Source organism: Bufo gargarizans, chromosome 5 (assembly GCF_014858855.1).
Source record: "Bufo gargarizans isolate SCDJY-AF-19 chromosome 5, ASM1485885v1, whole genome shotgun sequence".
Taxonomy (NCBI): Eukaryota; Metazoa; Chordata; class Amphibia; order Anura; family Bufonidae; genus Bufo; species Bufo gargarizans.
This window is the reverse complement of record NC_058084.1, coordinates 436,562,242-436,634,330: the sequence shown is the minus strand read 5'-3', so window position 1 is coordinate 436,634,330 and position 72,089 is coordinate 436,562,242.

The following is a 72,089-nucleotide window of genomic DNA, read 5'->3' as shown; positions in this document are numbered from 1 at the left end:
TGGGAAGAGCGAGCAGGAGATGGGGTAAGTACTGTACAGCGCTCACAGAGCTTCTCTCCCCCTCCTCCTGGAGACTAGTGAGCCCCCCTGGCTTAAAGGCCAGGTCGCAACTGCGACCTCTGCAACTCCTATAGTTATGACAGTGATTGCCCCTACTGGGAGCTTCTATAAACTGGCCCATAAAGTCCTACAGCAAGTTGAGGAATTTTCTCCCCTTTGCAGCTAAGGCAGAACCATGACCCCAGTCAATGTCTGGGAAGTTAAAATCTCCCATTATGACCACTGTACCAGCCTGTGCCGCCCGCTCTATTTGGTTATACAGTTGCGTTTCTATCTCTGCTGTGATGTTAGGGGGTCTATAGATTACACCAAGTATTATTTTTTCAGCGTTTATATCCCTTTGAACTTCCACCCATAAGGTTTCCACATCCTCACCATCCGCACCCACAGTTGCCTCTTTCACACTTGTCTTCAGATCACTCCTCACATACAGGCACACACCACCACCTTTTCTATTGACCCGGTCTTTCCTAAATAGTGTAAAACCTGCAATATTAACAGCCCAGTCATGCGAAGAGTCCAACCATGTCTCAGCCACACCAACTACATCTATGTGTTCTTCTAGCACCATAGCCTCCAGCTCCCCCATTTTGCTAGCTACACTTCTGGCATTTGTGAAAATACATTTTAAATTACCTATTATCTGTAAAGTGAATATCCGGGATTTTTTGGTTACCTTGGTTGATGTTTATATGTAACAGGTTCTTGTTACCAGCGGCTCTATTTTTCATCGGCGTTCAGTTCTGCCCAGTTTTCTCCCTACTTTCCTCACTAACCCCAGCCCCCACTAAATCCCCACTGTCCCTTCCTATATATCCCACTCTCTATCTACACTATCTACCCCCTTATTAGTATGACCCCCCATCCTCCCCCAGATCCTAGTTTAAAAGGACCTACCATCCTCAGAATGAAGCTGCACATCAAACAGACCAATTTACTTGTTCCAACACCAAGTGGGGCTTTAATGAGGCTCTTTCTACATTAAAGATCATCTCTCACCATGATCTGAAGTCTATTGAACCAGGCATACTATCTCAGCGCTTGAAAAGTGGATCTGTAGCAGTTTCCTTATATTCCGACTGCGAGTGGCCATAATAAAGGGGTGCTACAAAACCGGTGCTCCCAGGACTCTGTCCAGCTTCTCAAATTTGCATAATTATAAAAAGGGAGATTTCTAGATAATAATAATGATAGAAACATAGAGAAGTTGGCGTTTTAGTCAGCATGATCAACCCTACCAGGCAGTATGTCTGGTTTTATAGGGTTAACCATGCTGACAGATGCTATTTAATGCACTTTATAATAAGGCGCATGTAGAATTTAGAGAGAGAATAAAAGTTCTTGTAACATCACAAGCGCACAGAGAAACAATATAGACAAAAAGGTGTATTCTATAGGTGCTGTATTTGGGATCCATGTGACTAGGATCCTGAATACCGCCATGTGAATAAACTGAAGCCTAAGCCTAGAAACAAACTGTTTACCGACTTAGGTAGGGGTTGGAGAGAGCAGGATACATCTTTTGGTGAGCATTTATTAGCAGGAGTAGTATCAATATAAACTTTTATTCTTCCAGATTTTGCTCCTGCAAGGGACCAGAAGGTGAAGCTTCACTGTAAAGTGCTCTCTGATATCTGTATTCATCTGCTTCACTGCCTCTCCTTCTCCACTCTGAGTGACAGATATAGCGGTCTCCTGGTTGGATTCCACAGCTGTCAGTCAGAACAGACCAGTGGAGCACCATCCCCAGGAGCAGAATCTGGCAGAATAAGACTTCATATTAACACTATTCCTGATAATTAAAACTTCACAAAAGGTATTTTTGTCCTGCTCTTCTCCTTTTAAAGAGTCCCTGTTTTTTCACACAATTCCATTTCATTTAATAAAGACTGGTGTAACTAGCAAATTTCTATATCACTTCATTTAAAAAAAATCTGCCTCCATCCACCTGAAAAAAATCTGTAAAGTCATGGCCACTAGAGGTCTCACTTCCATCTAATTTGTAGTCCACTACCTCTTGTCTGACAAGATCAGTCAATAGTAACAGAGAAGCAGAAATAGGGATGAGTCAGAGCTAGAGATACTGAGCCTGATAAAACAACTGCTTCTACATTGCTTCTGAAGATTATAGGAGCCTCCTGTGTGTCTGTAAGTATGATTTCCCCCCTTTATCTGTTCTGTGAGCTCCAGAGCTGAAAACAAACATTGTGGGAAATCAGAGAAAGGATATCACAGCAGTACAGTACTGACAGACTTTACAGAAGGGATACACCCCCTGCTTCTAAGTGTAATGCATCTAGCTGTGCAGCAGAAACAGGGAATAATATAGCTGAAAAAGACTTTAGGGAAGCCCAAAAAACACCTGTTCCTTCACAGTTATGATTCTGCAAAGCAGCACAGCCATTATACAATTTTTTTTTTAACTCAGGTATGCTTTAAAATCAAAATTCATTAAAAATAAAACCCTATTTATTAGAAAAAATGTGTTCAATTATTACAACAAATCAAAATATTTTTCCCCAGGTAAAGGGGTGTATAGAGGATGTAGAGGTAAAGTAACATTAGCACCCAGATCCTGGTGTCTTTGGGTGCCTATAGGTTTATCTGCCTAATAAGAAGATACCAGTATTATAAATACACAGTAAGTAAGGGCCCTGTAATGGATTTTGCATTGGGGCCCAACAGCTTCAGGTTACACCTCTTCCTATGCTGTAATGGTAACTTAATCATTTAAAAAAAAAAAAAAGTACAAGCACATCTTCATCTGCTTTCTTTTTTTCATCAAGTCTCTCATGTTTTACTTCATAAATGTAAACATTTTGGGAGACAGATTTACAAGCTTTTATGTATCTCTTGGCTAAACATTACAAATGAACGTTTCTTTTTTGTTATTACTGTGCTCTTTGTTATGATACAATATACGAACATCAAAACCCTTTTATGTTACTCCCATATTTTTGTTTTACATGTATTTATTATGTGAGCAGTAAATAGTGAAAATGTTTATTTTACGTATTTAACAATGAATGCCCTGTTTGGTTTCCTTGCCATTTGGAATATTAAATATTTGTCAGGAAAGTTTTGCAATTTTATGGGGCCATAATTTAATGTGCGTCACTTTTGTGGTTTATGTCTGTCATTCTAACAGCATATTGAGGAAATTTAACCCATTTTCACATACAATTGGTGAACACATTGCCTAACCTGCTCTTCATTTATGTTACAGAGGGTTGAATATTTTAAGTTGTAGAATTAGAAATGTTCTTAATAAAATAAAATAAATCCAGTTGCAATCTTAGAAGAGCAAATTACCTGTGAAATCATAAAATAATGTCGTCTTTGGCTCCATTCAGTTACTGACTACAGTTGTGCAGTGACGTTGAATGGGTGACTTGGGACCACCATTTCAGTAATTAGTGGGGCCCCGACAATCATACATGGTTCATCACCATTATTACAATCCTACCCTTTTTTTGTGCCAGAATTGATGAGAAAAACAACTTTTATTCTGTATGCTAAGGAGCTCAAAAGTGCACTAAGGGTGGGCCTAAGCTGTTCAGTGCCCCACAGCTCTGCCGATTTTCTTTTTTCCAGTCCCTCTCTTTCCTGTATGATTGACGGGGTCAAGCACTATGATTATTTACAAGTCTGGCCATGTCAATAATACACTTGAGGGAGGGTCTGGGAGAGGTGGTTCACGCCCGCCCTCAGCAAATGCAGTTTTTCTCAGCATAGCAGCATTGGATCTGGCACAAAAATGTAAACTGATAATATGGGCACAACCCTGCAAAAACATTGAGGCCAGTTTTATATAAATTATGGTGGTATTATTCCCCTTTACATTAAAAATTTACTTAGTGGTAACTTCCAGGAACCTAGCATATGATGACAAGTAAAATCATCTTCTTGTCGGCATTATCTGGGTAATCTCCCACCCCTCACTTTTTTTTTTAACTCCTTAGTGACGAGCCTGTTTTGGGCCTTATTGACCAAGCGTTTTTCTTCCATTTTTCGTCGTCGCCTTCTAAGAGCTATCACTTCATCTATATAGCTGGGGCAAATTTTAGTTTTAATGGCACCATTTTGGGGTACACACAACTTTCTGATTAACTTTTATTAACTCTTTCTGGGAGGAAGATGGGAATAACAGCAATACTGCCACAGTTTTTCCGTTATAAATTTTAGAGCATTCATTTTTTGGTATAAATAGTAGTGTTGAGCGCGAATATTCGAATATCGAATTTTTTTCGCGAATATCGGCACTTCGCTAATTCGCGAATATTTCGAATATAGTGATATAAATTCGATATTTCGAATATTCTTTTTTTTTTTTTTTTTTTTTTTTTTTTTTTTTTTATTATTGTTATATTTTTTTCTTTCCCACTTCCCTAAAGTTGTTCTTACCTGTCCTTTGGATTCCTGGCTTCCTGGCTGCTCCAGTCAGTGCCCGTTGCCGCTTCTGCCGACTTCCATGCTCATGGAGCGTCCCCATCACCATGGGAACATCTCCATATACTAGAATGTACTGTCGGATTTGAGAATTACGTTGAAATCGCAATTCGATTTTTTCAAGTTATAAAATTCGAATTTCGATTTTAACTTAGCACTGCTATATGCCATATTAGGCTAACTAATATGGCATATAGCAGTGCTAAGTTAAAATCGAAATTCGATTATTATAACTTGAAAAAATCGAATTGCGATTTCAACGTAATTCTCAAATCCGACAGTACATTCTAGTATATGGAGTCGTTCCCATGGTGATGGGGACGCTCCATAACTAAGCATGGAATATGGCTTCAATGGCTTGGTAGAATTAGCGAATTGACGAATATATTCGTTATATTCCACAAAACGAATATAACGAATGTATTCGTCATATTCCACAAAACGAAGATAACGAATGTATTCGTCATATATCACAAAACGAAGATAACGAAGTATTCTGCATCTTCATTTTAGCTACCTATTCATCAATTTCGCTAATTCTAGCAATGATATAGGAAAGTTGACTACAGAGACAGCTAAGTTTAATTCGCTATGCGATTATGACTGCTTTTTTTTATAAATAGTATAATTATAATAATTATCAGGTATTATAATTATTCTATTTATTTTAAAAAAAAGCAGTAATATAATCGCATAGCGAATTAAACTTAGTTGTCTCGATAGTCAACTTTCCTATATCATTGCTAGAATTAGCGAAGTTGATGAATAGGTAGCTAAAACGAAGATGCAGAATACTTCGTTATCTTCGTTTTGTGGAATATGACGAATATATTCGTCAATTCGCTAATTCTACCAAGCCATTGAAGCCAACCATATAGTAAACCAGGTCCAAGTTGGAATCGCAATTCGATTATGTCAAGTTATAAAATTCGAATTTCGATTTTAACTTAGCACTGCTATATGCCATATTAGGCTAACTAATATGGCATATAGCAGTGCTAAGTTAAAAATCGAAATTCGATTATTATAACTTGAAAAAATCGAATTGCGATTTCAACGTAATTCTCAAATCCGACAGTACATTCTAGTATATGGAGATGTTCCCATGGTGATGGGGACGCTCCATGAGCAGGGAAGTCGGCAGAAGCGGCAACGGGCACTGACTGGACAGCTAAGTTTAATTCGCTATGCGATTATATTACTGCTTTTTTTTTAAATAAATAGAATAATTATAATACCTGATAATTATTATAATTATACTATTTATAAAAAAAAGCAGTAATATAATCGCATAGCGAATTATACTTAGCTGTCTCTATAGTCAACTTTCCTATATCATTGCTAGAATTAGCGAAATTGATGAATATGTAGCTAAAATGAAGATGCAGAATACTTCGTTATCTTCGTTTTGTGATATATGACGAATACATTCGTTATCTTCGTTTTGTGGAATATGACGAATACATTCGTTATATTCGTTTTGTGGAATATAACGAATATATTCGTCAATTCGCTAATTCTACCAAGCCATTGAAGCCATATTCCATGCTTAGTTATGGAGCGTCCCCATCACCATGGGAACGACTCCATATACTAGAATGTACTGTCGGATTTGAGAATTACGTTGAAATCGCAATTCGATTTTTTCAAGTTATAATAATCGAATTTCGATTTTAACTTAGCACTGCTATATGCCATATTAGTTAGCCTAATATGGCATATAGCAGTGCTAAGTTAAAATCGAAATTCGAATTTTATAACTTGAAAAAATCGAATTGCAATTTCAATAGGAGAGTAGCCTTTAAGTTAAAATCGAAATTCGATTATTTAAATCGCATATTAATCGCGATAACAAGAATAATGACGAATATTCGATTTCGACGAATATAAAACGAATATTCTATCGAATATTCGCGAATTTCGTCGAAATCGAATATGGCACCTGCCGCTCATCACTAATAAATAGCATAATATCCTTATTTTCTGGGTCAGTACAATTACAGCAATACCAAATACATATAGTTTTTTTTACAATTTACTATTTTTGTGCAATAAACCCCCTTTTTTTTCCATTGCTGCTTCTCAAGACCCATCACTTTTTTCTTTTTCTTTCTATAGAGTTTTATGAAGTCTTGATTTTTGCAGGACGACTTGTAGTTATCATTAGTATTATTTTGGGGTAAATTACGCTTTTTGTTCGTTTGTCATTACTTTTTTTTCGGTGGTAACTAAGAATAAAATAGCAAGTGTCACGGACGGTGTACAGGAAACAAGACAAAGCAACATGCATATATGAGTCACTGGATCCAAAGCTAAGGAACCAAAAGGGAGACCCCTGCACAAGACCTGAGACTTTCCCTGGCTGCTGAGCCTATGCAAAGATCCCAGAGGTGGATGGTTGCATATCCACGTATCTCGACTATATAACCCCTGAACACCCTACAATAGTGAGGGGACACGACCACCGGCTCCCTACACCAGACACGGAGGGAGTCAGGGTCACCTGGGATCCAGCAAACAGAAAATAACAGATAAATGTTCAGCACTTAACTTTGTAGCAGACTGGAAAACAAGATCAGCATGCACACACACTCCAGGAAGTAGTATAAGCCGCCCAGTAATGCATTATGGGGAGGAATTTAAAGGGAAGCAATCAGTCCAACTGCATGACAGCTGAGAGAGGCTAACGAGATGAGGAACTGAACATCACAACAAAGAAACTCAAGGAGGAGGTTCTGAAAGGCTTCTGTCAGAGCTTCTCAGCTGTCTGGTTGTGACAGTACCCCTCCCTCTACGAGTGGACTCCGGACACTCAGAGCCCACCTTCTCAGGATGGGACCTATGGAAAGCCCTGATTAGACGAGAGGCCTTAATGTCCGTCACTGGGACCCACATCCTCTCCTCAGGACCATAACCCTCCCAATGAACAAGGTACTGAAGAGAACCGCGGACAAGACGAGAATCCACAATCCCAGAGACCTGAAATTCAAGATTCCCATCAACCATAATCGGAGGAGGAGGCAAAGGCGAGGGTACAAAGGGTTGAACATAAGGTTTCAATAAGGACTTATGAAAAACATTATGGATCTTCCAAGTCTGAGGAAGATCAAGACGGTAGGCAACAGGATTGATGACAGACAGGATTTTATAAGGCCTAATAAACCTAGGACCCAACTTCCAGGAGGGAACCTTCAATTTGATATTCTTGGTAGACAACCACAGCAGATCACCAACATTCAGGTCCGGACCAAGCACACGTCTCTTATCTGCCACACGCTTATATCTCTCATTCATGCTCTTTAGATTATCCTGAATGTTTTGCCAAATAGATGACAAAGACGAGGAGAATCTGTCCTCATCAGGTAAACCAGAAGACCCCTCTCCCGAGAAAGTCCCAAACTGCGGATAAAACCCATATGCACCAAAAAATGGTGACTTATCAGAGGACTCCTGACGACGGTTATTTAAAGCAAACTCAGCAAGGGACAAAAAAGAACACCAATCCTCTTGATTCTCCGCCACAAAACAGCGCAAATATGTCTCCAGATTCTGATTGACGCGCTCTGTCTGGCCATTCGACTGCGGGTGGAAAGCAGAAGAGAATGACAACCGAACCCCCAAGCGAGAACAGAAAGCCTTCCAGAATCTAGAAACAAACTGCGTGCCCCTATCAGAGACTATGTCTGAAGGAATAGCGTGCAATTTGACAATGTGATCAATAAATGCCTGCGCCAGCATCTTAGCAGTGGGCAAACCAGGAAAAGGGATGAAATGCACCATTTTGCTAAAACGGTCCACCACCACCAGAATCACAGTCTTCCCCGAGGAACAGGGACCTGATGGCCGTGAATGAGGGACTTTGGCACGAGCGCAAGTCTCGCAGGCTGCCACAAAACCCTCAACCGACTTACGAAGCGCAGGCCACCAGAATCTCCGAGCGATGAGATCCAGTGTGGCTCTTGCCCCCAAGTGCCCAGCAAGGACCGTATCGTGGTGTTCCTTAAAAATCTTGTGTCTTAAAGCGAGAGGCACAAACAACCTCCCAGGAGGACAAAGATCAGGAGCCTCTGACTGGGCTGCCTGCACCTCTGCCTCCAATTCAGAAAAAAGAGCAGAGACCACCAAACCTTCAGCCAAAATGGGACCCGGGTCTTCAAAATTCCCGCCTCCCGGAAAACAACGTGACAGGGCATCTGCCTTCACATTCTTAACTCCAGGGCGGAACGTGACAACAAAATTAAACCTAGAAAAGAACAAAGACCATCTGGCCTGTCTCGGGTTCAGACGCTTGGCTGACTCCAAGTAGGCCAGATTTTTATGGTCAGTAAATACGGTAATAGGGTGTCTGGCTCCCTCTAGCCAATGGCACCATTCCTCAAAAGCCAACTTGATGGCCAACAATTCCCTATCTCCCACATCGTAATTTCTCTCTGCGGAGGAGAGTTTTTTCGAGAAAAAGGCACACGGTCGCCATTTGGCAGGAGAGGAACCCTGAGACAAGACCGCCCCCACACTCACCTCAGAAGCATCAACCTCAACTATGAAGGGTAAAGAAATATCAGGTAGCACCAAGATGGGAGCGGAAGCAAAACTCTCCTTGATATTAGAAAAAGCCTTACGCGCCTCTACTGACCAAGAAGAAAAATCTACCCCCTTTCTGGTCATATCAGTGAGTGGTTTAACAACAGAGGAATAATTCAAAATAAACTTCCTGTAATAATTGGCAAAGCCCAAAAAACGCATCAGCGCCTTCTGATTCTCAGGAAGCTCCCACTCAAGCACAGCGCGGACCTTCTCGGGGTCCATGCGAAAACCAGAAGCGGAGAGAAGAAACCCCATAAATTGAATTTCTGGAAACGCAAACACACATTTTTCCAGTTTCGCATATAATTTATTCTCCCGCAGGATGAGCAAGACCTGACGTAAATGTTCCTTATGAGTTTTGAAATCAGGAGAAAAAATCAAAATGTCATCCAAATACACTAATACAAATTTTCCCATCAAATGATAAAAAATGCTGTTCACGAAATGCTGAAAAACGGCTGGGGCATTCATCAAACCAAAAGGCATAACCAAATTCTCAAAATGGCCCTCAGGGGTATTGAAAGCCGTCTTCCATTCGTCTCCTTCTCTGACCCTGACCAGGTTGTATGCCCCTCTTAGATCTAATTTGGAAAAGACTTTAGCCCCAACAACCTGGTTAAACAGGTCCGGGATCAGAGGAAGCGGATAAGGGTCACGAATAGTGATACTGTTCAGCTCCCTGAAATCCAGACAAGGTCATAAAGAACCATCTTTTTTCTTAACAAAGAAAAAACCAGCGGCAACAGGTGACTTCGAGGGTCGTATGTGTCCTTTTCTCAGACTCTCAGAGATATAAGCACGCATAGCGATCCTCTCAGGTTGGGAAAGATTGTATAAACGAGATTTAGGTAGTTTGGCGCCTGGGATGAGATTAATAGGGCAATCGTACTCCCTGTGCGGGGGCAAATCCTGAACTCCACTCTCAGAGAAGACATCCGAAAATTCTGAGAGAAAAGATGGTACAGTCTTAGTAGCAACCTCAGAAACAGATGTCGTGAGGCAATTCTCTCTGCAAAAGTCACTCCAACCATTTATTTGCCTCGCTTGCCAATCAATGGTGGGGTTATGTTTAGTGAGCCAGGGTAGCCCCAACACTAGGGGAGTAGGCAAACCGCTAAGGACGAAACATGACACATCCTCAACATGAGCATCACTCACAATTAAACGGATATTGTGAACTATGCCCTTTAATGATTTCTGAGAAAGTGGAGCGGAATCAATAGCAAAAACAGGAATATCCTTTCCCAAAGTGCGCACCTGGAAACCATGAGTTATTGCAAATTGATTATCAATGAGATTGACAGCTGCTCCACTATCCACAAAAATCTCACAAAAAATGTTCTTGCTCTCTAGCGCCACCCTAGCCGGCAGGACAAAACGAGAACTACAAGCAAACGGAAAACCTTCAATTTCCGCCTCAACCCTGGCAATAGTAACAGACGGAACATTTTTAAAAGATTTTTTCCTGTTTGTTTCTTTATTACTCAGAGAAAACTGCCTGAATCTCCTAGAGGGACAAACGTTTGCCAAATGATTTATACCTCCACAACAAAAACAAACCCTCCCATGCGAGCTGAATCTTCTATTGTCAGAAGCAATCAACCCCAGCTGCATGGGCTCCTGCTCAGCAGGGGCTGACAGTGACCGAGACCCCTGCGCACAGAATGAGACCGCTGCACTGTCCTGGGACTGAGTATGACAGGAAGGGAACATCTCTCCTCTCTCTCTAAGACGCCTGTCAATACGAACGGCCTGAGACATAGCAGAGTCCAAAGAAATAGGCCTTTCATGAAAGGCAAATGCATCTTTCAATCCCTCTGAAAGACCATGGCAAAATTGACTTCGGAGTGCAGCATCATTCCAACCAGTATCAGCTGCCCATCTCCGAAATTCTGAGCAGTATATTTCTGCGGATTGTTTACCCTGGCATAATAGACATAGTCTAGACTCAGCCAGAGCAATACGATCCGGATCATCATATATCTGACCCAGGGCTAAAACGAATTCATCCACTGAATGGAGAGGCTGTGCCCCCTCCGGCAGCGAAAAGGCCCAAGACTGAGCGTTACCCCTGAGCAGCGATATAATGATCCCCACCCTCCGTTCCTCATCACCAGAGGAATGGGGAAGAAGGCGAAAATGGAGTTTGCAAGCCTCTCTAAAACGCACAAAATTCTCACTACCCCCGGAGAACGTACCCGGGAGCGAGATCTTAGGCTCAGAACAAACTCCATGAACGCAAGCTGAACCGGTCACTTGAAGCTGAGAAAAAGTCTTACGGAGATCAGCTACCTCCAATGAAAGACCCTGGAAGCGTTCAGCCATAAGTGAAACCGGATCCATGCTTGAGACGGTTTTGGCGGCTTATAATGTCACGGACGGTGTACAGGAAACAAGACAAAGCAACATGCATATATGAGTCACTGGATCCAAAGCTAAGGAACCAAAAGGGAGACCCCTGCACAAGACCTGAGACTTTCCCTGGCTGCTCAGCCTATGCAAAGATCCCAGAGGTGGATGGTTGCATATCCACGTACCTCGACTATATAACCCCTGAACACCCTACAATAGTGAGGGGACACGACCACCGGCTCCCTACACCAGACACGGAGGGAGTCAGGGTCACCTGGGATCCAGCAAACAGAAAATAACAGATAAATGTTCAGTACTTAACTTTGTAGCAGACTGGAAAACAAGATCAGCATGCACACACACTCCAGGAAGTAGTATAAGCCGCCCAGTAATGCATTATGGGGAGGAATTTAAAGGGAAGCAATCAGTCCAACTGCATGACAGCTGAGAGAGGCTAACGAGATGAGGAACTGAACATCACAACAAAGAAACTCAAGGAGGAGGTTTTGAAAGGCTTCTGTCAGAGCTTCTCAGCTGTCTGGTTGTGACAGCAAGTCTATCAAAAAATTTTTAACATTTTGGTTAAGGCGTTCACTGTAAGGGATAATTTACATTATATTTTTCTAGTGCGGGTCGTTATGGACCCGGCAATACCAAACATATGGGGGAGATTTTTTTTTTGCAATTTTTTTCATTGAAAAGCACATTTTCAATGGAAAAAAAGCATATTTTTTTTACTGGAATATTTTAAATTTAATAAATGTGTTTTTTTTACTTTTTTTTAACACTTAATAGTCCCACAAGAGGACTGTAACATACATTTTGATTGATTTTAAAGTACAAAGATCCCTATAGTGCATTGTGTTTTAATGTCAGTGCTATACTGAAATTGACCAGTAGGCTGCACCAGAGAGGCACATCCTTCTGAAAAATACTCAAGGCTTGCTTGGGGCCTTAATCAGACCCCAGCCAGCCTTTACACACATCGGCACCCCCGAGATCGCATTTGCAGGTGCCGATGGGAGACAGAGCGAGTCCGCTCCCTTTGTCAGCGCTTTACATGTGGCAGGCGCCATATAAAGTGTTAAACAGCCCGGATCGGCACTCCTGCTGGTCCGGGCTGTTACAGCAGGAGCACGGCTGTCATGTGAGAGCTGGGTCCCCACTGCACGAGGGGACCCATGCAGTACTTAGACTGGACTGCCATAAAAAGGCGTATGGGCTGCCGTAAAAAGACTAGGCCAAGCCTATGGTCCTTTAGTGACCACCGTAAAAAGGTGTATGGGTGGTCACTAAAGGCGTATGGGTTAAACAAAACCTGTAGGATCAGGTAGAAGTGGCTGACAGCAGGGCACCCCATAAAGAAGACAGGGATGGTTTTTTTTCTACCATCCCTGCCTTCATTTCTGTATACAAGGTGCTCAATAAGCCCTGTATATACAGATCATGAAGGGGAAATGCTGCTTCCTGCTGTGGTCCTGGCAACCATGTGATCACAGGGGACCCAAAACAGATCTGCAGTTGGCATTGTACATCATCTCTGGGGGCAGAATCCCTCTTGTAAATAGGCTAATATGTCAGCTTCAGTTACAGGAAAAATCATCAATAAAAAATGTGATTTTAAAATGCTCCCCTAAGGTTTATGTGAGGCACCATCTGTAAAATAAAAAAATAAAAAATGTATAAAAAAAATAACTACAAAAAACCTGGCACATGCCACACCACAGCTTAACCCAGCTTCTAGCAAACATAAATTATATATATATTCTGGGGATGTGCTCATGGTAGGCTACAGTAGCGGCGGCAGTATTGAGGCAATCACAGACAGTCTTTGTGATACACTGTGACTTTATTCACACCAAAGGCATAACAGGCAATGTGCAGACCACACAGGTGCATATCCACATAGTGCACAGTGCATAGAACAAAATCCTTCCATAGAAAATAAACTGCAGGTTTGAGTCACCTTGTTTTTGGACAGACCACAGCGGTCCTTCAGGCTTCTAGGCTAACTGCCTTTGTCTCCCTCAGGCCAGAGCCCCTTCGGCTAGTAGCACCACAGGTCCCAGGGCTATCCTTCAATGTGTGCTGCGCCCAGACTCTCCTTCACCAGCACTGACTCTGTCTATGGAAATCTCCAGCACAGCAAGACACACCCCACACCCATCTTCAGCAGGCTGGATTTTTGAAAGGCCCAGCTCCACCAAAAACCTGGGCTGGCCGTGGGGAACAGACACCCACCCAGCTCTTTACCTGTTCCCAGTAAGAACCGGCCCGGAACACGCTGCGCCAGCAGCATTCGCCGCTGTAACCGCAATGATCCGGTTCTTACTCCACCGAGGCCAGGACCTCTGGTGGCACGTATCGTCCGTCCATTATTATCCCGGGGACTCTCCTACAATATATACATATATATATATATATATATATATATCTTAAAACAACTTTTATGGAAAGGTGACATCATTTTAAAAAAGCATGTTAGTTAAACATAAAAAAATATGAAAACAGATTATTTTTCCCTTTTTCTACATTTTCCGGGAATAAAAAATAAAAACAACAACAGCAAAAAATGCTAAAATAAAAGCGACACAGACTAAAAAGCTCAAAAATTATTTACATAAATGAAAGAAACATGGCTTTCAAAAAACAGAAAATGCTCTTGATCTGGTCTTGAACTGCTTAAGACAGTTCCACTATCTAACTAAAATTTCATTTATTTCAGTGTTGTCTCCACAAATTTTCCTTCACTAGTAAATTGCTGTTGTGAGATTTGTGTTATGATATTTGTAAATTTCTGCACTTACTGACTGGTTTCTTTATTCTTATGAACAGAGGGGGAAAAAAACTTTAAAAATAATAACTTTGGTCCTGGAGCCTTTGGCTAAATGTCTACAAGAAACATTTCCGTTTTGTAGTAGGCACATGTAAGGAGCTTTTTAAACTTCAAACACCACTACTTTGATGCAGTATCTTAATACATGTGGTTAAAGAAACTTCCTAAGAACATTTCCACAGTCAGGAAGTACGTGGACTTGCTCACATTTGGCATTCCAGAACAGTGGATTGCATTATCCAAGCAACCCAAACATGCTGGGCATTTTAATTCCCATCTTAATCTAATTCCACACAAGGGTGATTATGGTGAGAAAAAATTGTGTTATTCTGAATATTTCCCTAGCTCCTGTCTGAAGTGCAATGACTAAGCCATTTCTTGTTCTTACAGGAAGCTTTCTGTAAGGATACAGTATTCTTCCAAAGGGGCTCCTTCAAGATCCTTACTGAAATGCTTCATTAATAATATCATAAAACATAATATACGTTTCTGGATTTTCTCAGTGCAAGTAGCTATACCTAGGAATACTGCATATGGTGGGGTTTAGCCCAAAGGGGGAACAGAGATAGCAGCTAAATCCAGGGGCGTAGCGTGGGGGGGGCCAGGGGGGCGCTCCGGCGCCGGCTGAAAGATTTTATATTGTACGTTTTTTTCAGGTTGCGGCATGCGGCGCAACGGCCGCCAGAGTCTGAGGCAGAGAGCTCAGCTGTTTAGTGCGTGCGCCCGCCCGGCCCTGATGCAGATGATTCATTTGTGCGGTCGCGGCGTGCGGGCGCACTACTGGTTAACTGAACAGTTCACTAGCTAGACTAATTAACATACATCATGATTGGCGGCTGGCGCCGCCTCCTTCTCCTCGCCGCCTCCTTCTCCTAGTGCTAGTGGCAATCATTAGGCTGGCCGCTGGCCTGGCTCCCTCCGGCTCCGCCCACTTTCCAGGCGGGAAACACAGTGCGGAGCCCGGGAGCCAGAGCCAGCAGAAGATTGCCAGGAGGCAGGAGCAGGAGGCGGCGCCGCGGCAGAAGAGACTGAGTCAGTCGGAGTCTGTTATATGGACTTGGGGCAGTTGGGGGGCTTTTTGCAGGGGCTGAAGGGAGGAGGAATAATCATTGTACACTGGAGACTGTTAGAGGGGTCTGAAGAGAGGGGGGTGAAGTGATATTATTTACATGGGACTGTATGCTGGAGAGGCTAAAGGCAGAGAGAGTGATGTATTTTACATGGGACTGTATGCTGGAGGGGCTGAAGGCAGGAGAGGTGATATTATTTTACATGGGGACTGTATGCTGGAAGGGCTGAAGGCCGGGGAAGGTTTGTATTTTACATGGGACTGTATTTTGGAGGGGCTGAAGGCGGGGCGTGATGTATTTTACATGGGACTGTATGCTGAAGGAGCTCTAGGCAGGCAGCGAAGAGAGGAAGGGTGATATTATTTACATGGGACTGTATGTTGGAGGGGCTGAAGGCAAGGAGTGATGTATTTTACATGGGACTGTATGCTGGAGGGGCTGAAGGCAGGAGAGGTGATATTATTTTACATGGGGACTGTATGCTGGAAGGGCTGAAGGCCGGGGAAGGTTTGTATTTTACATGGGACTGTATTTTGGAGGGGCTGAAGGCGGGGCGTGATGTATTTTACATGGGACTGTATGCTGAAGGAGCTCTAGGCAGGCAGCGAAGAGAGGAAGGGTGATATTATTTACATGGGACTGTATGTTGGAGGGGCTGAAGGCAAGGAGTGATGTATTTTACATGGGACTGTATGCTGGAGGGGCTGAAGAGCGCCATAATTATTACTATTCGGGTCCATTCACACGTCCGTAGTGTTTTGCGGATCCGCAATACACCCGGCCGGCACCCCCATAGAACAGCCTATTTTTGTCCACAGCTGCGGACAAGAATAGCACATGTTCTATTTTTTCCAGAGCCACGGACCGGAAGTTCGGCAGGCCGCTCCGGAAATGCGGATGCGAAGAGCACACTGTGTGCTTTCCGCATCCATTCCGTCCCCATAGAGAATGCATGGGCCCGCACCCATTCCACACAATTGCGGAATGGATGCAGACACATTTTGCGGACGTGTGAATGGAGCCTAATACAGAGGGGGCCATTATAATATTAAAGGGAACCTGTCACCAGGATTTTGTGCATAGAGCTGGGGACATGGGCTGCTAGATGGCCACTAGCACATCCGCAATACCCAGTCCCCAGAGCTCTCTGCGCTTTTATTGTGTTAAAAAACAGTTTTGATCCTTTTGCAAATGACCGGATATGAGTCCTGTATCCGGTGATGAGTCAAGCGGAAAGGAGCCCAGCACCGCCCCGCGTCCTCCGAATCTCCTCCTTGCTGGCTGACGTCACAGAGCTGGAGCGCCGAAATCTCGCGTTGCTCGCGCATCACGCGATTTTGGCGCTCCAGCTCTGTGACGTCAGCCAGCAAGGAGGAGATTCGGAGGACGCGGGGCGGTGCTGGGCTCCTTTCCGCTTGACTCATCTCCGGATACAGGACTCATATCCGGTCATTTGCATAAGGATCAATACTGTTTTTTAACACAATAAAAGCGCAGAGAGCTCTGGGGACTGGGTATTGCGGATGTGCTAGTGGCCATCTAGCAGCCCATGTCCCCAGCTCTATGCACAAAATCCTGGTGACAGGTTCCCTTTAAGAATAATAATAACACAGAGGGGCCAGTATATATTATAATTACACAGAGGGCATTATACTTCTGGGCACTACGGGTGGAGGGGAGGTCTGTTATCTGAGGATGATAGTAAAGTGAGAAATTAACCATTTTTCTGTGAAACTCTGCAGAGTCGCGGCTGAAAGAAGGTATCATGGCGGTCTTATGTCCGAATCAAGACGTTGAGGAAAGTCTACATGACAGGAGATGTCACTGGAGGTAACAGGTATGTGCTGCTGTACTCTACTGTATAGTGTGTACCATTATATGTAATGCCCATCCACATATCTGTTTAGGGGGGGGGGGCTATAGGATTTGGCCCACACTGCCGAAGCCTGCCCCCAGACTTCAGGTCACACTGTACGTGTTCTGAATTCTGGGGCCTCACACCCATCTACTACATTATCTGTACTCACAGAGTTACCACTGTGTTATCTGTGGTATTACATAGGACTGTAGGTGACATGTACTGCATTATTTGTAAAAAGGGGCGTGTTCACAGGTTGGGGGGGGGGGCGCAATACTTGGCTTGCCCCGGGCGCTGGCAACCCACGCTACGCCACTGGCTAAATCTAAGCGCTGGTATCTGCCACATTCGAAGACACCAGTGATTTAAATGGTTTAAAGTTCTGACTCTGACATTAGGTTGTTAGGTCGTGTTCTCATTGTTCTCCCCTAAAATGACTGTTGCTTCTAGTCATTTTTCAGAATACGCTTTGTGAGGGATCGGTCATGTCAAAATAATTTAATCTGTTTCTATGAGGAGGTAAGTTCTAGACTTGACAGCGGGGAATCAATGGATGTCGTGTATCTGGACTTCTCCAAAGCATTTGACACTGTACCACATAAAAGGTTAGTATATAAAATGAGAATGCTCGGACTGGGAGAAAATGTCTGTATGTGGGTAAGTAACTGAGTGATAGAAAACAGAGGGTGGTTATTAACGGTACACACTCAGATTGGGTCACTGTCACTAGTGGGGTACCTCAGGGGTCAGTATTGGGCCCTATTCTCTTCAATATATTTATTAAATGATCTTGTAGAAGGCTTGCATAGTAAAGTATCAATTTTCGCAGATGACACTAAACTGTGTAAAGTAATTAACACTGAAGAGGACAGTATACTACTACAGAGGGATCTGGATAGATTGGAGGCTTGGGCAGATAAGTGGCAGATGAGGTTTAACACTGATAAATGTAAGGTTATGCACATGGGAAGGAATAATGCAAGTCACCCGTACAAACTAAATGGTAAAACACTCGGTAACACTGACATGGAAAAGGATCTAGGAATTTTAGTAAACAGCAAACTAAGCTGCAAAAAACAGTGTCAGGCAGCAGCTGCCAAGGCCAATAAGATAATGGGTTGCATCAAAAGGGGCATAGATGCCCATCATGAGAACATAGTCCTACCACTTTACAAATCACTTGTCAGACCACACATGGAGTACTGTGTACAGTTCTGGGCTCCAGTGAACAAAGCAGACATAGCAGAGCTGAAGATGGTCCAGAGGAGGGCAACTAAAGTAATAACTGGAATGGGGCAACTACAGTACCCTGAAAGATTATCAAAATGAGGATTATTTACTTGAGAAAAAAGACGACTGAGGGGGAGATCTAATAACTATGTATAAATATATCAGGGGTCAGTACAGAGATCTCTCCCATCATCTATTCATTCCCAGGACTGTGACTGTGACGAGGGGACATCCTCTGCGTCTGGAGGAAAGGAGGCTTGTACACAAACATAGAAGAGGATTCTTTACGGTAAGAGCAGTGAGACTATGGAGCTCTCTGCCTGAGGAGGTGGTGATGGTGAGTACAATAAAGGAATTCAAGAGGGGCCTGGATGTATTTCTGGAGCGTAATAATATTATAGGCTATAGCTACTAGAGAGGGGTCGTTGATCCAGGGAGTTATTCTGATTGCCTGATTGGAGTCGGGAAGGAGTTTTTTATTCCCCTAAAGTGAGGAAAATTGGCTTCTACCTCACAGTTTTTTTTTTTTTGCCTTCCTCTGGATCAACTTGCAGGAAACAGGCTGAACTGGATGGACAAATGTATTTTTTCGGTCTTATGTACTATGTTACTATATCGGTGTAGTATATGAGGAATAACACTATTTCTGACTTATATCTAGCATTTTTAGCAGTTTTCCCTCTGCAATCTGTCACGACAGAGGGTAGGAATAAGTGAAGCCCTAAACTCCACCCCACCTCTGTCCCTGCCTACTTGCACGGCCCATCATAACTGACGGCGTACAACTTGGCGGCAGTCCCTAGCTTAGATATGTGCAGGGGCCTAAGAAGATAACAGAAGTATTGTAATAGAGTCAGACAAGCCAAAGTCAAAGCCAGGAGGTCATGCAGGTACACAGGGAGCAATCTGATAATGAAGCCAAGAGGTCACGTGAATTCCAGGGAGGTCACAAGGTCGAGGTCAAAAACAGAGCCGAGGTCTAAAACACACAGAAGGCACAATACGAAAATGCAGGTGAGGGTAGCAAGACCATTCACAGGCAACCTGTGGCCACGTGACCCAAGTCCAGCTTAAACCATCTGAGCACCGATAAATTGCGATCGGTGCTCAGTACCTCTTTCAGCTAGGAGGATGCCTGGTCCCCATGGAGACAAGGACGCAGGCCGCGTCCTCGCTCCTGCTCAGATGCGGTATGTCAGCGGCGCGGCAAGGAGGAAGCCTGTCACCGTGTCCCCGTTACACTGTCTTGTGGGTGGAGACTAGCTGGCTTGATGTCTGCCCAGACACAGGATGTGGAGAAATAGGGGATTCTATTCCCTAGCTCTCTGTAGTACACCATCAGAAGGAGCTGCAGTGTGACCAATATACAACAATACTAAGAAGTTGAAGGGGTTGTCCAAATTATTTTTATTGATGACCTATCAGGTGCGCGTGTATGCAAGTGTATAGGAAGAGCTGTCCCATTAAAATGAATGGGGCGGCTTCTTGTAATTACACCTGCTCACCACTGTGGATGCGATGGCGAGCAGGTAAACAATGAAGAGGAGTTAGCGCTGGCACGACTACAAGAGGATATCCTGAGGATAGGTCATCAATAAAAATAACTTGGACAACCCCTTTAAATATGAAAATAAATCTCCTACTAACAAGCTGCAGTCTCACTGTTAGTCTCTCTGCCTCTGCCAGCCTCCAACAGCCCCTCCTTTCTCCTCTTCCTCCTCACTCCTCCTATCTCTATAGACTTCTATGTACTGTGATATTTCAGTGAGCAGGCAGCTCATCTTCACTGAAGGCAAATCTGAGAAGTGAATTTAGAGTTAGTAAAGTGAGAGGGAGCAGGTGAGGACAAAAAAGCATCTTTCCCATATATATCACACATTTTCTTTTATTTGCCTGTACTACTCATTTCTGAAAAAAAATTTTTTTTATTACAGTTGCTTTCTAAAGGAAGGCGAAAACACAAGCAGATGTAGAAGGCAATAAATTATTTACCTAACTGCTACTAAGAACTGTTACAGGTTACAGTAAACTTAAATGAAATGTGTCACCAATGTTATCTGCCAGGTAAAACCAGATAGCGACACATATTATTTTTTCTAATCTGATTTTATTTTCTGATTGAGGATTTTGTTATTGTATTTTTTGAACATGGTTATGGGTGCAGCCATCTTGCCTAAGCAGTATTAAGAAAGCATTAGGAATATTGCTTTATGGCAGCCAAGGGAATGGCCAGTGATTGGCTGCAGCAGTCACATGGGCAGACAGGCACATCATTGCAGCTAAGTGAACTAAAAAACAGAGGTGACCAGCAAATCTGCCATGCTGAAATGCTGGGGGCATTTTTACAAGTAAATATGGATTAATTATTTCATGTCATTTCCTATCATTTGGCAATGGGTACTAGGCTTGGCAGTTACACACAAGACTGCACTATGAACTTCCCCAAAACCGCATTCACAGAGCAATGTTATCTACACCCTGCCCCAAGATTTTCTGTACTGCAACCACTAGAACTGGGCACAACTAACTCCCAAAAAAACACAGTAAAAATTCCAAACACAGTTCACTCCCCAAACACTCTTACACACTCACTATCCCTCTTAATCAACTATGCTTAACCCAAACTGGCATAGGTAAGCCCACCACCTAATTTACAGGAGTGGTTGGCACTACACTGTGTTGCATGTGGAGCTATCAAAAAAAGATAAGCAAAATATTCCCAGAACTTACAAAGTGGTAGATGGAAAGCCCCCCTAACCACTTTAATGCTGACTTTGCACACAATGACTGGGCATAGTACTTCTGAATTACTCTGCCTGATCATAAAGAGAACTGTGCTGCTATATAACACAGTTGCACAGTTCTCTCTATCCCCTCCCTCTTTTAATCTCTATGATCAGTGCAGGGAGGAAACAAAGTTACAGCCATGGGCCCACTGAAGCCTAAGAGGTGAGCAACCACTAGACTCCAGACTTACACTTACACTTTTACGCTACCCTCCACCATATAAACATTGCACTACACTACTAGGGACCATTAAATTTACCCCTTCACTGCTCTAGACCACCAGAGATACTAACAGAGATACTAACCTTTTTTTTATTTATATAGTGCTGATATATTCCAGAGAAAATTACAGACATTAGTATCGCACTGTCCCCAATGAGGCTCACAAGTTCCCTATTAATATGTCTTTGGAATGTGGAAAGAAACTGGAGGAAACCTGGGGAGAATATACAAACTCCATGCAGATGTTTTCCTTGGTTGGATTCAACCTAGGATCCCAGTGCTGCAAGTCACCAGTGCTAACCACTGAGCCACTATGTTAACCTGTCAAATCTCTAGAGTCCTCAGATTAACCTCTTCACTAGATCTGCAGGGATACAGAGGATTAGAGTGAACAATACCAGCACTGCAGCTGAACATTACAGATATTACATATTGAAATTTGATGGAAACTGTCCCCCGTTTTATGCTGTGCTTAGAGCAGTATAAACTTGTGAGAGACTCTGATTACAACATAGGATAACCTACTAGTTTTTAGCCAATGAGAAGCTCCAGTTAGACTTGAGCACTGGAGTCCTAATATTCACACTTTGTGGTTCCCCCAACCTTCTTCAGATGATTGGCAGCTTTATTCCCATACTGTCTATTGGGAGAAAGTGGCCAATCAGAGTCAGGGTGGAGGAGAAGCCAGGAGCTCATGAATACCAGGACTCTTGAGCATGTGCAGTGCATTGAGTGGAATCCAGTCCTGTTGGAGTTGCTCAAGAGCAATTTCAAGAAAACATCTGGCCCAAAAATAGTAAGTGACCCCGCACTGTAATCAGGATTTCAGATAGGGCAGCATAAAACTGGTGAAATATTCCCTTTTAAGTTATCAGTAGAGGTGAGCAAATCACTCAAAATTTGATTTGACTTTGATTGAGCTTGGATTTGACTGAATCAGTTGACTGATTCTGGTCTGACTTCATTCTACCCAAGTTGAAAGTGCTCCAATTGACCTGAAAATTTGTGTATGACACTGATGTTTCCTAGGGCTCATATTTTTCTCTCTCCCTTGATTCTAGCTTCTTTTATTTTTTTATGATTCGGGAAGGTACTATCTTCCTTGGGGAGAACACCTTCATCAGCGTAAGGAGACTTATAGATCATACATGCTCCTCTGGGTTTCTGGGAAGAAAGGGATGCTAGTGAACTCTTACCAAGCTCTGCCTCTAATTCCACCAGATGTAAGTCAGATATCCTATAAGTCAATGTTTGACCCTTTAGCTAGGCCTTGAGACATGACTTGGATAATAAATAAGCCAGCGCCTCATCTGCAGCTCTCCCCCCCTTTCTCTTCAAAATTCACCTGAATCAAAAGACCAAAAATTTGCATTCAGATCCACCTCAAATTTTGCAGAATTCAGGTTGATCCTAATTTGTTTAGAATCAATTTGCTCATCTCTAATTATTAGATAAATTTAGTCATACAATATACTTACTCATCATATACGTTATCTACTTTAACCAACTACAGAAAAATACAGCGCTGATATTTTTATTTAATAATTAATCAATAATTTCTCTGTATTTATAGTCTGAAATTTTTTTTTTTAAAAAGAAAATATATTTCCACTAAATATAGTCAATACATAATAAGTTATCCTTCTAGTTTCATCATGTTCAATTCATTTTCCAAATATAAAAAAAAATGAAATCAAAGCTGAAGAAATGCTGGGCACATGTTTCTATATCAGCTTCACAAAAGACCATATTGTGTGTGAAATAAGCAGTGTCCCTGCAGACAGCAGTGAATCGAGCTCATTAATGGTCCATCACTCAAACTGTTTCTGACAAATATTACTGATAGCATCGGTTGGGGTAAACTGAAGCAGAGGCAGAGGTATAGTGATTGCTGACAAACTCTTACAGCACCATCTGTGGTGTGTCAAGCTCTAGATACTGCCATTACCAAGTATTTCTTAGGTCTGAAAGGTGAACTTTATCTTTGAGTCCGAACAAAGGGACCTTTAATGACTCGACAACAAAGGGTCCACAGAGTCATAATTAAATATAGTTAAAAAAAAAAAAAAAAAACCTTTAGAGTAAAACATTAACACTATTGATAAATCATCTTCATCACAAGGAGCAGATCTCTGGGTTTGTTTAATGTTGAGGAGGATGTTTTACTAGAGGCTGACTCCATGTTATATGTGTATGAAAAACTGCCTGGAAAACTCATTTATTATACAGAAACACATCAACAATTCATCCAAGTTTTTGGGCCACCAGGAAATTCATGGTTATTTTCAACATGTATATAGAATGTGACAGTTTCGACTTACATTATGATTTTTATTGCAACAAGGGTCCATATACTGTCTACATTAAAATGTTTAACTTTTGGAAATACGACGATTCATACACATAGAAGTTAAATAGACTAAGGGGGTCATTTAGTAAGACTGGCGTTTTAGACGGCAGTCTTAATAACCGTTATATCTGGCAGTTGATCTGCCGAAGTTATGGAGAGGCGCCGGCCTCTACAGAACTTCGCCGCATGCAGCGCCAGTCTAAATGTAAGCCGGCTTCCTTGCTGGCATACATTTTGACCATTTTTTATGTCTAAAACGAGCATAGAAAATGATGAATGAGACGGGTCTACCGGCCTGTCCCCTTCCCCGGCCACTTTTTTAGACCTGGTGTGACTGGGGAAAAGTCGCAGATTAATGTATAAATGTACTCCAGCTCACCTTACTCTTTGTCAATTATTTGCCAAAAATAACCAAATAAAGCACAACGAAGAATTTAATAGAAGTGCTGGCTTCTACTTTTGTAAAAGTCACAGATTGCGGCGCAAGAAATCTGCGCCAGAAATACGCCTAATATAGGGATATTTCTGTATAATAAATGACCCCCTAGTTTTTTTTTTATTGGAACAACTCAATATGTATCATAATTTGGAGAAACAAATGTCCTTTGAATAATATGCACTACATATGCTATGCGTGTACAGATATAGAGGCAAATGTGAAGTAACATTGTGTCGAGATTGTGTTATTGACCACTGGTGGCTGCTGTTTTACACTTTCACTCCTTACCACTGGAGGCTGCTATTTTACCCTTAAACTTACCCTTAAATAAGATGGCCATTGTTGAATTTATGTAAACCATCTTGCTTCCCGTTTGGACCAACTTTGGACTACATGGAAACCCAAACAGTGCTTGAGTATTGTGACCAGCTCTGTTGTGTAGAAACCAGTCTTGTGCCATCGTAAAATGTCTTTGCTAGACTGTTCCTACTCTTCTTTTGGATTTGTCTCAACATTAAATCCATATGACCTCATTATGGAATTTCACACTACCTAGGGACCCTCTTATCATTTCATTGTATCTCAGCAAATTATTTGGAGAGCTCTGGATCTAGAAGAGACCCCCTATTGTTATGGGTGGTGCTATTGGTTGTCCTGACAAATATCTTTCTCCACTGGTTGGGTTCTCAGACTCCATCTATCTAGAGACTGATGTGCAGCTGCAGAATCTGCTGGGTTTGGAGAGGATTGAGGACTAACTGCATAGACAATCACATTCCCAAAAATTATTTGATAAATAGAAACCATTCATTGTTACACCATTGATAATGCAATTATAGGGTTTCTACCACCAGAAATACTGTTATGTAGCTGACTGACATTACCGATGCGCTAATGTCAGCACTACATAACAGATTTCGGAAGCGATGCTGCGAACCGTGACATCAATCAAGAGGAGCTGGGCGGCCAGAACAGGGAACCTAGGCGGGATAAAGGGTGAGTAGACGGAGCCTCTAGGTGCTGATTTTATGCCCACATAGCACCTAGAGGCTCATTAGCATATTATAAAAGTGCTTATTTTATCAGAACGGCTGCAGGGAGAAAGGTAAAAAACATAGTGTTATGTAGTGCTGACATTAGCGCATCGCTAATGTCAGTCAGCTACGGTACATAACGGTATTTATGGTGGTAGAAACCCTTTTTTATGGCGTTGCACTAGTGCACAGTGGTATGCCACAAAAACCTTGATGGGAACTTGAGAGCCACTAACATTTAGTACCTCGTTGACAATTAGGGAAAGATCTTGATTAATCTATTCAGGTGCATTTGTAAAGTACTTTTGCTGAAGAGATGATATTTAGGGTGATATGGTGGGGTTCCATGGTATTCTTTATGTCTTGTGCTTTGTACCCTTGTCTCCCAGGGAGTAGTGTTATATGTCAAGCAAATTGCATGGTCATTAATTTTCACATTTTCCTGCTGTTTCAGGTCTTTCCTGTTTAATGGCAGATCCTGGAAGATGGTGCTTATTGCAATACATTGTGGATGCTGGAAATGTAATTACTTTTTTAAGGTCATTTATATTACCTTAATATATTTGCTCCCCTTCTTAAGGAGTTATTGTATCTTTATGTGAAAAATCTAATCAAGTACACATTTTTAAAAAATCCTTCTGCCAAGCTGTTCTTTGGAGGCTTGTTCAAACTTGTGCTCCACTCTGCTCTATTCCTTCTGGTTATTTGATTTCAGCAGTGTTTCATTGGTATAACATGCAGCATTCCAGCAACCTCAGCTGCACAACTAGCACAGGTGAGCCCATTTTCTAACTGGAGTAGTTGTGTAGGTTGCTGCTACAATGGAAATTATAGTATATATTGGATGTAGTATATGTTGGATGGTATGGGATGTGTTCCATTGTTACTGCAGTAATAGCTACTATAAATAATGTTTGAGACTTCCAAGCCCACAAACCAACCCATGCCTTAGAAGAAGGCTTGTGGTAAATGTATGATGTTATTATCTTATGATGTATTTTTGCCCCAAGTATTGTTTTGCTCATCTTCTATGATTAGTTTATTCCAAAAAATATGATCTGGCTATGCGTACCATGTGCAATGCATTCAGAAAGTCTTTAGTCCCTTTCACCTTAAAAAAATTTTTTAGGAAAAATCTAGTTTTCCTCATCCATATGCACTCAATACCCCATAATGAGAAAGTGAAAACAGAATATTAGATTTTTACATTTTTTTTATTAAAAAGGAAAAAATTTAATTTCACATGGACATAAGTATTCAGGCCCTTTAGCACTGGTACCATCCCATTTCTTTTCATCATCTTTGAGTGGAGCCCACCTGTGGTAAATTCTCTTGATTTGACATTATTTGAACACCCTTGTCTATCTCACAGCTGACAATGCATATCAGAGCAAAAACAAGGCCATGAGGAAGAAAGAACTGCCTGCAGAGCTCAGATACATGACTATGTCGAAGCACACATTTGGAGAAGGATACAAAAAATACTGCTGCACTGAAAGTTTCCAAGTAGGCTCTATAATTCCTAAATGGGGAGGAGGGCCTTGGTAGGAGAACAAGGATCAATAAACCAATGGTCTCTCTGACTTAGCTTCAAAGATCCTGTGTGCAGATAGTAGAAACTTCCAGAAGGTCAACCATCACTGCAGTACTTCACCAAACTTGGCTTGATGTCTGAATGGCCAAAAATAAGCCTTTCCTTGGTAAAATGCACTTGAAATTCCATCTGGTGTTTGCAGATAAGCACTTAAAGACCCTTGGACTGTGAAAAACAATATTCTCTGGTCTGATGAAACCAAGATTTAACTTTTTGGCCTCAATTCTAAGCTTCATGTTTGGAGGACATCGAGGTTCATCACCTGCCCAATACAGTGAAGCATGGTGGTGGCACAATGGCGGATCCAGAGCCTGGTCTCGGGAGGGGCATTTTCAGATTATTTTCTGTCCACCGCCACAAAACAATGGTGCTTATAGAACAGACTCCACAGTGTAGGCTATATGTGTATAACAAACATATTTCACATGAAAACTTACAGTTACTTGGCTTGGCCCTTGGGGATCTCGGACACCACTTCCACACTTTGGCCGCGGGCTCGGTGGAGCTGATGTTGTGTTTTATCCTAATGAGAAAGATTTCATAATAAGGATTTGGAGAAGGGGCAGAGGGATAGCAGAGCAGGGAGAGGCCGGTGCTGCTACTAGGGGGCCATACCATGGGGGAGTAATAAAGCCCACCATAATGCCCCCCCCAGTAGTAATAATTCTCCTTATAATGTGGCAGTGCAAAAAATACCCCCTTGTAATGCCCCCAGTTGAGCTAATGTCCCCATAGTGCCCCCATAATGTGCCAGTATAAAATACCCCTATATAGTGCCCCTAGTAAATGACCCCATAGTGCTCCACACCCTCCTTCCTCCTAGTGCCCCCCATAATGTACCAGTATAAAATGCTCCAGTAGATGCCCTCAGTGTCCCCCATAATTTGCAAGTATAAAATACCCCTTCTTAGTGCCCCCCGTAGATGACCCCATAGTACTCCTCTCCCCCTTCCCCATAGTACCCACCATAATGTGTCCCAGTATAAAATTGTACTGTACAGAGAGCCCATATAAAATACCCCTTCTTTGTGGCCTCAGTAGATGCCCCTATAGTGCCCCCAATCATGTGCCAGTATTAACAGCCCCCCCTGCCAGTAATAATAGCCCCCTATGCCAGTAATAGCAGCCCCCAGTAATAACAGACCCTCTGTACCAGTAATAACAGCCCCTCTGTGCCAGTAATAACAGCCCCCAGTAATAACAGCCCCTCTATGCCAGTAATAACAGCCCCCAGTAATAAGAGCCCCTCTGTGCCAGTAATAACAGCCCCCAGTAGTAACAGCCCCTCTGTGCCAGTAATAACAGCCCCCAGTAATATGAGCCCCTCTGTGTCAGTAATAACAGCCCCCAGTAATAACAGCCCCTCTGTGCCAGTAATAACAGCCTCCAGTAATAACAGCCCCCTTTTGCCAGTAATAACAGCCCCCAGTAATAACAGCTCCCCTTTGCCAGTAATAACAGCCCCCAGTAATAAGAGCCCCTCTGTGCCAGTAATAACAGCCCCCCTTTGCCAGTAATAACAGCCCCTCTGTGCCAGTAATAACAGCCCCCAGTAATAAAAGCCCCCCTTTACCAGTAATAACAGCCCCCAGGTGCCAGTAATAACAGCCCCCAGGTGCCAGTAATAACAGCCCCCCCTTTGCCAGTAATAACAGCCCCCCCTTTGCCAGTAATAACAGCCCCCCCCCCCTTTGCCAGTAATAACAGCCCCTTGTGCCAGTAAAAGTATTGTATATAATAAAAAAAAAAACCACATACTTACCTCCATGTCAGTGATGCGATGCAGGCCTCTAGGCCGGCAGCCTATCAAAGGAAGGGAAAGGGACACGCCTCTCCCTCCCCTACCGCAGCACAGGCAGGCATCTGTATCGCTGTCCTGAGGACGGCGATACAGATGACTGGAGATGAGCGCTTCCACAATGGAAGCGCTCATCTCCCTGTGCCCAGCCGCCGCCGCCCGCCGCCAGCTCGGGGGGGGGGGGCAATTGCCCCGTTGCCCCCCCCCCTGGATCCGCCACTGTGGTGGCAGCATCATGCTGTGGGGGTTTTTTTTAATGGCTGGGAGAGGGAGACTGGTCAGGGTTAAGTGAAAGATGAAAGGAGTAAAGGACAGAACTATTCTTAATAAAAATCTAATCCAGAGTGTTTTGGACCTGAGATTGGGCTGAAGGTTCATCTTCCAACAAGACAATGACCCTAAGTGCATACCCAAAAAAAAAAAAAAAATTGGCTTAACATCCCTGGACTGACCTGAAAATGGCTGTCCACCAACGGTCCTCATCCAACCTGACAAAGCCTGAGAGGATCTGAAGAGAAGAATATTATAAATCTCCAAACTCAGGTATGCAAACATTTGTTATCATACCTAAGAAGACTGAAGGCTTTCATTGCTGGGAAAGGAGGCTTCAACTAAGTCCTGAATAAAGGGTCTGAACACTTATGTCAATGCAAGATTTTAGTTTTTCCTTTTCAATAAATGAACAAAGATTTCGAAGATTCCGTTTTTACTTTCCCATTAAGGGGTTTTGAGTGCAGAATGATGGAATTTATTTATTTAGTTTAGCACAAGGCCACAACATAACAAAAAGTAAAAAAAGTGACGTCTTTTTAAAAAAAAATATAAAAAAATATATAAAAGTTTAAATCACCCCCCTTTCCGTATAATAAAAAAATAAATACCTAAATAACAATAAATATAAACATCATAGATATCACTCTGACCAAAAATGCCCATACTATTAAAATAGAAAAAAGAAATTCCAATACTGCGAATGGCGTAATGGGAAAAAGGGTCAAAATGGACGATTTGCCATTTTTTCTTGCTTCTCTTACCCAATTTTTTTTTATATAATGTGATAAAAAAAGTCATGCATACTCCAAATTGGTATAAATTAAAAGTACAGATTGTTCTGCAAAAAATGAGCCCCTAAACAGATCAGTATACATAAGTATAAGAAAGTTATGGGGGTCAGAATATGGTGATATAAAAAAAATAAATGAGGTATCGTTGTAATCGTACTGACCCAGAGAATGAAGGGCATGGCTCAGTTTTGCCGTAAACAAAACGCTGTGGGAACAAAACCCATAAAACGATGGAGGGATTGCGTTTTTTTTCCAATTTCTCCCCATTTGAATTTTTTTTACCGCTTCCCACAACATTTTATGCATAATTAATGATGACATTAGAAAGTACAACTTATCCCGCAAAAAATAAGCCCTCATTCAGCTATGTGACAGGAAAAATAAAAAAGTTATGGCTCAGTGAAAATAGGGAAGAAAAATGAAAACACTAAATGAAAAAACCTCCGGTAGCCAAAGGGTTAATTTTGGGATTTTTTTTTTCAAAGACTATATTTTTGCATTCCAATACTATATATAGTTATTTTATTTATTACTACTGTTTTAGCAATTAAATAGTAAAATAATTGTAATGTAAAATAAAATTCTCCAATTATTTAAAATGTAATGTGTTTTTTTCTTTTCTTTACAAAAACATTAAACCTAAGAGAATATAAACACATCCAGTCCTGGTAAAGAAATTGCAAATTATTGCAAATCTGCTAAGGAATTTACTATCCTCTGGTATGTAACCAAGTGCCCACCCCTGGTGTGTGTATAAATGAATTAGTCTATAGAGCTGTAGTGAAGTTCATTAATCAAATTTACTAATGTTTGTAAAGCATTTAGGAAGAATTTTGAACTGCTGATGAAGAATACAAATGTTCGTCATATAGTTTGCAAATGATACATCATTAAACAAAGCCAGTAAAAAAAATGCTGACAAGTTTTGAGAAGTGGAGTCTAAAATAACTTGTCTCCTTGGACATTGTGTCTAAAGCCTAGGGGATACAAAAAGTCTACCAGTGTGGAGACACTAAAGGACGATGATGATGATCATGATGAAGATGACGGAGGTTACTATAAAGGAATCGTTATTAGAAGCTAAACATTTCTGTAACAGAAATCATCACTCATCTTTGTGAAACCCATAAAAAGGTTTCTCGGTTGAAAAATATCTGTTCGACTGAGACATTTTTAAACTATTTTAATGTGTTTTTTGTCTGGAGTGCAATTGAATGAAAGTGTTTAAAAAACCAAATCCTGTGGCTCTCACAAGTTTTGACTACATCTCCCAGTCTGGCTTCATTGGGAAAACACTGCCTTTTAAAATAACTTTCACTCATACTTAGTAAATTCCGATTATGAAGGCAAATGTATTTTTGTCTTTTTTGTAAACGTTCTTTCAGTGTTTCCCAAGTTGACTAACTGCTTTGGCTTCTACATCCTGGCAATATAAAGATGTGACATCCACTTGGCATTAGGCTGGGATTTGTCACATAATTGGTGGTGTCGCCAGTCAAGAGGGAGGCTGTAACAGAAAACATTCAACCTAATATAAATTCACCAATAATCACAGTAAATTCAAAAAGAATTTCTGGGAAATATATGGTGGCAATGGAATTCTTATTACTTATTTAAAGAAAAGTGGGGCCATACCAGGGAGCAGGACAAGGGGTATCTAGGTGAAGCCCCTGTCAAGGGCACATAACTGAAGGTGGCCATTCATATTAGAGGAACATCAGTCAAAAGACTTCTAAGTTGTATGGCCACCTTAAAAGGCATTGAAGATTGAACTCAATTCCATTGACTTGTTCTAGCCCTTTGGTCCCATAACACATCTGAGCTTCTCTTTTGAAGAACCTTTGTGTAGACCTCTTCTCTTCTTGATATTAGTAGTCCAATATATCTTAGTTTACCATTCTTACCACTAAGCAGTGACTTTTATACGGATAGCCTATCTTTAAAATAGGTTACCAATATCAAATTGGTGGGGGCCTAACTCCCGACACCCCGCTGATTAGTTCATCTACAGAAGTTTCAGGGCTGGAAACAGGCACCAGAACTAAACTGGTGTAGTGACCAGAGCTGGTTTCTGCAGCACTGCTCCTATTCACTTGAATAGAAGCCACTAAGTAGTAACAAGTTCCTACTACCACACTGTTGATGGAGCTTTGTTGTTGCATCACTTGTTTCTGGTGCCAGGGCTACTGCAGAATGGTTGATTGGTGGGGATGCTAGGAGTTGGATCCCCACAAGCTTGATTAACTAAACTAAGGATAGGCCATCAAACCAATTTTCCCACAGTTCTCCTTAAAATATAACTTATTGTGACTGTATACTATGAGCAGATCTGATCATCCATGGACAATCAAGCTCAGTAATGGAGCAACAATGACGTTTTTTCTTGGTCAGATAGTGTTATTACTGCAGACTGAGATTTTCTATTTTCTGGTATAGATAGGGAAGGTGTAACTGTGTACAGACAATCAGAATATGGCTAGACATCTCATTTACCAATGGTTTTAGTATAACATCTAACTGAGCTCAGGCCTTATTAGGACTTGAAGCCTGATGCCTGCACCTCTACTGATCCAGAACCACCATCAAATAACAGTGTTTTACCCTGTGCTCTGTCAGTGGAATTCTGCCACAGTGTGTGCATCAGAAAATACCACCTACTGCCCTATAGATCTTACTTATTAGGTCAGTTATTTTGTGAAACTTATTGTGGTTGGTGATTTGGTTCTACACAATGTCCCTATAACAAGGCTGAACTCCTAGAACATAGGAGCACAGGGCACTGTGTGAAGGCCAAGGAAGACAAGCTACCAAAAAATTTTATATTCTCAATTACACCAAACCAGTCCCCTATAATACAGTATTTTATAGGTATATACATTGATCTATATTGAAATATTGCATATTTAATGATATGTCAATGTATTGCTATGTTTAACCTCTTAGAGCAGTGTGAATCTTATTACCTAAATACTTTTATTTTTAGAGTTAGTATTTTCTAAAGTGCACAAAAATTAATGAATGAGCCCCGGGGAGGGGGGGAATCCTATATACAGATATACAGTAATGGAGCAGTAAGTGCTGCATGAAAACAAATCCGAATGAAGTCATTGTAAGACTTTGTCTGAACGTTTTAAATTTTACACTTCATTCAGTCTTGTAATAAAAAATGATACTTTAATATTATTGCTGTGACTCAATTGTAGTACAATTAGCATTAATTTCTCTTGGGAACTGGAATAACTTGGTTTTTCTTAGAGACAGTTATGATGACAGGAACTTGCACATATAGTTCCCACAAAGCAGATTTATAGTTTGCGATGTATGTGTCCATTCTCATAGTTTTCACAGCAATAAACATTCTGTAATGATTTTATGTAACATTTGCATCCTGTTTGTATTTGCCAGCAGGGGTGTTCTGATTTTAAGCCAACTACCATAGTGTGGGAAATGGCTGTGATATTGTCCACTTTTTACAAGGGTTTTCAAGGATTATTTTGTTATATGATATGAGAGTGATAGATATTAGATAAAAAAATATATATATATAATAGATAGATAATGAAGCAAAAGAAGGCAGCACTCCAGATGATAATGAAAAAGTGGACGGTTTATTCACTCATCAGCAACGTTTCAGCTCTCTCTATGGAGCCTTTTTCCAGCTGATAGATAGATAGATAGATCAGCTACAAACAGTCACTTTCTCTGTAATACCTGCCACATCCAGGCAATATATGGACAGCCCCAGGTTGTCCTTTACTTCTCCTGTGGTGGTGCTAGTGAGATACTCTGTGATCATATTTTGGGGTAACAAAAACGGGATGTCCAACTTAAATCCACATTTTAACTTGGGCTATAATTCACAAAAGCAAATGCACAATCTTATAACCTGGCTTATAATGTCCCTTAGGTGTGGCTTTTGCACGTGTCATGGTGTTTCTACCTGGATATCTAGAACCCCAAGCGTGGTCATCCGCAGCAGTGAAAATCGGGTGAATAGTTGAGGAATTGGTTGAATAAATGGAGTCCAGACTGGTATTGAAGTAGTTAACATCTTTACTTGAACAAACTTTGTCTTGGTCATCAGCAGGTTTTGGCTTAACTTCTGGCAGGCAAACACATTCAGCTCTGCTACATCTGTACTCTTTCAGCTCTGCCATGTTAACAGGATTAAAAAGGAACTTTTCCTTTTTTGCTGGGAGCTGCAACTTAACTTTCTGTAGTCTGACTCTGTCTTTATCTGAGTCTGTATCTTTCTCTTTGTCTTTATCTTTATGCAGGGAATCTTTCCTCCTGGCTTGAGAAGCTTTCAGTTCTCTATCTTTGGGCCTAGCAGAGCAGACAGTGCTCTGCTGGCAGGCACACAGCCTTCCCCTTGCCGGGGCTAAGCTAGACTGACTTGAAACTAACTAGAACCTCCCTCTCTAGAGAGGGGGATAGAATGGAAGAAGGGTTCCATTCTATCTAACACAGCTCTGCCAGAAGTGCCACCATCTGCTGGTGAACCAGGTGCATTGCAGGTACATTGCATTCGAACCATTACAAAATCAGAAATACAGTTACACATTGTGTAGGACCTAGGAATAGATACACATGATGGTACAGGGTGCACCATTAAAGATAGTGGAGGGGCGCAAAAGGTAGTAATGCCCCCCTTGCGGGACATTACACATAGCTAAAAGTGGAGAATCAGCATGATAGGTTCCCTTTAAAAGAACAATTCCATCAGAAATGGGTATTTTTTCTCAGTATCATGCCACTGAAAATCAAATAAAAAATATGTTCCTTCTGTAGAAGTCAGCACAAATGTTATATTTTTTTTTGCTCCATATAATTTATTACTTTTCAAGAAAAAAAAACAAAGAGATAAAAACATACAGTAAATAGAATTACAAATAAATACAATTATCCAAATGGTATAACTCCTTCCTCCCCCAAAATCGAATTAAATATTTTAATAATGATATGACCTCCTACATAGAGCAGTAACCCATTGTCAGTTTACTGTTCCAGCGAGGAAAAGCTGTTATGCAAGGTAGTTGTAGTTATGATAGTTGGTGTAGAATTGGGATACTATGACAGCAATATTGTTCTCTTGAAAGGCCTAAATAAAGATGGCCACAGAAGAGCAATGCATTTGCTTAGTATAATGCTCTGAGTCACAAGAGGGCAGCTCTCTCTGGTCACAGTGATGGTCTGACTTTTTTTTGTCCCCTTTCATTGTCAATGGAGACAAAACTAAACAAACCAGAACGGAGTGCATCAGAATACATTCCGTTCTGGTTTGTTGTGTTCTGTGACCGGACACAAAACTGTTGTAAGCAGCGGTTTTGTGTCCGGCATGGGAAACTGAACAAGCCGGATCAGGCAGCAAAAACGATGCAAGTCAATGGTACTGGATCCGGTTTTTGTGGACACGTGGATTTGGTGCCCATTGACTTACAATGGTGTTAGTGCCGGATCTGGTTTCTTCATTTTTGATATAATACAATCGAATCCGGTCTGAACAGATGCAGCCACTATTCAAACGGATGCGTTTTGCTGTGGTTTTGAGATCCCCTGTCGGATCTCAAAACCGGACAGCATAAACGCATATGTGAAAGCAGCCTAAAATTTTGCTAGTAGACCTTCATTATATCTGTGGATTTGCCTCTCCCTAAAGAAAAAAAAATGGTACAGTCCATTTTTGTCCAGTTAGTCAGAACTAAAAATGGCGTCAGTCATGTGAGCCGTCATGTGACTCTCACAAGTATCAAGTTACCTGGCTTTATGTTAGCTGCCCAGGTATTTAACAGGTGACTACTTGTAGTGTACCGAGGAGCAGAGCATGTACACTATATACAATATTACTGCCTGCAGCAGCACCTCATGTCTGTCCGTGTAGAAGCAGATCTCTGTGTGTGCTGTTTGCTTTGTTTTGTTTTTACACTAAACTTTATTAACAACGTGACAGCATCATTGAGAGACTGGCAGATATTTTACAAATCATTACAGACATGCACACAGTGATGTAGTTACTGCAATAATGAAAATCATGACTCCACCACTACTACTTTTTACTTATCACATGAATGTGTCCTGTGTGCTCACCCAGCACATGTATGTCATGTAACATGACTGATGACGTGTTTCAGTTTGGCCATGGATGCATTACATAGAACTGATACATAGGCTGTATTCTTAAGAATATAGAAGTCAACCGCCTAATACAAGATACGTGTAGAAAATAAATTAAAAAATGTAATCCCTTTAAATGTGATTGTCTGCAGTGCTTAAGTCTACATACAGAGGAATCTGAAGAGTCAGGACAGGAAGTAGAATACATGAAATGAGTTAAAAAAATTATATCCGGAAAACAATCCACCATATTTATTTAAAAAATACATAGTATTTTCACATACAGGCTGATAATATATTATACAAAAAAAAAAAAAAAAAACATTTTTATTGCAATTGTCCATTTAGAGTGAGAGTCAATGGACAAATAAGATCTGGAATTAGAACCATAAGGATCACCAGTAAGTGAGTCCAAGTCAATCAAGTGTCAGCTTACCCTAGCATTACTATAGTCTGAACTTTACTACAGTCTAAACTGAGGAACAAAGGGGTGTTTTAGACGGCCTCTACATAACAGACGCATCCAGCACCGATTCTAAATGTAAGACCGCTTCCTTGCTGGCTCACATTTACACAATTTTCTACTCCTAAACCAGGCATAGAAAATGATAAATGAGACAGGCCTACCGGGCCCATCCCCTTCCTCACCACGCCACCATTTTTAGACCTGGGAGAGCGGGGAAGAAGTTGCAGATTGTGCTGCAACATGGCATCTGCGCCATATATACACCATATATACATACATCTGCGCCATATATACGCCAAAAAAAGAGGCATATATCTTTTCGTAAATTACCCTCAAATACTTTCTTTATACCATAAACTATGTAAGAAAGAGTCTATAACTTCTTAGATTCTGATATCGATGACCTATCTTTAGGATAGCTTATCAATTTCAGATCAGTAGGGGTCTGACACCAGGACCACCACTGATTGACCTTTTGAGGAGGCCACAGTGCTCCATTAAGAGCCAAGGCCTTCTCACAGCTTACCCAGCACGGTGCTGTTCATTGGATAGTGGCTGTGCTTAGTATTGCAGCCCAGGCTCATCCACGTCACCGATTAATGTGACGTCACTGACCTGGGAAGAGATGCTTCAAACAGCTGACCTCTGGGACCCCGGCCGATCTTGAGCATAGGTCATCAATATCAGAATCTCGATAAACCCCTCTAACATTCAATCCAGTGCTACTTTCTATTTTCTTACATTCAAAGGAAACAGCAAATACATAAAGATTGGATTTGTGCTGCTTGTGGCAGATTGTGGGTTAAAAGCACGAAAAGTAAATCTTAAGTCCTTCTGCAAAGCCCCCAAAATCTTAATTGCGCCTATTAAACTCCTCAGGGCTTTCCCAAAGTTTACATTACTCCTGAGTGCTGGTGAAGAGTTCAGGCCGTAGTCCATTAGGCCAAATTAAAGAGAAGCAGGAAAATAAACAGAGATAAAGACTAAAATTTTATGACTTAAAAAGAGCTCTAAGTTCTGTTTGCCCCGCGCCCTGGAAATATCATTATCTGGAGCGCGGCCAAAGCAACTTCTAATGACTTTCAAAAATGTTTCATCGACACCGTAAACTGGATTGAGTTAAATGTATTTCGACAAAGTGATAGTTAAAACGGGTCCGATCTGTCACATGATGAGGCAGCTCGCTGTCACTCGCGTTCCGGAACCGGCCTAACATTAGAACTGCCTTTATAATAAATGTAGAGAATATAAAGCCATTACTGAAGGTGGGGAGGTAGACATTTCACTGTCTCCACTTTGCAGTCTTAAAGCGACCGTAGAAAAACAGTTATGCTCAATTGGCAACAGTCAGCACGGCCATCAAAATCTCATTCTTTACTTCCATACAGACCCGTGGCATCAGCATAAAGTTTGCACTTGGTGACGTGTGTTTAAATATTTCTGGACGTGATCGGGATGGATGATATGAGAGATAGGTTATATTATGCGGTGAGGAGGCAACATGTTCTTGGGTACCTAGTAATCGGGACATAGCTATAGGAATGTAGATGTAGCAGTCGTTACTGGCCCAGGAACCTTATAGGACCCAAAGACCCCTATGCTACATAAGGGGACACCATTATTGAAGAAAGCACATATGGTCGGTGGGGCCCCCCATTAGAAATGTTGCACTGGGGCCCTAGATCTTCAAGTTATCCATAGTAGCTCATTCTGTTCATATAAAACACAAGCTGAGCCTGCATGTACATGGGGGTTCGATAACCAATGAGAACCTAGAAGCATCACAATAAGATAATTGGCCTAGTCCTATGTGTCTATAAAAGCTACAAAAACTGCTAATAGCCCTGACACAAAGAATAGTCATGAGCGAAGTATTGAAGAATTTTATTTGGCTGCTTCTCCGAATAAAAATAAATAAATTGCTTTGTAATTAATTACTTAGTCACAAAGCACATTTATGTAAGTAGTGGGTGCAATGACAGGGAGCGGCAATTGCGCCGCCCCCAGTCATTGTGCCCCTCAAAAGCCACGTTCATAGCTGATCGCAGCATCTGACATCAATATTACAGTGTAAAATGAAAAATAAATTATAAAACCATACTGACCCCATCCAGTGGCATGCCCGGGGGGGGGGGGGGGGGGGCATGCCACTGGATGGGGTCAGTATGGTTTTCTGGCACCCCCCTGAGAGCTCTCAGCGCTCTCAAGGGGGTGCCAGAACAGAAGCAATAAGCGCTTCCATCAATACAGATGGAAGCGTTCATTGCTTTTCCCTTTATAAGATGCAGGAGGAGGGGGAGAGAAGCGCTGTGAGCGCTGTACAGAACTTACCCCTCCTCCTGCTCGATATTCTCAGGGTCCGCGCTGCTGTGTCCTGGCTGCCTGCAGCGTCAGGACGTACAGAGCGCACTCTGACCTGACGCTGCAGGAGGTCCGGGTACTGCAGCGCGGGCCCTAAGAAGAGAAGACAGCCAGGACAGGGAGAGTGGCGGCAGGAGAGGTAAGTGACTTTATTATTTTACAGTCTGATCTGAGGTCTGATATGGAGGTTTAATGGGGGGTCTGTAGAGGTCCAATGACAGTCTGTAGAGGTCCAATGGCGGTCTGGAGAGGTCTATGGGGGGTCAGGGGGTCTGACTGGGGGGGTTTGGAGGTCTGACTGGGGGGTCTGGAGGTCTGATTAGGGGTCTGGAGGTCTGACTGGGGGGGTCTAGAGGTCTAATGGGGTTCTGATTTTGGGTCTGGAGGTCTGACTGAGGGGTCTGGAGGTCTAATGGGGGTCAGATATGGGGGTCTGGAGGTCGATTGGGGGTCTAGAGGTCTGACTGGGGGGTCTGGAGGTCTAATGGGGGTCTGGAGGTCTGACTGAGGGGTCAGATATGGGGGTCTGGAGGTCTAATGGGGGTCTGATTTTGGGTCTGGGCACATCACTTTTAACTTGGCAGCAGGCAGGAGGTCCTGTAAACTGTACGGCCATAAAGCATTTGTTTTTTTCAGTGGCCTACCACCACCACTGAGCTGTGGGAAACTGGCAGCAGCTCATAGGGCCAAAACAAAGGACTCCTGTCCTGGAAGGGTTAAATCCTCAGCAATAAGGGTCCCTCAGCAAAACAGATCATAATAATGGCCTGGCAGGCCTACTCACCGGTGTGTATCAGTCCCACTTTGAGCATCAGTGGCACATCCTGGCACTGCTTGTAAATGGGGCCTGATTCGAGGATCCACATATGGCTGGGCCCACAAAATTGTGTTTGGCGGCAGTTGCAACATGAAGAATCCCCTTATAGGTATGGGCCCCATAGGCCTAGGGGTGTATGCCGCGGGAGGCCTTAATGCAATATAAGGATCGCAGGCTCTGGGTGCGACCACAGCAGAAGGCTCCATGAGCTCAGGGGTTACTGACGGTACATGGCGGTTCCTGGCATAGGTGAATTTTCTTGGGGCCGCAATAGCGGCTGCAGCTACAATAGATGGCCGGCTGGTAGGGATAGGTACCTTTACCTCTGGCTCCGAGACGTCTGAGTCCTTATTTGCACTCTTTTTCCCCAGTGGCGGAGACGGTATCCTGGAGGTGGCAAGCTGGCGCAGGCCTCGTAATTGAAGTTCAAATTGGATGACCTGGATGTCCAAACTTTCAGGCTCTGCGTCACTGCTGGAATCCTCTGTCGTCACCGCAGGTGCAGGTATGGAATCCGGCTTGTCTTGCGCGGCCGCTGCAGGTTCTGGTGCCGCATCCGCACTCCTTACTTTTCTGATATTGCCCAATGCTGCATGGAACCGCTCCAAATTTATAAGTTCCTTGATAGTCTTCTCCCGGCGGGGCAGCTCAGGCGACGGGTAGGGGCTTACCCACTTCTCCACTACAGTCTGTTGCCAAAACACGTTAGGACCTATGTAAGAGCCCCGCTCCTGGAAGGTGGTACGGGCCGGCTCGGGGGAACGCTCCGGTTCGCGCTCAAGGCTGGCAAATTCCTCGCCCTTTTCCAAATCCTCTGTTTTCAGTTTAGGACGGGTCACGGCTGTTGTGTAGGGGCCTCGCAGGCCCTCGGCAGGGGTGAACTCTACCTCCTCTCCCTCGCGGAGGTTATGTAAATGTTCGGGGAGGTAACTCCGCTTGAGGAATCTCCTGTTCACATACAAGTCTCTGCCGGTATTATAATCCTTAATGAAACCGAAGCCTCGGTCCTTGTCAAAGGCCACCACCACCCCCATTCTCCTTTCCAGGCGGGGTTGGGTGCCGGTGTGGCGCTCATATACAGTCTTTGCCAATTCTTCAAAGTATATCTTGGTGCGCGAGGTCTTTTTAATAGCGGCCTCTCGCACTTCTGCCATCAGTGCCGACCATTGCATAGAGGGCATGACGTAGTCTTTCCACGAGCCGAAGTAGGGCTCAGGCTGTGCCCCTGGCGACAGGCAGGTGGGTCTCTCCGGTCCCGGAGAGTAGGCCGGTGGAGTGTCCTCTTGCTCCATTTTAGTAGGATCCATCTTTAATCCAACAGGCGCTGACATCCCTTCAGAGCAGTCTTTACTGGTCAACATGCTCGATCCTTCTCTGGAGACCGCCACAGGGCGGTGGCGCGGACATACAGCCTTTCCCGCACTTTTAGCAGAAGGCAGCCAATTCTTCCTGCCAGCAAAGTACAAAGATGACGCAGCAAATAAATCCAGTCAGGTTAAGCGGCCATCTTTGAGTATAACGCCGTCTATTGGTTAAGTGTAGTGCACAATTTTTTGGTATATAATTACCTATACCCATTTGATCACTATTAAAGGTATTTTTAAAAGTCATGTTTTCTACCCTATATAATAACGCCGTCTATTCACTGACAGCAAGCAGTGACTTAAATAAGCGGCAAACAGTCCTTGAAATACAATTTTCACACCGCAATTATTACAGTTCTTTGGCCCAGCAATTTTTCCAATAAACAAGTAGGGCTTAGTCATTTTATGGGCAAATAACGGTGCACAGTTTTAATTCCACAATGGCGCAAGAATAATCCGTAAATCCTATTTGTGATGCCAAAATATGCAGTATGCCGCCCTGCAGGGTATTGCGATGTGAGGTCACGGTTAATGGGCAAACGAGAGTTACTCACAGTTTGTAGGGAGACCCTGGGCAGGCGTACATCAGTGATGGAGAGGCTAACACAGGGGTCCTCTGGGGCACTCTCTGTATTTAGGGACCAGGCCTGATGGTGGATGAGGTGCCCTGGATGTTGCAGGTGTTTAATGTGCCCGGGGCAAGGTCCCTTTAAGGTTCGTGACGCCAGTGCCTGTAACGGTGGCACACCGATTTATAGTAATAAGAAGTGAGGAACACGGTGTTGTGGTGAACCAAACTTTCTTTACTGGAAACAGTTCAACTTTATACAGTTTGAGTTCAGTTCCACTTTGCAGCAGCAATCAATAGCAGGCTTTTACATCAATGGCAGGTAATGTTCTTTGCAAGATACTCAGAGGGTAAACACAACACTCACAGACCAGGCTGCACTATTCCTCAGAAATCCTGTGCACTATTCCTCAGAAATCCTGGCTGTCTGTATCCCAAGGCCCGTATACCCTAATGCTGGCTTTTATCCTTGGTAACAATCCTCCTCAGGTATATATTCCTTGCTTTGAGTTAATAATCCTTCTGCCCTTCAGCTTACTTGTCTAGCTGGAATACTCTTCTGCTCTGCTCTTTGCTCTGTGGGAACTGCAGGTTTCTCCCAGGAGGTAAACTCTTCTCTTGGGGTGAATCTTCTGAGCTAACTGAGGCTCAGGAACTTCAGGCAGGCTGGAATCCTTCACTAGCCTCCTGGTGGCAACTAGAAGCCTGGGCTGTCTAGCTGCATGTTAGGAGGAGGCCCTCAGCTTGTCTCTGGCTGGTGCCCTCTCACTTCTGTCTCGCCACAGACTCCTGACTACACAGACTAACTCCTCCCTGTCTGGGCCTCACTATATATACTAGGGGCTCCCTATCTCACTCTAGTGTCTAGGATGACAAACTACACCCTAATAGGCCTGCTGCACAGCTAACATAAATACATATTAAAATGGACTGAGAAATACACTGCCACTGTCCCTTAGGAGTAGAAGGACAACGTGGCCCAATTGACCCTTGTGTAGTGCCCACCTTTACCTAGTGGGACACTACATATGAACGCTGCCTTCTGTGCTCTGTCTATCTGCTCAATACTGCAAATGCTACGACGAGCAGGTGAACAGAACAGAGAAAGCAGCTCTCATATGAGCGCTGCCCTATCTTCAAACAGCTGGGGGCACAGAGGGCATTACTACTATGGAGGGGGCACAGAGGGCATTACTAATGTAAAGGGGGCACAATGGCTTTTTTCTCTATAGAGGGGGCACAGAGCCAAAGGGCATTACTACAATGAAGGGGGCACAGTGGGCATTATTACTGTGAAGGGGACACAATGGAGATTTCTACTATGGAGGGGGCATAGAGGGCATTGCTAGCACAGTAGGCATTATTACTATTAAGGCGGCACAATGGGCATTATTACTGTGAAGGGGGCAAAATGGGCATTATTACTATGAAGGGGGCACAATGGGGATTATTACTGTGAGGGGGACACAATACGGGCATAACTACTGTGAGAGGGCACAATGTGGGCATAACTACTGTGAGGGGGCACACATCTGTACAAAACTACTGTTAAGGTTGTACAATGAGGGCAATACTACTGTGAGGGGGTATTATTTTTTTAAAGTATTGGTAGGGGGGTGCCTTAGAAAGGACCCTGCCACTGCCCCCATCTATTTGATCGCAAAGAGCCGGCTGCCACCATCTTAATTGAAGATCCAGCGCAAGATATCTTGCTGCCTGTAATGACACCACCACGTTGGCCGGCGTGGTGATGTCATACGTCATCCCACACGGGATTTTGTGCGAGATCTTTAATCAAGATTAAAGCACTTAAACGGATGAGTATGATTTTTTTTTTTCAATTTTTACCGCCATTCAGGAAAAAAAACAAGGTATTTATGCAGAATTTTAAATACATGTATATTAGAAAATTGTATGATTTCTTATTATATAAACAAATATGTAAAAAATAAAAACTGTAACACTCCTTTAACAAGAAGACTCGCCATAAGGCTGATCGCATACATTTTACCCTTCAGATGCCGTGGTTAAATATGACGACGGCATTTTCTCTGTCCGGAATCGGAAGTCGCGTGCTTCCGCTCCGGTAACAGCGTTCCCCGTCTGAGATCGGGGAACCTGTTACATTACTGAAATAGCCCGAAGCCTCAAGCAGGCTTCGGTGCCTATTTCAGGACAGGCCACTAGGTGACAGAATTGTATTGGTTTAGTGCAAATGAAGTGTTCAATGATGTCTATATAGCCTTAAATGAACACAATGGGCAATCTAATGATTGCCAGTTATTGTCACCCAAGGTGACTTAAAAAAGTAAAAAAAATAGTTTTTACAAATTTAAAAAAATAAAAAAACGTAAAAGTATAAATCACTCCCTATTCTGTAAAATAAAAATACTTAACCAATAAAAAATAAATAAATCATGGGCAACCCCGCGTGCAAAAATATAACAATATTAATGGCATACGGCAAATGGCGTAATGGGAAAAAAATTAAAACAGCCAATTTGCCTTTTTTTGTCACTTCAACTACCCAATATTTTTTTCTATAAAATGTGATCAAAATGTCGCACACACTTCAAATTGATATCTCTAAGGCTACTTTCACACTAGCGTTCGGGCGGATCCGTTCTGAACGGATTCGCTCATAATAATGCAGACGGAGGCTCCGTTCAGAACGGATCCGTCTGCATTATATTAGCAAAAAAAAGCTAAGTGTGAAAATAGCCTGGGACGGATCCGTCCAGACTTTCAATGTAAAGTCAATGGGGGACGGATCCGCTTGAAGATTGAGCCACATTGTGGCATCTTCAAACGGATCCGTCCCCATTGACTTACATTGAAAGTCTGGACGGATCCGCACGGATCCGCACGCCTCCGAACGGCCAGGCGGGCACCCGCACGCGGCAAGCAGCGTTCAGCAGTCCGCCTGTCCGTGCGGAGGCGAGCGGAGCGGAGGCTGAACGCCACCAGACTGATGCAGTCTGAGCGGATCCGCCTCCATTCAGACTGCATCAGGGCTGGACGGCTGCGTTCGGGTCCGCTCGTGAGCCCCTTCAAACGGAGCTCACGAACGGAAACCCGAACGCTAGTGTGAAAGTAGCCTAAAAAGAACAGATTGTCCAACAAAAAATAAGCCCTCACACAGTTTCCGTACACAGAACTACAAAAAAGTAATAGCGGTCAGAATATGGTTATAACAGTTTTTTTTTTCTCAAAGGTTTTAATTTTTTTTTCGGTATTAAAACGGAAGAGAAATTATACAAGTGTTGTAACCGTACTGACCTGGAGAATAAAATGTATATGGCCAACTGTCCGTAATCCCATGGTGGAACAGTAAAGTCATCTAAAATGGCTGCTAAAGATAGCAACAACACTAAAAATGTAGATGCTAAATACATGCCTCCAAATCAGAAGAGTGAGTGAAAATTAAATTTTTTTTTTTTTTTTTTTTTTTTAAGTGAGAGACACGATAAAAAAATGCATTTTAGGATTATTTATTTTAAAGCAACTTTTCCACAAATTGCTTCTAAAAGTTGGAACTGTTAAATTTTTGGGGAAACAAGGAATACCTCAGAGTGACGTACACAAATTTTCAGGCCAATTGGAGCACTTTTGATTCAGGTAGGTCTTCTTAGGACCCAAATCGAATCGGTCAATGGATTTGGCCAAATTGAACTCAACATTTTAAGCAATTTGATAATCATTCTCTATCAATAATTACAAAATGTTTTAACCTTGACAACTGATTGTAATATTACCCAAAGTCAATTAGGTGAAGCCAAGCTGATATTCTGATGATATCAGCTTCTGTAGTAAGAAAAGAAGGATTTCTCGACAAACTGTAATCGGGCGCATTAGTCAAACAGTAAAGTGGTTCTGTAAGGATTTAGGGCCGATCCTTAGGTTATACCATTGAAGTATGATCAGTGTGAGTTTGTCTGTGCATCCAGCTACGAAGGGGCCACAGTGCGCCTCTTTGTAGGGTAATAGGGAGAGAAAAACTGAGTTGGGCTTTCCTCCACAAACAGCTCCACACCTGTCCACTGGTTGTGGGTGGTATTGCACCTCAGCTCTATTCCCTTTAGTGTAGCTGAGCTGCGATACCAGACCAACTCACACTGTTCCTGGATGAAAGTATTTTTTGTAATCCTGGACAACCCATTTAAGTACTCGAAATAATCTATATCTGTAAGAGCTTCTGGCAGAAAAGACATTCATTATCAGTGAGTGGAGACATTACGATGTCACAGACACTTCTTTTGCATCTGCTTATTCTTCTGCTTTTATTACATGTAGCTGCCAGCCTTTATCTATACAGCAATGTCTTTGTTACTCCTCCATAGAAACTTAGAACCATATTTTCATAAGTCTCTGTTCTGTTCTGTGAGTGAACTCCATTTACCAAGTGTGGTCTACACATCAGCATTCTGGCTTTTATGCTGGCCAAAGACAATGTTCAAGAGATACAAGATGTTGGCCGTACGGGTCTGAAACTTATTGGAAATTCTATGACATGCATTTATACAGTATTACCTTCTACGCTCAATGAGAAAAAAATAACACACCCGGATAAAAATGTTGGAGTGGTGCAAAACGCGGCATGCAGGACTTTTTTTCATCTAAAATACCAGATCTCAGATAAAAATAGCTAAAAGAGATGAAAAATGTGCATAACTGAGCATAACGGATGCTTAACCCCTTAAGCCACCATTACGTACCTGTACGTCATGGACTGCAGTGCATTAAGCCACCATGACGTACAGGTTCGTCATGGCAGCAAGCTATATAGACATGGTGACAGTGCTGAGATCACGGCTGTTACATACAGCCAGCAATGTCAGCTAACCCGCCCGGGGCAGTCCTGAGCCGGTGATCGCTCTGATTGGCTAGTCTGTACAGACTAGCCAATCAGAGGATTGAATTTTTGCCTCAAGGCTCTGATTCCCACAGTTTGTGACTGTGGGGATCAGAACCTTTTAAAATGTATATAAGCCCCCCCTCGCTGCCCCCAATGTTCCCACCCCAGTAGCGTCCACCCCTCCTCATGCAATCATATTCAGGATGGCTGAATGGCGGTAGCAGTGAGTGTCAGCTGTAGTGGTCCGTAGAGACCTCTGTATGGAAGGGGTTAACAGAGGGAGGGAGCTGCCACAGCAGAGCAACAGCCATGGTATCTAAGCCAGAGGCAGGAGCCTGATCAGGCTTAGGCTCCCTGCACACGAACATGTGCTTCCCGTTGCCGTATTGCAGACCGCATTTGCGGATCCGCAATACACGGGTGCCGTTCTGTGGGCATTCCACATCACAGATGCGGACCTATTCACTTGAATGGGTCCGCAAATCTAGAGATCCAGAATGGTGCGGAACGGAAGCACGGAACGGAACCCTACGGAAGCACTATAGAGTGCTTCCGTGGGGTTTCGTCCCGTACTTGCGTTCCGCAAAAAGATAGAACATGTCCTATCTTTTTGCGGAACGGCCGGATCGTGAATGGGTCCGTGATACGCTGCGGCTGCCCCACGGACTGTGCTCGTGCATTGCATTTTGCGGGCCGCAGCACGACCACGGGGCGCACACGTTCGTGTGCAGGGGGCCTTAGTGTAAGTGACAATGCACTGTAATACACTATTGCACTTATTGCAGTGTATTGTACAGCTATCAGACCTACTGGATCTTCAAGAACCAAGTGGGTCTGGGTACTAAAAGTGTTAAAAAAAGAAGTAAAATTTTTTTTTTAATTAAAAATCCCCCCAAAAATATAACAAATATGGCTTTCAGAAAATGGAAGCACAAAAACATGATTTAAAAAAAAAAATGCTTTTATTGTGTAAAACCGAAATAATTTAAAAAAGACATATAAGGGTACTTTCACACTTGCGGCAAAGGATTCCAGCAGGCAGTTCCGTCGCCAGAACTGCCTGCCGGATCCGGTAATCCGGACGCAAACGAATGGCATTTGTCAGACGGATCCGGATGCGGATCCGTCTGACAAATGCATTGAAATACTGGATCCGTCTCTCCGGTGTCATCCGAAAAAATGGATCCGGTATTTATTTATTTTTGCCTTTTTAAAGGTCTGCGCATGTGCAGACCGGAAAACCGGATCCGTTTTGCCGGAACACTTAATGCCGGATCCCACACTAATACATTTCAATGTATATTAATGCCGGATCCGGCATTCTGGCAAGTGTTCAGGATTTTTGCCCGGAGAGAAAACTGCAGCATGCTGCGGTATTTTCTCTGGCCAAAAAACGTAAGAGGGACTGAACTGATGCATCCTGAACGGATTGCTCTCCATTAAGAATGCATTAGGATAAAACTGATCAGTTCTTTTCCGGTATTGAGCCCCTAGGATGGAACTCAACACCGGCAAAGAAAACTAGTGTGATAGTACCCTTAGGTATCGACATGCCCGTAATGAGCTACCCCCTAAGATGAATGCTGCAAAAAATAAAAAATAAACTGTGCCAAAAAGCCATTTTATTTGTCACCTTACATCACAAAAAGTGTAATACCAAGCGATCAAAAAGTCATACATACCCCAAAATAGTACCAATCAAACCATCACCTCATCCCCCATAAATTGAGCCCCTACATAAAACAATTGGCCAAAAAAAAAAAAAAAATATGGCTTTCAGAATTTCGAGACACAAAAATTTTTTTGTGTTTTTTTCAAAAATGCTTTTATTGTGTAAACCCTAAATATATATAAAAAAAATAGACATATTAGGTATCGCTGCGTCTGTAATGACCTGCTCTATAAAAAAAAATCACATGATCTACCCCCTAAGGTGAATTCTGTAGACATAAATAAATAAATAAAAACTGTGCCAACAAAAATAATTTTTTGGCACCTTACATTACAAAATGTGTAATGCCAAGTAATCAAAAAGTCTTATGTACCCCAAAATAGGGCACATCAAACCACCACCTCATCCTGCAAAAAATGAGCCCCTACATGAGACAATCGACACACAAAAACATGATTTTTTTTCAAAAATGCTTTATTATGTAAACTGAAACAAACAAAAAAGTTTGTAGAGCACCCGCTCCTTGCATTATCCAGTACTGAGAGACCTAATTAATGAGTAGAGGGAAAACAGGCAAACTAGAGTCGTGGCCAAAAGTTTTGAGAATTACATAAATATTGGAAATTGGAAAAGTTGCTGCTTAAGTTTTTATAATAGCAATTTGCATATACTCCAGAATGTTATGAAGAGTGATCAGATGAATTGCATAGTCCTTCTTTGCCGTGAAAATTTACTTAATCCCAAAAAAACCTTTCCACTGCATTTCATTGCTGTCATTAAAGGACCTGCTGAGATCATTTCAGAAATCGTCTTGTTAACTCAGGTGAGAATGTTGACGAGCACAAGGCTGGAGATCATTATGTCAGGCTGATTGGGTTAAAATGGCAGACTTGACCTGTTAAAAGGAGGGTGATGCTTGAAATCATTGTTCTTCCATTGTTAACCATGGTGACCTGCAAAGAAACGCGTGCAGCTATCATTGCGTTGCATAAAAATGGCTTCACAGGCAAGGATATTGTGGCTACTAAGATTGCACCTCAATCAACAATTTATAGGATCATCAAGAACTTCAGGGAAAGAGGTTCAATTCTTGTTAAGAAGCTTGTTCAGGGCGTCCAAGAAAGTCCAGCAAGCACCAGGATCGTCTCCTAAAGAGGATTCAGCTGTGGGATCGAAGTGCCACCAGTGCAGAGCTTGCTCAGGAATGGCAGCAGGCAGGTGTGAGCGCATCTGCACGCACAGTGAGGCGAAGACTTTTGGAAGATGGCCTGGTGTCAAGAAGGGCAGCAAAGAAGCCACTTCTCTCCAAAAAAAACATCAGGGACAGATTGATCTTCTGCAGAAAATATGGTGAATGGACTGCTGAGGACTAGGGCAAAGTCATATTCTCCGATGAAGCCTCTTTCCGATTGTTTGGGGCATCAGGAAAAAGGCTTGTCCGGAGAAAAAAAGGTGAGCGCTACCATCAGTCCTGTGTCATGCCAACAGTAAAGCATCCTGAGACCATTCATGTGTGGAGTTGCTTCTCATCCAAAGGCTCACTCACTCACAATTGTGCCCAAAAACACAGCATCGAATAAAGAATGGTACCAAAACACCCTCCAACAGCAACTTCTTCCAACAATCCAACAACAGTTTGGTGAAGAACAATGCATTTTCCAGCACGATGGAGCAAAAGTGATAACTAAGTGGCTCGGGGACCAAAACTTTGACATTTTGGGTCCATGGCCTGGAAACTCCCCAGATCTTAATACCATTGAGAACGTGTGGTCAATCCTCAAGAGGCGGGTGGACAAACAAAAACCCACTAATTCTGACAAACTCCAAGAAGTGATTATGAAAGAATGGGTTGCTATCAGTCAGGAATTGGCCCAGAAGTTGATTGAGAGCAAGCCAAGTAGAATTGCAGAGGTCCTGAAAAAGAAGGGCCAACACTGCAAATACTGACTCTTTGCATAAATGTCATGTAATTGTCGATAAAAGCCTTTGAAACGTATGAAGTGCGTGTAATTATATTTCACTACATCACAGAAACAACTGAAACAAAGATCTAAAAGCAGTTTAGCAGCAAACTTTGTGAAAACTAATATTTGTGTCATTCTCAAAACTTTTGGCCACGACTGTATATTGAAGCCAAAGCCAGTTAGGAATGGGAGCAGCATTTAGAAGGTATGCCACCATATTGCATCCTGCTGGAACCAAGTAAAGGAGAATTGCATTAAACCCCTTGAAATCGATTATATTCTCAAGTTCAAGTTATTCAAGTAAACACTAAACATTCCCAAGTCGGGACTTCACTTCATTCTTCAACTCAATCACTGCAACGGAAACTGATAAAGCCAGGTTAACTGGCGATACGCGTTTGGTGCTTCACCCATCCCCCGGCCTGGGTCACAGAGGTTTTGTATGGAAAGCTTATTATAGCCATCTGTCCCTCTTTGCTCCATAAATGTCCCTCTTCTTGATCTGAGATATAGATTTTTAGTATTACATTCACAATATTGATCCAGAAAGTGTTTGTCTAGTTCTTCTCTGTATATTTGAGCCAACATGTTTTAATTTTTGGGCTATTTCGTAACAGAAAACTATTAAAGTGGATAGATATGCAGGAAAAATGGGTATTTCACACAATTAACCATAAGTGACCCTCTTTTAATTTTCCAAAAAGTTTGGAAGTATGTATATGTTTAGACTCGGGGGATGGTGTGTGGATGAGTGCCTTAGGCTACTTTCACACCAGCATTATTACTGGATCCGGCAGGGTTCAGCAAAAACGCTTCTGTTACTGATAATACAACCGTCTGCATCTGTTATGAACGGATCCGTTTGTATTATCTGTAACATAGCCATGACGGATCCGTCTTGAACACCATTAAAATTCAATGGAGGATGGATCTGTTTTCTATTGTGCCAGATTGTGTCATAGAAAACGGATCCGTCCCCATTGACTTTCATTATGTGTCAGAACGGATCCGTTTGGCTCAGTTTCGTCGGGCGGACACCAAAACGCTGCAAGCAGAGTTTTGGTGTCCGCCTCCAAAGCGGAATGGAGACTGAACAGAGGCAAACTGAGCGGATCCTTTTCCATTCAGAATGCATTAGGACAAAACTGATCCGTTTTGGACCGCTTGTGAGAGCCCTGAACGGATCTCACAAACGGAAACCAAAACGCCAGTGTAAAAGTAGCCTTCATGTAGTTGCTTCTCCTGTTCCCCACATATATTCATGGCAATTTTCTGCTGTTGCCACTCAGGACAGCTCAGTGCATACTGATTTTACAGCTTCCATTAAATGCAAAGGGAACTATAAATCCTATGCACTGAGCTCCCCCTAGTGGTGGCTGCAGGCAACCAGTTTTATAAAATATTATCTGAGGTGAAGCAGTGGTTTACAGCTGTGTAGGAGAGATTTATCAATGTATTTATGCAAGTCGTCTGCTGTAAGTACAGTGCGACATATGGTGTTCAGAATGAGCCCCATGTTTAGGAAGAAACTGTTGCACTTTTTCTGACATAGAAGTTAGGTTTTATATGTATTATACTCCTCCACTTAAAAAAAAATATGTAAATGGAGAGACATAGTAAATTTTGCTAGAGATTCCTATGAGATCTGTGTATGCCTCTGAATACACATCTTTTCACTGGAACTTTAGAGTGCTGCCTCTACTATATATATGGAGCGCATAGTCGTAAGTCCCTTAGGAAGAGGCAGAGGTGAAGTCAGACAGGCAATAGGTCAGGGCAGGCGGCACAGGTACAGGTCAGGCTATCGGGTCAGCAACAGGAGAGTCAGAAAGGACAAAAATTAAAAATAAAAGTTACGTATTATTTTTCATTAAGGTACACTCAGTTTAGTATAGTTCATTAATGAGACCACTGAGCAATTAGAGGGGTGGTCAGGAACGACCATCTACCTCATATTGTGACAAGCAGGCAGGGATCAAACAGGTAGCAGAGTCCAGCAATACAAGTACGAGTCAGGAACACAAGCGGATATCAAGAACCATAGCAGGACACAAGGACCTTGACACTGAGTCATCTGGGAAGGGAGCTGAGCCACTTCTATATGTGCAGGAGGGCTAGGATTGGTCAGTGAGGTCACATGACCCAACCCACAAAGCACAGGAAGTGACTCTCACTGGTCCTTAAGGAAGTGCTGCAGGAAACAAGCAGCAAGCATACTGTGGCCAGGGCTTAGAGGAAACTGTGGAGCGGATCCCAGAACAACAGTACCTACACAGACAGAGCCCAGGACTGCAGCGGTGAATGGGAAGCACTGGCAGCAGATCACTGCTGAACACGGCGCCCAGGACCGCGGCGGTAAGCAGGGGAACAGTGGCGCACAGCAGCCGCTGTTACAGACATTCTCCTTCGTTGATCATCTTTCTGCACATTATACTTTTTTTGCTGGGAGAATTTTAAAAGATACCCCCATCTCTACTATAGTAACAATGTAACTATCCACCAAAGAATATCATTCTCTAGTATCAGTACTTGTGTGGTCCGCTTTCCATTCCTTCCTGCATCTTTATCCTGAGAAGTAATATTTTATAACTTCATGTTTCCGTTATCCAGCATCATGGAAAGAATAATATACCACGGAAGGAACCACTGTGCCGTTATCTCACTGTATGAATAGTTCGTGTATGATACTGGATTATTTATTATAAATATTTCACTGACCTTTCCAGCACCAAATAATAGTATTACCAGGATATTCTGTGTAATCTGTCTGGATTTTTTAAGCAATTTTGTTTATTTTCCTTCAGTCTGCATGTAATTGACAAAAATGACAGCTGGAATTAGATTTCAGCTCAGAACCCAAGTTCATCTGCTCTGCTTTTGCTTTCCTTTTTCTGTTTCAGAATATGTAAAAGGCTGGGAATTTGATTTTCACACAGATTTTTACCAATAGGATACTATAGACTTTTGTTTAGGTGTAACACCCCAGAGTTGTGTTACAAAACTCTTTTACCCCGCTACAACCTATTAAGTGTATTAACATTGTCATCTTGTGTAATTTCATGTAATTTCGTCACAATTGTGCATTCAAATCCTTGCTACATATGTATTGCTGTAATTTTCCATGTTCACCAGCAGGTGGCAGCAATGTGTTTAGCAGGGACTTAGTTCAGTTTAGTATTTCTGAGCTGGAATAGTACATTCCAGTTCAGCCCCCCCTCTGTGAGCAGAGTGGATTATCCCACATCCTGCCTCATGGGGAGAGGAGGAAGTTAGAGTTAGTGTGCCAGCCACACCGGCTAGGGGAAGGCTGTGTGTAGGAGCTCCCAGATATAGGGATCCAAAGCCAGGATCTTGTCTCGGCTGAGACAATTGATCATCCCCAGCCTGAGCCTTGCAGCCTCAGCTGGAAGAAAGCAAGCAGCCACCTCCAGTATTCCAGGAAGAAGCATACCCTGTGAAGTTAACTGTGAGTACCGTCCAGAGACCAGGAGAAGCCAAATTCCTCCTCAGCAAGTCAGTCCCCAATACAGCAGAAGATAGATAGTGCAGAAGATAAATTCCTGCCACATTACAGAGCTACTAAGCAGACGTCTTTTCCCGCAAAAGCTCCTGGCACATGATAGAGAAGAAGCCAGATTCCTGCCACACATTGCCAATACCTGCTGGGACTTCAGACTAATGCTGTACCTTGCTTGGATGAAAGCTGCATCTAGTAAAGACAAGTTTTAACTTTATTCAAAGTCTGGATCTCAATTACTGCTGTAATTTCCTCAATTACTCCTACTAGCACCACATTTTATTGCAAGTGAGCCAGGATCCAGGAGTCCAGCTGTACCCAGATAGGAGACACTGTTGACACTATTACTATTACCCTACAGAGACATTGCACCACTCTGGCATTTCTATCCTGGTACGTGAGTTACAACACCTTAAAGGGCCCTGTGTTAGTACCCTGCACACGCTGCAATTGGCGTCACAAACAAAACTATAGACTTTTATACCCATATCCTGACCCACTTTTTGTTGTTGTTGGCTGTCTAACCGTACCACGGTCCTGCTCATTGCATAAGTACAGCACAGTGTTGTACATTTCATACAGGCAAACTAGGCAAATACTGGTGAAGGGGCCTGGCACTGATCTTCTGATACATAACACATAAGGTGCATTTACACCAAAAGATTATCTGACCAATTTCTGTCAAACCAGACCAATAGTTGGTGTGTATAACAAAAGTGTGTGTAAATGGCCATCTGACCAATAATCGGTCCGAAAATCTATAGGTGTAAATGCACCCTTAGTCATTGCAATTTCAGTTACCAAAAGGGAAGGCCGCATAGAGATTTTATCACTTCCTATTGAGTAGGTGTATAAATTCATATGCATTAGCTAACACTAGTAGTACTAGATTTATAATTCTATGGATCAGAAATATCATGTGGAAAGATGCCATTATAGACTTCTCCTATGTCTAAAATGCAGAGCCCCAATCTCCCAAAATATGTAAAAGAAAAATTGATCTAGAAAATACATAATAAAAAGGTAGTAAATTATTGGTGCACTCAAGTTATTGGGACCAGTGGAATAACTACCATAGCGGCAGACCATGGGACTGCTATGGGTCCCAGGGCAAGAGGGGGCCCTGTTGGGATCCTCTCCTCTTCTACTGGGGGTGAAAACTAGTCTAAATAAACAACTTTTAGCAAATGAGGCAGTGGAAAAAATGGCCCAAGGGTCACTCAAAGGGGTTTAGGCGGCAACCCTTCTGTCCTGTGTGTGGGGCCTGGTTTGATCCTTGATATGGGACCCTTACTTCTCTATGTACGCCACTGGTTGAGACCCAATTGCTGTTTGCTGTGTAGCAAACAAAATCACAAGTGAAATACAAAACACAAGGGAAAATACATAAATACACAATTACTAGTCACCAACCAGTGTACTCCCAAAATGTTTGGCTTATATACTTTTCTTATGGGTCTTATTAACATCTACAGATCCTTTTTGGGGGCTATGGTAAAAAATGCATGATGGCTAGAGAGAGTCTCTGGCTTGCACAATTTTTTAGGATGGGTGGAAGGGTGGGGTAAATCTGGTAGCCCCCCCCCCCACTTTAAAAAAACTATTGTGAATTTGACCAGTACGACATTTAATACCAAAGTGTCTATTGCCTTCTTCATCCCCCTTAGTTACTCAGTAAGTAAATAGTTGCATCAAATGTGATACTTGATTTTGACCGGCGTTTGTCAAAATGCTTCAGTCATCTGTTCCCACTGCACGTTCTACCTGCCTGTCTCTATCAACCTTTGCAATACTTCGCCAGAAAATTTTGGCATGAACATGTTTTTGATTCTTGTGTTATGCAGATTTAAAGACACCATGGCAAAGATAGCAGCAGATTTCACTGCAAAGGAGAGCAGGGCAGTGATAAATTTCCTGTTTCTGAAAGGGACGTTGACCAAAGAAATTCATAGTGATATGATGCAAGCATTAAATTACAAGAGCCCACATCAAAAGGTTGGATTGCCAAATATAAAACTGGCCACTTCAACACCGACAATGAAGACCATTCTGGGAGACCTCCAGTGGTGACCGTTAAATAAACCATAGACACATCCACTGCACGATTCTGAAAGACCAGCAAATTTCTGCTTTGAAGATAGTTGAGGTTCTGAACATTTCCAGAAAAAGAGTTGGTAGAGTTGAAATGTTTGTCAGCAGCAGTGTGAAAATCTCCCAGAGAATTTTTGCACAATGCTGATGCTTTCCTGTCTTGAAAGGTGACGATGGGTGAGAACTATGGAGACACAGAGGTTCCCCATGTTCAAAGAAGTTCAGAAGTCAACATGCAAGGTGATGGCGGTTGTCTTCTGGGATAAAGATAGGATAATGTGTGTGGACTACCTTCCAAAGGGGTCTACTATCACAGTTGTGTTTTACACAACACTTCTGGATAAATTGAAATAGGTATTGAAGTCAAAAAGATGCAGTTGACCCAAGATATTGCGTTCTAACATGACAATGCCTCATCCCACACAACGGACGGCTTTGAGGTGCTGAATCATCCTCCTTATCTGCCTGACTGGACTATCATCTGTGTTCTGGTTTGAAGAAACACCTCAAGGAAACCAAATTCGACTCCATCTCTGATGCAATTGCAGCTGCTAATGCTCGATTTGGTGCCCAACCAAAGAAATTCTATCTGGATGGGTTGAAAAAGTTGCAAAATCGCAGTCAGAAGATTATTGATATCTGCTATGGGCTATGTAGAATAACTATGAACATTCTGAGTTCTATCTCATTTTTTTGGGGTCAAAGTCAATGATTTATCAGCACCCCTCTCATATTTGGAAATGCTGCTATTAAAGGGAAACATGTTCTAATAAGGCCTCATGCACACAACCGTTGTGTGCATCCGCGTCCGTTCCGTGATTTTTCACAGTTTAGCGGAGGTCCCATTCATTTCTATGGAGCTGTGAAAAAAAAATGATAGTCCTCCGATTTTTCTCCACATCCGTGATCCGTGATTCCAGTCTGTCAAAAAAATATAACCTATCCTATTCTTGTCAGTGGAAAACGGGGGACGGACCCATTCAAGTCAATGGGTCAGTCAAAAAAAACGGATGCACCACTGGTATGTCATCCGTGTCCGCGTCCGTGTCCGTTTTTTTCTACAAGACCTTGGTGCAATAAAATTACACTTTTCATTAACCTTCCTTTTTTTCCCCCCTGTCAGACAAAAAAATGGAAGACACAAGGAAACACAACTGAAGCAAAATCGGACATGGACCACTGAAGCCAAATCACTGACAGTGAAAAGACACTCGTGTGCATGAGGCCTTATAAGAATGAACCAACATCAAAGAGAACATCTGCTGATGGAAACTTAACTTTAACCTCTTAAGTACCGGTACGTCATAATGTCCTGGTACTTAAGGACACATGACGTACCGGTACGTCATGTATGGTTCCGATCACCGCCGCACGGCGGGCGGTGATCGGAACCCGGTGCCCGCTCAAATCATTGAGCAGGCACCTAGGCTAAATGCGCCGGGGGGTCCTGTGACCCCCCCATGTCGGCGATCGCAGAAAACCGCAGGTCAATTCAGACCTGCGGTTTTCTGCGTTTCCGGGTTATACATTCCTGTTATCATCCGCGTCCTCCTCATCATCTAGCGATGATGATGAGCCCCCAAGGCGGCGGAGATGCCGCCAGGCGGAGCAAGGGGACCGCCATGTTAGGGACCCTGTGGCCCAGCCTAGTACGAGCAGCTCTGGGGCTCGTACTAGTTTCCCGGCCCACCACTTAAATCCACCGGAGCACCCTGCCGGTGAACTTGTCTGGTGTAGCCCAGAGAGATACGAGCCCGTGATTCCTGATTTTGTAGGCCAATCAGGAATCCAGATTTCCACAGTGGGCTACACTGAATATGACTTTTTTTGTCATTTTTTTCAGTGACCCACTGGTAAATCTGATGTTGGAGCAGACGAATCTGTACGCCCAACAGTTCGTCGCTCAACACCCGGGCTCCTTTTTGGCCAGGCCCGGTGGCTGGACACCGGTCAGTGCAGCCGAAATTAGGACATTTCGGGGCCTCGTGCTGCATATGGGCCTGGTCAAGAAACCCAGTGTCAGGCTGTACTGGAGTGGGGACGTCCTATACCAGACCCCACTTTACATTACGGCAATGACACGCTCCCGGTTTGAGGCCATCCGGAAATGTCTGCATTATTCCGATAATGCAGCATGTCCCCCCCGAGGTGATCCTGCCCATGACCGTCTGTATAAGATACGGCTGGTCATCGATCACTTTGGGGCCAAATTCATGGAGGCCTATGTACCTGGAAGGGAGGTCGCGGTTGATGAGTCTCTCTCATTTTCCGCCAGTATGTGCCCTCCAAGAGGGTGAGGTATGGCGTGAAGCTATACAAAATTTGTGAGAGTACCTCAGGGTACACTTACAAATTTTGTATATACGAGGGGCGAGATTCCCGGATTCAACCCCCAGAATGTCCCCCCACTCTGGGTGTTACCGGGAAACTTGTGTGGGACCTTATGTACCCACTGCTGGATAAGGGTTACCACCTGTACGTGGATAACTTTTATACCAGTATCCCCTTGTTCCAGTCCCTTGCCGCCAGATCCACATCCGCTTGTGGGACCGTGCGGAAAAATCAACGCGGCCTCCCTGCCCTCCCCCTCCAGGTACCTATCCCCAGGGGTGAGACCTGCGCCCTTACCACTGGAAACCTGTTGCTGGTCAGGTATAAGGACAAGAGGGATGTCCTTATGCTGTCCACAATTCATGGTAACGGCATCACCCCTGTCCCTGTGCGAGGTACCGCGGCAACGGTCCTCAAGCCCGATTGTATCGTCGCCTACAATCGGTATATGGGAGGAGCTGATCTCTCTGATCAAGTCCTCAAGCCATATAATGCCATGCGCAAAAACCGGGCATGGCACAAAAAAGTTGCGGTCTACTTGGTACAGGTTGCCATGTACAACTCTTTTGTACTATCCCGAAGCGCTGGCAGCACAGGGACATTCCTCCAGTTCTATGAGGCAGTCCTCAAGGCCCTGATCTTTTCGGACCGGGAAAAAGCAGGCCGGAGTACCTCGGGAACTGTAGGCGCCCGGATCGTCCCTGGCCAACACTTTCCAGGGGTGGTCCCCCATACTGGAAAGAAGGGACGAACCCAAAAAAGGGGCAGAGTGTGTCACAGGAGGGGGATACGGAAGGACACCACTACTCAATGTGACACGTGCCCCGATCATCCGGGCCTCTGCATTATTGGTTGCTTCAGGGAGTATCACACTTCCATGGAGTACTAAATTTATATCCCAATTTAGCACTGACATCAGATAAAAAAACTGGTTCTCAGATTTGAGATACCCAAAAAAACTAAAATAATTTATTAAAAGTAGACATATTAGGTATTGCCGCGTCCGTAAGAATCTCCTCTATAAAAATACCCCATGACCCAACCCCCCAGATTAACACGGTCCCAAAAAAAAAAAAGGTGCAAAAAAAGTATTTTTTTGTCACCAAACATAACAAAAAATTTAATAGCAAACGATCAAAAAGTCATATAGCCCCTAAAATAGTGCTAATAAAACCGTCCGCTCGCCCCGCAAAAAATTAGCCCCCACATAAGATAATCGGATAAAAAATAAATAAATAAAATGACAGTTAGACTTTAGAGATACAAAAAATTAATTTTTGTGTCAAAAAGGATAATAGTCAAAAACCTAAATAATTGTAAAAAAAAAGTTGACTTATTAGGTATCGCCACGTCCGTAAGAATCTCCTCTATAAAAATATCCCATGACCTAACCCCCCAGATTAACACGGTTAAAAAAATAAAATAAAAAACGGTGCCAAAAACGCAATTTTTGGCACTTTTCCATTTCAATCCGTTTTTTCCGGTAACAAAACAAGGGTCAACAACCAAACAAAAGTTAATATTTATTACCCTGATACTGCAGTTTACAGAAATGCCACATTTGTGGTCGTAAACTGCTGTATCAGTAAAAGGGAGGCCGCAAAAGGAAAGGACCGACATGGTTTCTGGAAGGCTGATTTTGATGGCCTTTTTTATTGACACCATGTCCCTTTTGAAGACCCTCTGATGCCCCCCTAGAGTAAAAAATCCCTAAAAGTGACCCCATCTAAGAAACTACACCCCTCAAGGTATTCAAAACTGATTATACAAACTTTATTAACCCTTTAGGTGTTCCTTAACAGTTAATGGCAAATGGAGATGAAATTTCAGAATTTCAATTTTTGGTAACCTTGCCTCACAAAAATGTAATATAGAGCAACCAAAAATCATATGTACCCTAAAAATAGTCCCCCAAAAAATGCCACCTTATCCCGTAGTTTCCAAAATGGGGTCACTTTTAGGGAGTTTCTACTCCAGGGGTGCATCAGGGGGGTTGAAACAGGACACGGTGTAAATAAACCGGTCCATATAAATCAGCCCTCCAAAAACCAAACGGCGCACCTTTCACTCTACGCCCCGCTGTGTGGCCGTACAGTAGTTTACGGCCACATATTGTGTGTTTCTGTAAACGGCAGAGTCAGGGCAATAAAGATACAATGAAATGGGTTAAAATGGAAAATTAGACAAAAAAATTAAATTCTCAAATTTCATCCCCATTTGCCAATAACTCTTGTGCAACACCTAAAGGGTTAACAATGTATGTAAAATCAGTTTTGAATACCTTGAGGGTTGTAGTTTCTTAGATGGGGTCATTTTTGGGTGGTTTCTATTATGTAAGCCTCGCAAAGTGACTTCAGACCTGAACTGGTCCCTAAAAATTGGGTTTTTGTAAATTTCAGAAAAATGTCAAGATTTGCTTCTAAACTTCTAAGCCGTGTAACATCCCCAAAAAATAAAATATCATTCCCAAAATAATTCAAACATGAAGTAGACATATGGGGAATGTAAAGTCATCACAATTTTGGGGGGTATTACTATGTATTACAGAAGAAGAGAAACTGAAACTTTGAAATTTGCAAATTTTTCAAATTGTTTGGTAAATTAGGTATTATTTTGTGCAAAAAAAATATTTTTTGACTTCATTTTACCAGTGTCATGAAGTACAATATATGACGAAAAAACAATCTCAGAACGGCCTGGATAAGTCAAAGTGTTTTAAAGTTATCAGCACTTAAAGTGACATTGGTCAGATTTGCAAAAATTGGCCTGGTCCTTAAGGTGAAATAAGGCTGTGTCCCTATGGGGTTAACTATTCTTTCCTATCAATGACAGAAAAGGAGTTCTGTCACTATTAAATATTATTTTATATTATATATATATATATTTATTATAATTCAGCATGAACTAGTCACTTTCATAATTTACTTTCTGTTACAAAAATGCTCCAGTTGAGAGATATTCCTTTTACTTCATTAAAATTGTGTCCCCTGGTGTTTAATCTGTGTAGTAATGAGCATGTGCACCTGCTGAGGTGATTGCACATGCTCACTTCCATCCACCAACTACCACCAGCTGTATCTATTGTTAGGAGCAGTTATAAGGGGAGAGCTGCAGCTGAAAGGACATGCCCCAGAGCTGTGATAGAGAGATTTGCAACTGAAAATAATACGCTCCCTGAGCTGTGATAGGGAGAATGTTGCAGCAAAAGGATACTCCCCCTGAGAAAAAACACATCCCCTCCTGAGTTGCCAGCCTGAAGAGGATCTAGCAGAAAAATAGGAGCAATTAATCCATGTGAGGTACAGGGCTGGTTCTAGCTTAGTTATAGAGATTTTTATGTACTATATGATGTCAGATTTTTCTACATTAATCATGGGTTAACCCCTTTAAGGGCTCTTTCACACTTGCGTTCTTTTCTTCCGGCATAGAGTTCCGTCGTCGGGGCTCTATGCCGGAAGAATCCTGATCAGTTTTATCCTAATGCATTCTGAATGGAGAGAAATCCGTTCAGGATGCATCAGGATGTCTTCAGTTCAGGACCGGAACGTTTTTTGGCCGGAGAAAATACCGCAGCATGCTGCGCTTTTTGCTCCGGCCATTAATCCTGAACACTTGCCGCAAGGCCGGATCCGAAATTAATGCCCATTGAAAGGCATTGATCCGGCCTTAAGCTAAAGGTCGTTTCGGCGCATTGCCGGATCCGACGTTTAGCTTTTTCTGAATGGTTACCATGGCTGCCGGGACGCTAAAGTCCTGGCAGCCATAGTAAAGTGTAGTGGGGAGCAGCATTCTTACCGTCCGTGCGGCTCCCGGGGCGCTCCAGAGTGGCGTCAGGGCTCCCCACGCGCATGGATGACGTGATCGCATGGCATGTCATCCATGCGCATGGGGCACTCTGACGTCATTCTGGAGCGCCCCGGGAGCCGCACGGACTGTAAGTATACCGCTCCCCCGCTCCCCACTACTACTATGGCAACCAGGACTTTAATAGCGTCCTGGCTGCCATAGTAACACTGAACGCATTTTGAAGACGGATCCGTCTTCAAATGCTTTCAGTTCACTTGCATTTTTCCGGATCCGGCGTGTAATTCCGGCAAGTGGAGTACACGCCGGATCCGGACAACGCAAGTGTGAAAGAGGCCTAAAAGTCCAAGCTGAATACATACATGCCCAGGCCACATACCTTCAGTTACTGAATTGTAAGATGTACAACAACTGTTACTTGGCTATCTTGATACAAATGTTTTTCTCTTATATTACTTCTTTCCTTTAAATGTAACAAATACAGGAAATTTGAAGTTTTACATCAGTCCATACATATAAACCCTTATGAATGCCAGACTTAGAGCATTTGTTAGTATTTCAGAACTATAATCTATGTTTCAGAATTTTCTACGTACTGGAATAGTTGGCAAAATTCCAGGCCTTTTCTATGTGGAAAATTAAAGTTTACTTTGCTACGTATATTGTTAAAATCAACATCATAATAAGAAGCAGAACACAACTTACAATACAAAACCGTCTTTTTATTTTTTAAGAACCAATTGTGTAATCTAATTTTGATCAACAGCAGCAGTTACAGACATATAGGATGGAGAGTAGTTGGAAAAAAATGCTCGGAAAATTATTTTAAAGGGAACCTGTCACCATGAAAATGCAAATTATTCTGCAGGCAGCATGTTATAGAGCAGGAGGAGCTGAACAGGTTGCTATATAGTTTTATGGGAAAATAATTCAGTATAACTTGTATTTCATTCATTTCTAATCCTGCTTATTCTGGGCTTTCAAGTCAAGGGGGCAGTCCTATTAGTGATTGATAGCTATCTCTGTATACACAGTCATAGAGGGAAGGCTGTGAATCAATGATAGGACCACCTCCTCATAGAGGGAAGACTGTCAGTCACTGATAGGACCTCCTCCTCATAGAGGGAAGGCTGTCAATCACTGATAGGACGTCCTCCTCATAGAGGGAAGGCTGTCAATCACTGATAGGACCACCTCCTCATAGAGGGAAGGCTGTCAATCACTGATAGGACCTCCTCCTCATAGAGGAAAGGCTGTCAATCACTGATAGGACCACCTCCTCATAGAGGAAAGGCTGTCAATCACTGATAGGACCACCTCCTCATAGAGGGAAGGCTGTCAATCACTGATAGGACCTCCTCCTCATAGAGGAAAGGCTGTCAATCACTGATAGGACCACCTCCTCATAGAGGGAAGCTGTCAATCACTGATAGGACCTCCACCTCATGGAGGGAAGGCTGTCAATCACTGATAGGACCTCCTCCTTATAGAGGGAAGGCTGTCAGTCACTCATAGGACCTCCTTCTCATAGAGGGAAGGCTGTCAGTCACTGATAGGACCTCCTCCTCATAGAGGGAAGGCTGTCAATCACTGATAGGATCTACTCCTCATAGAGGGAATATTACAAGTAGGTTACACAAAACATAGACATACACATAAACGGTAATTAAATATACTATGTTAAATAAACCTGGAAAGAGTAAGTAAAAACCCACTCAGTGTACATGAATAAACCAACCAACAAGAATAAACTGAGATTAAACGGGTATATCATCAAAAATAAATCCTTTATTGAATTAATGACAATTAATGTCATTAATTCAATAAAGGATTTATTTTTGATGATATACCCTTTTAATCTCAGTTTATTCTTGTTCCTCATAGAGGGAAGACTTTCAGTCACTGATAGGACCTCCTCCTCATAGAGGGAAGGCGGTCAGTCACTGACAGGACCTCCTCATCATAGAGGGAAGGCTGTCAATCACTGATAGGACCTCCTCCTCATAGAGGGAAGGCTGTCAATCACTGATAGGACCTCCTCCTCATAGAGGGAAGGCTGTCAGTCACTGATAGGACCTCCTTCTCATAGAGGGAAGGCTGTCAGTCACTGATAGAACCTCCTCCTGATAGAGGGAAGGCTGTCAATCAATGATAGGACCTCCTCCTGATAGAGGGAAGGCTGTCAATCACTGATAGGACCGCCTCCTCATAGAGGGAAGGCTGTCAATCACTGATAGGACCTCCTCCTCATAGAGGGAAGGCTGTTAGTCCCTAAGAGGACCATCTCCTCATAAAGGGAAGGCTGTCAATCACTGATAGAACCTCCTCCTCATAGAGGGAAGGCTGTCAGTCACTAAGAGGACCGTCTCCTCATAAAGGGAAGGCTGTCAATCACTGATAGGACCTCCTCCTCATAGAGGGAAGGCTGTCAATCACTAATAGGACCTCCTCCTCATAGAGAAAAGGCTGTTAATCACTGATAGGACCTCCTCCTCATAGAGGAAAGGCTGTCAATCACTGATAGGATCTCCTCCTCATAGAGGGAAGGCTGTCAATTACTGATAGAACCACCTCCTCATAGAGGGAAGGCTGTCAATCACTGATAGGATCTCCTCCTGATAGAGGGAAAGCTGTCAGTCACTGATAGGACCTTATCCTCATAGAGGGAAGGCTGTCAATTACTGATAGGATCTCCTCCTCATAGAGGGAAGGCTGTCAATCACTGATAGGACCTCCTCCTCATAGAGGAAAGGCTGTCAATCACTGATAGGACCTCCTCCTCATAGAGGGAAGGCTGTCAATCACTGATAGGATCTCCTCCTGATAGAGGGAAAGCTGTCAGTCACTGATAGGACCTTATCCTCATAGAGGGAAGGCTGTCAATGACTGATAGAACCTCCTCCTCATAGAGGGAAGGCTGTCAATCACTGATAGGACCTCCTCCTCATAGAGGGAAGGCTGTCAATCACTGATAGGACCTTCTCCTCATAGAGGGAAGGCTGTCAATCACTGATAGGACCTCCTCCTCATAGAGGGAAGGCTGTCAATCACTGATAGGACCTCCTCCTCATAGAGGGAAGGCTGTCAATCACTGATAGGACCTCTTCCTCATAGAGGGAAGGCTGTAAATCATTGATAGGACCTCCTCCTCATAGAGGGAAGGCTGTCAGTCACTGATAGGACCTCCTCCTCATAGAGGGAAGGCTGTTAATCACTGATAGGACCGCCTCCTTGACTTCAAAGCCCAGAATGAGAATGGATATAAAAGGAAATATTTAACTGTTTTACTGATTCTTTTCTAATAAAATTAAATATCAATCTGCTCAGCTGCTCCTGTTCTATAAAATTCTGGCTGCAGCTCAAATACCATGTACCCTGTAAATGTATTACATATCTTCAACATACTCCCTTTTTAGGCAAATGATGTAACTTAAAACAGGATAATTAACTAAAATATTGAATGGAGATGAGCGAAGTTTTAAAAAATTCTATTTGATCGCTTTGCTGAATTTCTCCCCAAAATTTTCTTAGTAACAAATTTATTTGTCATGAAGCGCGTTAAATCAGGTCTATCCCAGCCTGCAGTTAAACTTTAGGGAGAATGTATCCTGGTGTACATCACTGCAGTGCAGCAACATGCATAGTTAGTATTTTCTGGTAGCGAAACGGTTACTGTGTGTCACAAACGACAGGCAGGTCACATATATGGACGTTTGCATCATTGTGGATGCCACCAACATTCCTAGCTAACCCCTAGCTAAACCAAAAGAAAAACATACAGCATCCTTACATAAAGCAAATAAAATAAAATAAATGCATGCCCCTGCTCTTTAGTGGAACAAAATAAGGACATGGAGGCTGCGCCAATAAAGTAGAAAAAAAAGTTCTTTTAATCCATGTTGTGACAGTGCAAACATACGTGTTTGGATCCCCTTTGTTAGCTCTAGAATGACTGTGCGCAGGGACGTAACTACCACAGTGGCAGACCATGCGACTGCTATGGGGCCCAGGGCAAGAGCGGGCCTAGTCATAGTTGGGATTATCTTCTCTTCTACTGGAGGTGAAAACTTAATCAGGACTCTACCCTCTAAAGGAACAACGTTTAGCAAATGAGACAGTGGAAAAATGTCCCAAGGGTCATTGAAAAGGGTTTGATCCTTGCTATGGGGCCCTTACTTCTCTATGTACGCCACTGACTGTGCGTCACTATTAGGTTTAGTTCACACTTCACTTATTTGGTCAGTTATTCTCATTAGTTATTGTCAACCCAAAGCAGGTTTAGGTCAAATCCACAGAACAGGTGCAGAGTAGGCTTGGCTTCTGAATTTGGCTCACAATAAGTGATGGAAATAACTAACCAAATAACAGAAGTGTGAACTCTTGTGAAGCCTTACAGGTCAATGTTAGCGTCAGGACAAATTTATTGGCGTGGACTTAACCGTGCAGTGGTCCATATTTCAAGTAGTGGCCCCTTGACAGTGAGAGGGTGTCAGCAGTAAGGCTGTGTTCACATTACTGTGAATGTGAACACAGTCAGAATAACAGCCCAAAAAAACCACATCTTGTATTTTGAGCATCCACTGTCAAACCTTAAGGATTTGGTCAGCATTTCATCAGTATTTTAAAGGCAAAAACAGAAGTGGGTCAAAAACTGAGATAAAATGTAATGGAAATATTTCCATGTCTTCTATGTTTTGTACCTACTACAGCTTTTGGTTTCCAAATCATGATCAAATCCTGATGCAAAATACTGACTGTGTGATAGAGGCCTCATGCTCATTTTGCTTGAGTTTTGGCCATTTGTGTCTGAAATCAATTTTATTCAGATGGAAAAGAAGTCCTACATGCAGAACTTAAATCGCCTCTATCACACGGACAGTATTTGGTCAGTTCTTTGCATCAGTATTTGATCAGTATTGGTAAGGCAAAAACAGGAGTGGGTCCAAAACAGAAATAACGTGATGGAAATATTGTCATATCTTCTGTGTTTTGGACTCACCCTGCTTTTGACTTCCAAATCACGATCAAATCCAGATAAAAATACTGACCGTGTGATAGAGGCCTTATGGACTCTCAAACGTCAGGACCTGTTTTCTTGTTATGTTTCTGTTCTTCTGATGGATCAGAAGAACATAAAAATAAATATTCATGCCAACACGGCCAAACAGGGACACTAGTGGCCCTGTAACAGACTGGTTCAGGTGGCAACAGCATGAAGAGTCCCAATAGTGTCCCCAGAACATAGTAAGGAGGGGGGAAACAGCAGTGACCACAACAACACAATATAGTGGCAGATCCAAGTAAGAGCAGATGGCAGTGGAGGCAGCAGGTATGTGGCATCAGGCAGGTGGCAGCATCAGAAAAGTGCCATGATGATCTATTCTGTTGCATCAGGCACCAGTGTCTTGAAATCCTGGCTGATCCATGCCTGATTCATCTTTATAAAGGTTAGTCTCTCAACATTTTGTGTTGAAAGGCGAGTTCACACTACTGGCTGGGCAGGAAAGCTTGCCCAGGGCAATCTCGGCCAGTTGCAGCCACAATTCAAGTTGGGCTGCCCAGTAGTCCAGGGAATCTTGGATCTGGGGTGACAGGGCGCAGTCCAAGTACGGCACCACCTGCTAGTTCAGAGTTTGCTCCATGTCCTGCTGCTGGGTGATTTCTTCAGTAGGCGGGTGAAGAAAAGTGCACAATATGACTTAAGTTGCTGCTGATGGAGCTTGTTCTGCTTATGAATGTGATTGCAGTGGTTTCTGCATCGGGCTGCACCACTACATTAGTGCCATGGTTTTCCCAGGCCACTTCATGGTGGGGCTCTATTAGTTGAGGCAGGGCCGTGGTGCCAACATTAGCACCCTGACCGCGCTTCACCTTCTGTCCACATATCCTGCATACCGCCATACTAACATCCTCAAACAAATTGATAAAAAAATTCCCACACTGCCGAGTATGGAATTTTACCTCCACCACTTTGTGATGACTGTCTGCAGATACCTTTATGAACCTGTGCACTCCTAGTTTTTTCCAGAGAGGTAGGCTCCTGAGTAGCAGACGGTCTACCCTGGGTGCGTTTGGCTCCAGATCTCCCACTGCTTCCATCCTGCTGGCACATTGGCACTGCCACCCTGCTGCTGTCTCATAAGCCTGTGATACCCTCACCCCTTGATGATGATGTCCCCTCTTCACCCAGCTCCCATATGTGATTTGCTACATCATCCACTACTGTCTGTTCGTTACTTATGTCACCCTCATCAGTCTCATGGCCACGTCCCTGACCGTTTGCAACACATGCTCCCACCAAACTGTCATCATTGCAAGTTGCACACCTAACGGAGGATGCAGTGGACCTCTCTTCTAAGCTCATCCTCGCTGAAAAGCAGAGCAAACCTGGCAGCATGCATTACTTCCCAAGCAGAAGGAGCAGCAAAAGAAAGAGGCAGTTGCAGGATAGATGAGGGCACAGAGGTTGTTCCTAGGCTATGCCAACTAAGTGTGGTGTCAGAGGAACCCTCCGATTGCTGGCTCTGTGTATCTTTTGTCACCTGAGATGATGTTAAAGAGCAAGTCAACCATTCCAGTACAGCTGGATTTTTGGTAAAAACACGACCGCTGGATGACAGTAGCATCTCTGGCCTGTTGCTGTGGGAACTGCTACCACCACCCCTTCTTGCTGCTACTTGTGCAGGCTACAGCAACATTTTTGCCACTGCCCATTCCTTTTAAGGGCCCAGGCAACTGTCTGTTGGCCATAGTGTATAGTAAATAAATCAGTAATGTAACTAAGTATGAATGGCAGAGCAGGTTAACTAGATAAACGCTCATATATATTAGATCGCCTGCTGACAATGAGTCTAATCCACAGTAGGTCTATCTGTATAGCTGAACAAATTAATTATTAATAGCGCAGTAGGTAAACTAGGTAAATGCGCCTATATATTAGACCACCTGTTAAGACTAAGTCTGATGCACAGTAAGTCTATGTATAACAGAACAGATTAGGTATAAATGGCACAGCAGATGAACTAGATAAACATGCCTATATGTTAGACCACCTTTTGACAATGAGTCTGATACTATGTATAACAGAACAGATAAAGTATCAATAGAGCAGCAGATGAACTAGGTAAACGCGCCTATATATTAGACTGCCTGTTGACAATAAGTTTGATGCACACTAAGTCTATGTATAACAGAACAGATTAAGAATGAATTGAGTAGCAGACAAACAAACTGCACAGTACGTTTACACTGAGCCTGCACTGTCCCTGCACTTTCCCTGGAGTCTCCCTATGATCTCCCTATGGTGTCTAATAACTCTCACTATGATCTCTCTACACTGCCGATCTACTGTTCCTATCCAATATTCTACAATTAAAAGCTTGCTAAAACACTGTTCCTAGCACTTGCCACATCTCTGTCTATGCTCAGTTTACAGTAAAATGTCGACAACCATTCAGGATGAGTCTTTTACAGGGATGTGACAACACAGGGGATGGCTATTTGCTGATTGGCTGGCTGCACGACATTTTGCATTCCTGGGCTTCTTTACCACAAATCGCGAGGGAATACAGATTTGTGGTGAATCTTTTTCTGAAATTTTTCCTGAAATTTGCATCCAAGACAATTAATTTCACTTTGATTCACTCAACACTAGTTCAGAATACTAAATGAGCAATGTTGATACCCACCCCATGAAAAAAAAAAACTTCTTTGCATTCCCTTTCTACTTCTTCTTCTCAAGACATAATCAAACTCCACGCAAATTATAACCTTGTTGGAGATGAATGCATGCCCTCAATTATTTGCATATTACCTACTATCTCTCTTACAAGTCTTCTCACGCCGATTAAGGCGCTCTCCCCAAGGAGAGATAGTGCCCCTCTCTGCAGACAAATGGATAAGGTATTTATTTTATAAACTTTTTTTTACCCCGATTACCCCTGAAAGACATAAATTGTCAAGAGGGGTTTAACGACGGGGAGCAGCGAGGTGGTAATATGTAATTTAGAGACTGTGCAATTAATATCCCGATGAAGTACATCAATTACAAAACATGTAAGGATAGACATAATTTTCCAGTACCTATCACATTGTAAACATGCACCTCAATCCAGTTCATATCTGTAGTTTGGGTTAACCCAGAGATTAATTTAGTCCTGGTGGTTTCCTAGTATTCACTCTTTAACCCTGCTAAAGGGATCTGGACTTCACTGCAGGGAAGCAACCAGGCCGCTACCTCCTGGAGTAGCCCTGGAGTAGGCAACTACCTCCTGGAGTAGACACCCGTGTGAAGCAACAAAAAGGCAAAAAGCATAGTCTGAACACAGTCCAAGTTCAGGGCAGGCTGATTATATATATAGTCCAGATAACTATTCCAAGGTAGGGGCAGGGGGCAAAGGGCAATAGACAGGCAAGGTACGGTACACGGGAAGTCACACAAGAGATCACACCTTTGCTGGCTACTAGAGACTACAAAACCTCAAAGTTCTGGCCAGGAGATGAAACCACAGCCCAGTTGAATAGAAAGGCTAATCAGAACTTAAATCAGTAGCTGGACAGGGAGCAAAAGGAAAGGATTAACTCTATCAGGGCAGTAAGGAAGTTCACTGAGCAGTAGTCCCAATTCACATAGGGTGAGTGGAGCGACGCCCACCTAAGAAAGCAAGAGAATGGTGGACAAGTGCCGCAAGCTTAACACCGCGCATGTGTGGGCATCACTCCAGTCACTGCTGTGGAACTTCCAAAAATAACCGGGCACTGACTCAGCTATTTTTGGAAGTCCAATAGCAGTGAATGTTAGGGTGGACATGCATATGTGGCTTGCTCTCTGTTGACTGTGATAGCATAACTGAATATAGCCGAGCAAGCTTGCCAATTTTTGGAAGTCCCCTAGCAGTGAATAGCGAGGTGGGCCTGGACCCATTGGACATTTCTGGCAGTTACTATAGATACGTGATAAAGGTCCCAGATGGCACAACCCCTTTAATAAAGGATATTGTTTTGGGATACGGAGTTGCAACTAATCTGTACATGTGGGCATTTATTTAGTTTCATTTATTGTATTCTTTATGGTATAAAACAAAGGTATACCTGTCTTACATATGCCAGAAGCACACACTTTTTTCAAATTATTAAATATTCACAGATGTTCCATATTTGTTCATTTTTATGACATCTATTATTGTTATTATTTTTATAACTTTTTTCAATATTATTATTATTATTATTATTATCTTTATTATATTATTTATCCCTAAAGTGATGTTTTTAAATAGCAGAAAAAATGAGCAATGTACTTAAAATGCATTCCACCATATTAGAGGAAATCAAAGAAAACCTAAAAATAAAATGCAACTAATTAAAAGTTTATTTTTATATGTAAAAAATGGTAAAATTTGCAGGTTATCTCATTTGTGCATCATTAAAAAGAAGCAGAAAATAGAAAGCCGGATTCTGTTACATGTTAAAACAAACAGCGGTTAAAGCCACAGGATCTGACAGGCAGATTGCAGGAGATTAAATATTTCTATAAAAAGAAGGAATTCTAACACAGAGAAACACCAGTCTGGGACAGAAAGAAAGGAAAACGGATGGAAGTATTATCTTCTCAGCAGAATAATGAGCCTCAGAGAGAGAAGAGGGGAAGTTGGTTATACTGCCCAAGTTACAAAGATCTTGTCACTAAAGTCTGGTGTGATAAACCTCTGCAGGGGCGAGGTAGCTGTCGCCAGTCTCATAAACTTGCACTTTTGAACCGTGCAGTTGAGTCTGGCCATCTAAACCCACGGGAAGATAAAAAAAGAATATCAAAGTCTTTGATGTTTCTAGGGTGTAAATAGTAAAAGGAAGGAAAAAAATAAGCGTTCACAGTGGCTCACTGTCTCCTGGAGCACATTTGCATGCCGTAGAGCAATGGGAGAAGGCAGAGAGGCATGACAGAGACGACACTGGATGAACGATTGGAGAAAATTGGTTAAAATTACAGCATTCGGGTTTTGTTGACTTTATATCAAAGGTGAATTCGTCCTTTATGATATCGAAGTCTGTGCTGCCTTTGGCAGAAAAAGAAATCACCTGCAATACAAAGGTGACATTATGTTGCCGGTGCGCTGTAATAAGGATCATTTTAGAATTAAAAATACGGCCTTGCCTTTGAAAGGCTTGAATCAACCGTTCGGTATCTACAAGGGTAATTTTGTTTCAGATGTAGGACAGAAAGGAATGAGACTGAATCCTTTGATGTGGTATATATTGCATATAAGCACCGTAAAATATGTGTATTCCTGCGTTACTGGAGGCTGACAGATTATCAGACGTTCTTTAATACTGGACAACTGTCAGAGTCTATAAAGTATCCCAGAATGGCTGGACAGACATGTAAAAGTAAATACACAAAAGCATAAAAATCCCCGGTGGTCTTGCATGACATAGAAATTAA